Genomic DNA, 72089 nt, shown 5'->3' with positions numbered 1-72089 from the left:
CCAATCGACACTAATGAGTTTGTCTCTCTATAGCTCTGCACGTGTAATTTTGGAAAGGAGTCTTAAATGACTATATAAGGTCTTTTAATTTCACAAATGATTATTTTACTATACTCCCAGAAAGTAATCAGTTTGAATGGATAAAAACAGATTCATTCAGCTGATATTTCTGTTTGTATTCTGTTGTCTTTTTCTTATGGAAAATAAGTCATTTTGCAAGCCCTAAAAATGCATCTAGATTTTGCACCCAATATCTTAAATTTTGTTCTTGACATTTTTCTAATGACTTCAAAACATATGATTTTAATACTACTGATGATAATTCTGGAAGACTTGAAAAAATATCAACAACATGTTATAGAGCTCTTTTGAGTCTTTTTTCCAAATTTCAATACAAATGCTACAAAAATATTTAAAACTGTTCTATGTATTTCAGTTTTCAGAAGAAGATGGAGTAATACCTTCCTCTCTATTCATCTTGTTAAGTACAGCTAAAATCCCTGGACATTACATATGACACACATAAAATAATTTCTAAACTATGGAAGGAGAAAAGAAAAGGTAGACTGGCTATGATCTCAGGATCCAAGAAAGATGCAGTAGTGAATTCTTTGGATCTCCTTTTTGTTTCATATACACCAAACTTGGAGCTAGGAAAGCCAGCAACTCAGAAACACCAGTAAGCACAAACATGTCCCCCACCCTGCCCAAAAATGAAAGATCTCTGAAGGCAGGCTTCTTCTAGCCAAAAGACCTAAAAAAGGCATCCCGACAGAAAACTTTTCTAGAAAACAAATACTCTACTCCAATCAAATGCCATGGAGAAATGGTGATCCATTCCCATTAGCAAAGGCCAAACCAAAGGTCAAACAGTAAGTCTATATGCCCACTCTCAACCAGCTATAATAAGGTACCACTTTTGCCAGAGCAAGTCAGAGAATTATGAATGGGGAGCTGGAACTTTCATCCTAGCCTGACAATGACAAGATACCTATCTCCCAACTCAGGTGATTTCAGAGAAAGCTGAGTGTAAATGCTGGATTTCTACTACCTCTAACAACCATGAGGCTTCCTCTAGTACAGTGTAAGTTGAGACCAGAGAGGGAGCAATAACAAGATGATCCATCATTCTTCCAACCATCATGGTATCAGCAGAGGCCAACTGAGAAGCTTGAACACCAACTCCCACCCAGCAGTAACAAGGCATTGCTACCAGGTGTCCACAAATGCCAAGGATGGGACCTGGACTCCAACCATGACCTGGCAAGAAAATCTCAGCTTAAATAGGAAAAGGTAATCAATAGACATTGACACCGAGATGACACAGAGGTGGGAATATCTGAAAAGAAATTAAAAGTGACCATCAAAATAAAGTTTCAGTGAGCAATTAAAAACACCTGTGAAATGAAATAATCAAATCTCAATAAGGAAATAAAAATATAAAGAACAAAATAAAAACTTTTGATCTGAAAACTACAATAATCAAAATATAAAATCCACCACCTGAGTTCAGTGGCAAAAGAGGGAAGACAGAGTAAAGAATCTGTTAATCTGAAGACAGAGTAATAACAATTACCAATCTGAGCAACAGAGAGAAAACAGTCCAAAAAAGAGGAACAGAATTTAAGAAACTGCAGGATTATAACAAAAGACCTAGTTTTCGTGCAGTCATAGCCTGAGAAAGCGAGAAAAAAAGGGCTGAAAAGGCATCCAAAGAAATCATGGCTAGCTGTGCCTGGTAGAAAATCTGCAATCCCAGCTACTCAGGAGGCTAAGGCAGAAAGATTGCAAGTTGAGACCAGCCTCCACAATTTAGTGAGGCCCTGTCTGAAAATTAAAAAAAAATCTAGGGCTGTAGTTCAGTGGTAGAATATTTGCCTGAGTTAATCCCCAGTACTACCAAATGAAGAGGAGGAAGAGGGCTAAAACTCTCAACGTTGGCCAAAGATATCAACCTATAAATTCAAGAATCTTGCATGAACTGCAAACTGAATAAAACCAAAGAATCCACACCAAGACATAAGATGGCAAAACTTCTGAAAACTAAAGATAAAAGGAAAAGTTTTGAAAGAAACGAGTAGAAAACAACTTGCCTACTACCTAGGGTGGCTGGGAGTATTGAGTGGGGGTAGGAGGGGTGGAAGTAATGATTTGATTCACAGTAGATTTATCATCTGAAACCATGGAAGCCAGAAGGAAGTGACACACATTTTAAAGATAATGAAAGAAAAAAAAACCTTCATATCTGGTGAAAATATCCTTTAAAAATGAAGTAAAAGGGGGCCTGGGCCTCAAGGCCCTGAGCCCCAGGCAGAGGGTGTGCGGGTCACACCATCCCCCCAGAAGGACTGGGACCAGGCCGCAAGGCCCTGGGCCCTGGGCTGGGGGCGCACCAGGCATGCCGGCGCCCTGGAAGGACCGGAGGCCGGGGCCGGAAGGTCTGGTGCCCCAGGCGGGGGGCAGGCAGCCCGGCCTACTCCTGGGAAGGCATGGTGCCAGGCAGGAGGCCGAGCCCGAGTTCTGCGAGGCCTGGTACCAAACAGGAGACCAGCCGTGGGCACAGAGGAACCCAGGACTGCTGTGCTCTGCCAGGCCATGGTGCACTTAGAACAGCAGATTCTGCTCTGCACGGTGAGGCTGTTGGACTCGCTCTTGGAAGAGAGGAAAGAAAAAATTCATTGCTACCAAGTACCTGATCCCACAACCTCCTCAAACCACACATACTGTCTTCTCTTATTTAAAAAATAAATAAATAAAAGGAAAAGAAAAAAGAAAACAAAAATATTGGGGAGAGGTCAAGATGGCCATGACAGCAGCCAGAATACTGGAGATGCAGACAAAACATATCCAACTGAACTGGAACTTTTGGAAAAATCCCCCATGAAGGAGAATTGCTTCTTCTCCACATCCTTAAGAATCCTGGACATCACCCGTAAGGAGAGAGTTTAGCAGAATCCTAGGAGGAAGGTGGTGTTGGCAGCGGTGGCTGCGATGGTGGTGGAGGCTTGTATTTAGAGGCAGAGATCTGATCCAACCCACCTTGATCTTCTGAAGAAATTACCCCAAAGGTGGAATGCTACCATTGCGCATGCTTAGGAACACTGGACAACATGCAGTGTGGGAAAAGAGCTTGGGAAAGATTTGAAATGGTGGAGACAGCGGCAACGGCAGCAGCCAGTATTCAGGAGAGGCAGAGATCTGATGCAATACACCTAGAACTTTTGAAGAAATAACCCCAGAAGCAGAATGCTACCACCATGCACCCTTGGGAACATGGGACAACCTGGTGGGTGAAGAGGGTGCTCAGCTTGAAGCCTGCCGAGGGGTGGGGCCAGTGATGGGGACAGCAATGCCGGGATTGGAGCCTGTCATGAGTCAAGGCCGATGCTGGGGCCTCCGAGGCGGGGATCAGAGCCTGCCGAGGGGTGAGGCAGGTGCCAGGGCCAGCAAGACTGGGATCGGAGCCTGCCGTGAAGCAAAGCTGGTGCCTCTAACGCCAGGATTGGAGCCTGCCAAGAAGTGAGGCTGGTGCTGGGGCCTCCGAGGCTGGGATTGAAGCCTGCCGAGGAGTTAGGCCAGTGCCAGGGCCAGCAAGGCCGGGATCAGAGCCAGCCATGAGGCAAGGCCAGTGTTGGGGCCTCCAAGGCTGAGATCAGAGCCTGCTGAGGGGATAGGCCGGTACTGGGGCCAGCAAGGCCGGGATTGGAGCCTGCCATGAGGCAAGGCTGGTGCTAGGGCCTCCGAGGCTGGGATCGAAGCCTGCTTAGAGAATAGGCCAGTGCTGAGGCCAGCAAGGCCGGAATCAGAGCCTGCCATGAGGCAAGGCTGGTGCTGGGGCCTCTGAGGCCAGGATAGGAGCCTGCCAAGGGATAAGGCTGGTTCCAGGGCCAGCAAGGCCTGGATTGGAGCCTGCCATGAGGCAAGGCCGGTTATGGGGCCTCTGAGGCCAGAATTGGAACCTGCTGAGGGGTTAGGCAGGTTCCGGGGCCAGTGAGGCCGGGATCAGAGCCTCCCGTGAGGCAAGGCCAGTGCTGAGGCCTCCAAGGCCAGGATCAGAGCCTGCCAAGTGGTAAGGCTGGGGCCAGAGAGGCCGGGATTGGAGCTTGCCATGAGGCAAGTCCAGTGCTGGGGCCTCTGAGGCCAGGATAGGAGCCTGCTGAGAGATTAGGCCGGTGCCAGGGTTAGTGAGGACGGGATCAGAGCCTGCCGTGAGGCAAGGCTGGTACTTGGGCCTCTGAGGCCGGGAGTGGAGCCAGCTGAGGGGTTAGGCTGGTGCAGGGGCCAGCGAGGCCAGGATCAGGGCCTCCCATGAGACAAGGCCAGTGTTGGAACCAGCGAGGTCGGGATCAGAGTCCTCTGGGTGGCCAGGCCACTACTGGGGCCATCAAGAGTGGGATCAGAACTTGCAATGAGGCATGAACAGAGAAATATCACAGAAAATAAAAACCAGATGCTTCCCCTAATTAGCAAACACTAGGAGGAAAGGGGTAACAGGAGGAGGTCAAGTTGTAGAAAGGGCCCTATGGAGAAGCAATTAAGGTGACCAATCAGAGGGGATGGGATGGGGGAAGATGGAACCTCTTTAAAACTCATGAGGTACGTAAACAAATATATCAAAGATAATCGCCAATGAAGCATGGGATCAAGGGAGGGGGAGGGAATGGGATGGGGATTGGATGAGGGCTAATTGGATGATGTGTGCTTGTATATCCTCTCAAGTCTTTTATTCCAATGTGATGTATGATAATAATGCACCAATAAAAATATTTTTAAAAATGAAGTAAAAACCAAGACAGTCTTGAATGGAAGAAAAATTAGAGAATGATGGTCTAAATTATTGTCTAAAAGAGTGGCTAAAAATTCTTGAAACAGAAAGAAATTATAAAATAAAGTATCCTGGAATATTGGGAAGTAATAAGTAAAACAAATAGTAAAAATTTGGGTAAAGACAATAAATATTTATTCAGCAGTCTAAGAAATTAGTTAGATTTTACTTTAATACCAGGAATGCTGGTGGGCATTTGCAATACCAATACTTGGGAGGCTGAGAAAGGAGGATCGCAGGTTCACAGCCAGCCTCAGCAACTTGTCAGGCCCTCTGCAACTTAGTGAGACCCTGTATCAAAATCAGGCTAGAGGCAGCACTCAAAGGTAGAATGCCCCTGGGTTTAATTCCTAGTACCATGCACACACAAAAAAAATTACTTTTTTTTTTTTTTTGGTGGTAATGGGGGTGAAACCCAGAGGCTTTCTACCTCTGGGCTATACTCCCAGACCTATTTTATATTTTATTTGGAAACAGGGTCTCACTAAGTTGCTGAGAGCCTCACTAAGTAGCTGAGGTTGGCTTCTAACCTGTGTGATCCTCCTATCTCAGCCTCCCAAGTGCTGGGATTGCAAGCGTGCACCACTACGCCCAGCTAAAAAAAATTACTTTAAAATACAAAGAACAATAAATTATAATTTTGCAAATTCTAAAGGCATTAACAGCTGAATCATATGAAATTCTGAGATCCAACAATGTCACAATGTAAAACATAAGAAAAATACAACAATTAAGGTGGGCAACTGACAGCAGAGAGGAAGTAGCTTTTTCAATAAACAGATGATTCATAGAAAAATACCAAAGATTTATAATTTGTCAAAGCAATAACCTAAAGCTTAAGAAAAAAATTCCAACAGCTAACCATATATGTGTACTGTGTGTGTATTTATTTGTAAATATGCATTGCAAACTGGCAAATTACCCTCTCATTTGAAACTAAATAAATTTAAACACAAAAATAATTGTATTTTGAAAACTTATTTCTACAGTGATGAAAATCAGTTTAAAGAAGCATTTCTTTTATTCTTTATTTTTTTTGTGTGTGGTACTGATGATTGAACCCAAAGCATTTAACCTCCAAACTACACCCCTAGCACTATTTAATTTTATTTAGAACATTTTTGGGGGGTGGAACACAGGGGCTTTCTACCTCCTGGATATACCCCCAGACCTATTTTATATTTTATTTTGAAACAGGGTCTCACTAAGCTGCTGAGATCCTCACTAAGTAGCTCAGGCTGACTTTAAACCTGTGCAATCTTCCTGTCTCAGCCTCCCAAGCATGGGAATTACAAGCATGCTCCACTACACCCAGCTTTTAATTTTGATTTAAAAACAGCTTTTAATTTTTATCTAATTTTGATTTAATTTTGATTTCTCAAGCCAGCGTGGTGGCACATGCTTGTAATCCCCATGCTTGGGAAGCTGAGACAGGAGGATTGTGAAGGTTTGAAGCCAGCCTCAGCTACTTACCGAGGCTCTCAGAAACTTAGTGAGACCCTGTTTCAAAATAAAATATAAAATAGGTCTGGGAATGTAGCCCAGGGGTAGGAAGCCCCTGGGTTCCATCCAGAGTACCAAAAAAAAAAAAAAAAAAAGAAAGAAAGAAAAGAAAAGAAAAAGAAAAAAAGAAAAAAATAAAAAACGGTCTCACTAGGTTGCTGAGAGCCTCACTAAATTTCTGAGGCTATCTTCAAACCTTCATTCCTCCTGCCTCAGCACCCCAAGTACTATGAATACAAGTGTGTACCACCACATCCAGCAAAAAAAAAGCATTCCTCTACAAAGCATAAATGTATTTTTAAAATGAGAGACAACTTGATTATAATATTGGTAAGTGATCATGAAAAGCAAAAGTGATCATTCCTAAAACATGAACTATCAAATCCAGAGACACAAGCTAGGTATGGTGACCCACACTTGTAATCCCAGCATTTGGGAGGCTGAGACAGAAGGATTATGGTTTGTGGACAGCCTCGGCTATTTAGTGAGATCCTTTTGAAATCAGTGAGACCCTATTTCAAAATAAAGAATAAGAAATATGGCTGAGGGTATAGCTCAGGGGTAGAATGCCTGTAGGTTTCATCCCCAGTACCACAAATAATTAATTAATTAATAATAAATCTAGAGATACTATAAACATACACACATTCATACCATCAGCCATTTCTAAGTTTTAGTTATTAAACTATTTACTCCTTAACCATGAAGAAATAAACCATTTTTTCTAAATTTAAACATTTTTTTGGAAAATAAGAAAAATTTTAAATTTAAAATGAATAATATAGGTATGGGCCCATCTTAAAAGAGCTAACCTAAGAATAATAGTCACAGAAGAGGGATTTGAAGGTGAAACCAAAGGGATCAACAATCTTTTCAAAGAAGTAGTATCAGAAAATTATCCAAACATAGAAAAAGAGGTTGATACAAAGGTACAGAAAACTTATCAAACCCCTTCAGACAAGATCAAAGAAAAGGTTCATCATGACACATAATAGTCAAACTGACTAATGTAGAAGCCAAGGAGAAAATCTTACAGGCAACAAATCAAAAGACCAAGTGACATTCAGAGGCAAACCAATTAAAATCACTCAAGACTTTCCAAGCCAAGTCAGGAAAGACAGAAGAGCCTGGAGTCAAACTCTGAAAGAAGACAACATGTATCCCAAATTTTTCTACTTAGCAAAACTCTCTCTCAAATTTGACGGGGGAATAAATATCTTCCACAACAAATAGAAGCTGAAATAATTTATGTCTTCCATGCCAGCACTAGAGAAAATACTCAAAGAGATTAATTGCAAAGAAGAAATAAGTAATATGTGCCAGAACCAGAGAAACAATTATTTTGATCAAACAAACAACTAAGCAAAAAGGAACAAACACTACCTCAAACAGAAGTTAAAACTCAAAATGTTAGGAATTAAAAATCATTTCTCAATAGTCACACTGAGCATAAATAGCCTCAACTTCCCAATAAAAAGACATGTGACAAAATGGGTTAAAAACCAATATCAATCTATGTACTGCCTGTAATAAACCTTACAAGTAACTTACAAGTAACGATACTCCCAAACTGAATGTGAAGAGCTGGAGCAAGGTAATCCATGCCAACAGAACTCGAAGAGAAGCAGGAGTAGCAACTATGATATCAGACAAATTAGACTTCAAGCCCAAGCTTTTCAGAAGAGAAAAAGCAGGTCATTTTTTACTGATAAAAGGAACAATCCAGCAAGAAAAAATAACAATAGTCTCTGGAGGGAAGATGGCGACCGAATGAAGCAGCATATGAGAGTACTGCTGACACTCGATCTCCATAGCTTTAAAAACAATGCCTTACATAACCAGAAAATACTATCAATAAAGAAATAAAAGCTATAAATCCAAGAGACACATAAACAGAAGACTAGAAGAACAACCAGAGAGCAGAAAAGAAAATGGCCTGCCTTGTGGTGGTAGCCACCATCTTGCCTCACAGAGCCAGATTCCAGAGACCAAAATGAAAGGAGCTGAAGTGACCAGTTGCAGTCCAGTCGGTTGTAATTCAGCAGTTCCTTCAGCGCAAAGACTGGCTAAAATTTTCAGTGGCCAAGCCCATCATGCCCTCCAGGAATTAAGAGCAGAGCTCAAAACAAGAAAAGAAATACACCAGCCTCAGGGATGAGAGCATGGCAGCAGCGCCATATTGCCAGCAGCAGTAGCAAGTTCACCAAGCCTTCAAGAGCTCCAGCCCAGAGCGTACCACAATCGTAAATGAAATTGCAGCCCCTACAGAATAAATCCCAGTGCTGCACCCCCAGGGACTTGTGCAGCTTTGATAAACTCCCTGGGTCTGAGATCTTGCAGTTCAATCCAGTGAAGGAGTAGAGGTAGCAGAAATTACTACACCCTAGTTGCAGTTCCTCAAAGGAAAACACCCAGCCCAGCACCCTCAGAGTCTTGAGCAGCCGTAACTAACTCCCTGGATCTGAGACTTTGTGATACAACCCAAGGAAGGAGTAGTGGCAGCTGAGATTACCACACCCTCCAGAGATCCAGAGCAAAATAAGTGAAGTTGTGGTGATCCGGAAAAGAACCCAGAGAAGGTGAGAGTGGGATCTACTATTGATCATATCAGAAGCTCAGACAGACTCAGGCTCTGATCAGTGGAAAGTATGGGGGGGGGGGGGAGGAATCTTACACTTAATACTAAACCCAATGAGTAGAATCTCCAGGAACACCAAAGACATCCCAATTGTGGTAAACAAGGAGAAGTCAGACTAGCCCAGTCCTAGATGTGGAGAACTGAGACTCCTACATTGAGTTTGGTCTCAGAGGCATACACTACCAACAGAGGCAAGGAGAGACCTAGACTCTAAATCTGTGGAAAGTGTGGAGGGTGACCTTCATTCAATATTAAATCTAGCCCCTGGGGCCTCCAAGGCCAGGATCAGAGCCTGCCGAGGGGTTAGGCTGGTGCCAGGGCCAATGGCCAGCATCGGAGCCTGCTGTGAGGCAAGGCCGCTACTGGGGTCTCCAAGGCCGGGATCAGAGCCAGCTGAGGGGTTAGGCTGGTGTCGGGGCCAGCGAGACCAGAATCAGGGCCTCCCATGAGGCAAGGCCGCTGCTTGAGACAGCAAGGTCTGGATCAGTCCACCGGGTAGCCAGGCCACTACTGGGGTCGTCAAGAGTGGGATTGGTACTTGCAACGCGGTATGCACGGAGAAATATCACAGAAAATAAAAATCAGATGCTTCCCCTAATTAGCAAAAACTAGGAGGAAAGGGGCAACAGGAAGAGGTCAAACTATAGAAAGGGCCCTATAGTGAAGCAACTAAGGTGATCAATCAGAGGGTATGGAATAGGGGAGGATGGAGCCTCTTTAAAACGCAGGTGGTACATAAACAAATGTGTCAAATTAATCACCAAACAAGCATGGGATCAAGGGAGGGGGAGGAAATAGGATGGGGGCTGGAGGAGGGCTAATTGGATGATGTGTGTTTGTATATCCTTTCAAGTCTTGTATTCCAATGTGATATATGATTACAATGCATAAATAAATAAATAAATAAATAAATAAATAAATAAATCCAGCCCCATTGATATTGACCATCTGCATAGACTAAAAAGACTCAGAGAACCAGACTCACAGAGGCAAAGATGCCGGTGGCACTCAGTATCTACACAGAGAGACACTGCTGCATAGTCATTATTTGTAGAGTCACATTAATTCATTGTTGGGATTGGTTGGGTTGTTTCATTCTTTTTGTGTGTGTGAAAGTGTATACCTGTTTTTTTTTCTTTTTTTGGAGAGGGTTTGTGGGTCTTTTACTGTTTTTGGTTTTTGTTTTTTGTTGCTGTTGTTGTTTTTTTAACCCTCTTCCCAAATACTCTCCCAAACTTCTTCCTTTGTACATACCTACTCTGTACATACCTACTCTCTCCTATCTCTTTTCTATCTTTTCTCTTCTTTTTATTGATCACTTGTCTTGTATTAAATCAACTTCATATCACTATACCAGAAACTCTACATTGGTTGCTAAAATACTACTATATTTGTACTATCTCTAATCTCTACTATATACTACCTTAACAAACTCATATACTCACACTATTCGACCCTATCTGAGACCTTACCCTATTCTTTCATTTACTCCTTCATTTCCCTCATTACTCAACTATCACTGTGGAATTCAATACAACTGGCTTTTGAATATACTAACTGACACCTAGAGACTGAAAGAAATCTACCAAAAGCAACAGGTATAAACTTCTTAAATCATGGGAAGGAGGAACAACAATGGAGCAATGAGCTCTTACAACCCCACAATAACAGAACCTGACCTTCAGAAGATCAAATCAGGAATGTAACTGTAGAAATACAGAATTTTAGAAAAAAAATAAAGGATTGAATCATTGAAATAGAGGCATCCATTCAAACTATAAACAACTGATTAGACCACATGAAGAATAGAATCTCACTCCTAGAAGATGATCACTCAAAAAACGAATGCATAGTTTATAACTTAGAAAAAACAATTCAACAACAGGAATTGGACATTGAATAAATATGGGCCCATCTTAAGAGAGCCAACCTAAGAATAATCAGCATAGAATAGGGAAAAGAAGGTGAAACCAAAGATATCAATAATCTCTTCAAAGAAGTACTAGCACAAAATTTTCCAAACATAGAGCAAGAGGTCGATACACAGGTTCAGGAACTCCCTTTAGACAAGATCAAAGAAAAGGTTCCCCACGCCACATAATAGTCAAAATGACCAATGTAGAAGCCAAGGAGAGAATTTTAAATGCAACACCCCCTTCACACCATTAGACCGATCTTCTAGACAAAAGGTCAGTAAAGATGCCTCCGAACTAAAGAACACTATTAATCAAATGGACCTGATGGACACATATAGAATATTTCACCCAACCAGAGCAGAGTTCACATTTTTCTCAGCTTCTCCAAAATAGATCACATCCTGGGCCACAAAGTGAGCACAAGCAAATTCAAAAAATGTGACATACTTCCCTGTATCTTTTCAGACCATAATGGAATAAAATTAGAAATAAACTATAAGAAGACCCAGAGAAACCACATAAAATGTGGAGGCTGAACACTTCTGAATGAAGAATAGGTCAGATAAGGAATAAGAGGTAAAATCAAGAAGTTTCTAGAAACAAATGAAAATAAATATACAACATATCAAAACCTTTGGGACACTTTGAAGGAGTGTTAAGAGGAAATTTTATAGCACTGAGTGCTCACATATAAAAAACAAAATTATCAAATAAATAACCTAATGACACACCTCAAAACCCTTGAAAAACAGGAACAATCTAACCACAAAGCCAATAGATTACAGGAAATTATTAAAATCAGAGCAGAAATTAATGAAGTAGAGAGTGAAAAAACAATACAGAAAATCAACAAAACCAAAAAATGATTTCTTAAAAAAATTAACAAGATAGACAAACCACTAGCCAACCTAACTTTAAAAGAAGAGAGAATCAACCCAAATTATGAATATAAGATATGAAAAAGGAGATATTACTAATGACAATGTAGAAATCCAGAGGATTAGCAGAAACTACTTTGAAAAACTATACTCCAACAAAATGGAAAGTTTGGAGGAAATTGACAACTTTCTAGATAAACACAACCTTCCTAAACTGAGTCAGGAAGACATAGAAAATTTAAGCCAACTAATAATAATCAAAGAGATTGAAATGGCAATAAAGAACTTACCATAAAAGAAAAGTCCAGGACCAGATGGTTTCCCAAGTGAATTCTATAAAACCTTTATAGAAGAGCTAATACCAATACTCCTCAATATATTTTGTGAAATATAAAAAAACATAACTCTCCCAAATACATTCTATGAAGCCAACCAAATAAAGACAGATCAAGGAAGGTGAACTACAGTCCTATATCTTTGATGAATTTGGATGCAAAAGTGCTAAACAAAATATTAGCAACACACATTCAAAAACACATAAAGAAAATCATACATCATGACCAGGTAGGGTTCATCCCAAGGATGCAAGGCTGGTTCAACATATGAAAATCAACCCATATATAAACAGAACCAAAGACAAAAATCACAATATCATTTCAATAGATGCAGAAAAAGCATTTGATAAAATCCAACATCCACTTATGATAAAAGCACTGCAAAGAATAGGAATAGAAAGAACATATCTCAATATCATAAAGACAATCTACACTAAGCCCACAGCCAACATCGTAGTAAATGGGGAAAAACTTTAGGAATTCCCCCTAAAAACAGAAATAAGACAAAAATGTCCATTATCACCACTTTTCTTCAATATAGTACTAGAGATTCTAGCCAGAAATAAGGCAAGAAAAAGAAATCAAAGGAGCACAAATAGGAAAAGAAAAACTCAAACTTTCACTATTTACAAATGACATGATACTATATTTAGAAAACCCAACAAACGCAAAAAAAAAAAAAAAGGCTTATAGAACTGATCAGCAAATTCAGCAGTGTCTGGATACAAAATCAATCTTAAAAATCAGAAGATTTTCTATACACCAGCCATATCCACTGAAAAAGAAATTCAGGAAACACTTCCATTCAGGATCGCCCACAAAATAAATAAATAAATAAATAAAATACTTAGAAATAAACTTAACCAAGGAGGTAGAAGATCTAAGAAAATTATTAAACATTGAAAAAAATAAATTGAAGAAGATCTAAGAAGATGGAAAGATTTGCCATGTTCCTGGATAGGCAGAATAAATATCATTTAAATGGCCATCCTTCCAAAAGTGATCTACAGATACAACCCAATGCACATTAAATTACCAAGATCATTCCTAACAGACATAGAAAAATCAGTCCTTAAATTTATTTGGAACAACAAAAAGCCTAGAATAGCCAAAGTAGTTCTCAGCAACAAAAACCATGCAGGAGGAATCACAATACCTGACCTTATACTACAAAGCCATTGTAATAAAAACACCATGGTACTGGCACCAAAACAGATACATAGACCAATGGAGCAGAATAGAAGACCCAGAAACAAGTCCACACACTTATAGCCAATTGATTTTTTACAAAAGGGCCAAAAAAATACACTGGAAAAAAGATAGCCTGTTCAACAAATGGTGTTGGCAAAACTGGCAACCAGATGCAGAAAAATTGGAAATTAATCCCACTTTCTCACCCTGCACAAGAGTCAATTCAAGATGGATCAAAGACTTGGAAATCAAACGAGACCTTGAAACTCCTTGAAGGGAGCATAGGTCCAACACTGCAACACACAGGCACAGATGAACACTTTCTCAACAAGACCCCAAAGGCACAACAAACTAAAAGGCAAATAAATACATGGTATTGCACGAAACTGAAGAGCTTCTGTACAGCAAAGGAAACTGTCAAGAACCTCAATTGAGAGCCAACAGAATGAGAGATTTTTGCCACCTCCTCCTCTGATAGAGAACTAATATCTAGAATATACAGAGAACTCAAGAAACTCAATACTAAAAAGAAAATCCAATCAAAAAGTGGGCAGGTAAACTAAATAGACACTTCATGAAAGAATAAATTCAAATGGCCAAAAAATGCATAAAAACTGCTCAACATCATTGACAATCAGAGGTACAAATCAAAACTACCCTGAGATTTCACCTTACCCCAACTAGAATGGCAACCATTCAAAACACAAACAACAAATGCTGGTGAGGATGTGGAGAAGTGGGATCTCTAAAACATTGTTGGTGGGATTGCAAATTAGTGCAACCACTTTGGAAAACAGTATGGAGAATCCTCAGAAGAATGGGAATAAATTTACCATTCAATCCAGCAATACCACTTCTGGGTATCTACCCAAAAGAAAGGAAAACAAATGACCAAACTAATGCATGTGTATCTATGTTCATAGCTGCACAATTCACCATTGCCAAACTATGGAACTGGCCAAGATGCCCATTAACAAATGAATGGATTACAAAATTGTGGGATATGTACACAATGGAATTTTGTTCAGCCATTAAAAAAACACAATTGCAGTATTTACAGGGAAATGGATGGAACTGGAGGACATTATGCTAAATGAGATTAGTCAGTCGCAAAAAGTAAGAAATCAGATGCTTTCCCTAATATGTGAACGCTAAGGTGAAATGGGTCATAGGAGGAACTCCAGGTGAAAAAAGAAATTCTATAGAGGAGCAAATAAGGCAACCTAACTGTGGGGATGAGAGGGGGGAAGAAGGAAACTCTTTAAAGCACATGATGTATTTATTCATATCGTAGTCAACCACTAAGCCAAGCATGGGAGGGAAGGATAGGGAGGGTGTGGGGTGGGGACTGGGTGAGGGCAGGCTAGGTGATGTGTACATTTATGTCTACACAAGTTTTTTACCCCATTATGATGTATAAATACAATGCACCAATAAGAAATTTTTAATTAAAAAAATTAACAATAGTCAACACTTATGCTCCAAACATAGGTGCAACAACTTTCATAAAACACATTCTTTGTGTCATTAAGTCACACATAGATCCCAATACAATAATACTGGGAAACTTCAAAACTCTTCTCACACCAATAGACTGATCTTCTAGACAAAAGGTCAGTATAGATGGCTCAGACCTAAAGAACACCATCAACCAAACAGACCTATTAGACATATACAAAATATTCCACTTAACTACAGCATAATTCACATTTTTCTTAGCTTCTCATGGAACATTCTCCAAATTAGACCACATTCTTAGCCAAAATGAGCACTAACAAATTTAAAAAACGTGACATACTCCTCTGTGTCTTTTCAGACCATAATGGAATGAAACTAGAAATCAACTATAAGACCGAGAGTAACCACATAAACACATAAAGACTGAACACCACACTGCTAGATGAGAAATGAGTCATAGAAGAAGTAGGGGGTGAAAATAAGAAATTCTTAGAAACAAACAAAAATAGAGACACAACATATCTGGCACATCTTGAAGGTAGTATTAAGAGGAAAATTCATAGCACTGAGTGCCCACATAAGAGCAACAGAAAATCACCAAATAAATAACCTAATGACACACTTCAAAGCCCTTGAAAAACAGTAACAATCTAAGTCTAATCCCAAAGCCAGTAGGAGACAGGAGATGATTAATATCAGAGCATGAATCAGTGAAGTAGGGAATAAAAAATACAGAAAATTAACAAAACCAAAAGCTGCTTTCTCGAAAAAAATAAACAAGATAGGTAAACCACTAGTCAACCTAACCAAAAAAAAAAAAAAAAGAATCAATCCAAATTCCAAAAATAAGAAATATAAAGAAGATATTACCAATGACAGTGTAGAAATCCAGAGGATTATCAGAAACTCCTTTAAAAACTATATACTACAACAAAATGGAAAACCTAGAAGAAATTGACAAGCTGAGTGTGGTAGCCCATGCTTGTAATCCCAGTGCTTGAGAGGCTGATACAGGGAGATCACAGGTTCATTGCCAGACTTGGCTACTTAGTAAGGCCCCCCACAACTTAGTTACACCCTGTTTAAAAAATAAATAATAAAATATAGGAAGCCAGGCATGGTGGCACACACTTGTAATCCCAGCATTTGGAAGGCTGAGATAGAAGGATCATGGTTTGTGGACAGCTTCAGCTACTTAGTGAGGCTCTTTGCAACTCAGTGAGGTCCTGTTTCAAAAAAAATAAGACTAGAGCCAGGCATGATAGTGCACACTTGTAATCCCAGCATTTGGGAGGATGAGACAGTAATATCACAGTTTGCATTCAGCCTCAGCTACTTAATGAGGTCCTTTCCAACTCAGTGAGACCCTGTTTCAAAATAAAGAATAAAAACTAGGGCTGGAGGTGTAGCTTGGAGGTAGAATGTCCCTGAGTTCGATCCTCAGTACCACACACACACACACACAAAATAGGGCTGGGGTTATAGCTTGGAAGTAGAATGCCCCTAGGTTCTATCTCCAAACCACCACCACCACAACAACAACAAAATAGGGCTGGGAGTGTAGCTCAGAGATAGAATGGCCCCTGGGTTCCATCTCCAGTGCAGCAAAAAAGAATAAGAATAAAGAAGAAGAAGAAGAAGAAGAAGAAGAAGAAGAAGAAGAAGAAGAAGAAGAAGAAGAAGAAGAAGAAGGAGAAGGAGAAGGAGAAGGAGAAGGAGAAGGAGAAGGAGAAGGAGAAGGAGAAGGAGAAGGAGAAGGAGAAGGAGAAGGAGAAGGAGAAGGAGAAGGAGAAGGAGAAGGAGAAGGAGAAGGAGAAGGAGAAGGAGAAGGAGGAGGAGGAGGAGAAGGAAGAGAAGGAGAAGGAGGAGAAGGAGGAGGAGGAGGAGGAGGAGGAGGAGGAGGAGGAGGAGGAGAAGAAGAAGAAGAAGAAGAAGAAGAAGAAGAAGAAGAAGAAGAAGAAGAAGAAGAAGAAGAAGAAGTGGTTAACAATTTTCTAGACACTTACAACCTTCCTAAATTGAACCAAGAAGATACAGAAAATTTAAACCCACCAATAGCAATCAAAAAGATTGAGGCAGCAATAAAGAGCCTACCATTAAACCAAAGCCAAGGACCAGATGGTTTCCTAAGTGAATTTTTAAAAATCCTTATGGAAGAGCCAATCCCAATACACCTTAATCTAGTCCCTGAAATAGAAAAAAAGGAACTTTCTCAAATACATTCTCTGAAGCCAACATCACATTAATACCAAAACCAAATAAAGAAAGTTCAAGAAAACTATAGTCCTATATCACTGATAAACTTAGATGCAAAACTTCTAAAAAAATACTAGCAATATACATTAAAAACCAATTCAAGAAAATCATACACCATAACCAAGTAGAATTCATCCCAGGGATGCAAGTCTGATTCAACATACAAAATAAAATACAATCCATATAATTCATCACATAAACAGAACCAAAGATAAAAATCACATGATCATTTCAATAGATGCTGTAAAAGCATTAGACAAAATCCAACAACCATTTAGCTAAAAGCACTGCAGAAAATTGGAATAGAAGGAACATACCTCAATATCATAAAGGCAATGTATAATAGGTCCATGGCCAACATCATATTTAAATGGGAAAATGCTGTAAGAATTCCCTCTAAAAACAGGAACAAGACAAAGATGTCCTTTATCACCACTTCTTTTCAACATAACACTTCAGACTCTAGCTAGAGCAATAAGGCAATAGTAGTAAGTCAAAGGAGTACAAATAGAAAAAGAAGAACTAAAATTATTCCTATTTGCAGATGGCATAATACTATCCTTAAAAGACCCAACAAACTCAACCTTTTGAAACTGATTGACAAATTCAGCAAAGTGTTTTGATACCAAATTAATCTTTACAAATCAGAAGCTTTCCTGTATGCCAATCATAAGTCCACTGAAAAAGAAATCCAGAGTGATATGTGCATGTATGCTTCTACAGTCTTGTACCCCATTAAGATACATGGCTACAATGCACCAATAATAAATATGTAAATTTGATAATATACATTTTAGACAGAAATCTTACCGGTAAAATTGAATTTAAATGTTTGTAGTTATATAAAAATAGTCTGTATCTGTCACCTAAAACTAAACTAGTGTATTTATTAAAGGATATTTACATTAATCCACTTTGTCTTTTATTTTCCATAATCCAAATTGGGGTTCAGCACTCTGCTTCTACTGTACTTTCTTCTTACACTCTAGAGTTCTGTTGATGTCCCTGTCTCATCCTCTACAAGGATTTCCAGAAGGTGAGACTCTGTGTCTTTCATTTACTATACTAGTAACAGAACCTAGGAGCATTCCTGGCTCACTGGTGCTTAATAAACATTTTATTTGATTAATATCAAAAAATTTAAGAGTTATAGTTCTATTTTACATTATAGCAAACTTTTAAATATTCAACATTTTTATTTATTTATTTTTTCCTTTTTTTCTTTTTTTATTGGTGCACTGTATTCATACATCATAATGGGATAAAAAAAAAACTTTTGTAGACATACATGCACACATCGCCCAGTTAGCCCCTACCCAATCCCCACCCCGTTCCCTTTCCATCCCTCCTTCCCATGCTTGGCTTAGTGGTTGACATCTAGTATTATAGCAATTTATCCAAAATTAACAATGGTAATCTCACATAACAGTTTCATTTGTCTGATACCAAGCTTTTGATGACTTAAAGATAACATTTCAGTATTTCTTTTTGCTTTCTTTCTTACCAGAGAATACATTTACTTATTTATTTTTCAGAAAAAATCTATCCTAATATGGAATATGAACTCTAGATACCCAAAACGATCTCGAAAAAGAACAAAGCTAGAAGATGTATATTTTCTGATTTCAAAACATATAAAGCTACAATAATTGAAACAGTGTAGTGTTCTAAAGGCATATATATAAACCATTGGAGTTAAATAAAAGCCTAGAGATAAATTCTTCCATATATTGTCAAGTTATTTTTGACAAGGTTTCCATGAACATTTGGTGGAGGAAATAATTATCTTTTAATTAAATATTGTTGAAAAATAATAATTACATGAAAAATAATAAAATTGGACCCTTATCTAACACCATATACAAATATTAATTCAAAATAGGTAAAAGACCTAAATATAAATCTTAAGACTATAAACTTTTAGAAGAAAATCTGGGTCATAAAAGCTCACAACATTGAGATTGGCAGTAATTTCTTTGATATGATTTCAATGGCATAGGCAACAGAAGAGTAAACAAACTCCATAAAATATAAAAAAAAATATTGTATATCCAAAGACAATGTAAACAGAGTTAAAAGTTACTGACAGAATGGGATAAAATACTTCCAAATGCTATATCTGAAGGTATATTAATATTCCAAATAGAAATCCTAAAAATTAGGAACAATAAAAGCAAACAATACAATTTAGAGATATGTAAAAGACTAACATAAATAATGAATCTCCACAGATAACCAATCTTAGTTGTCTGTTGGATGGAAAATCTTGTTTCTCTGGTTCTGGTGTGTGTTACCTATTTCTTCTTTGTAGTTAATCTCTTTGATTATTTTCTCTAGTGCTGGTTTTGAAGACATAAATTCCTTCAGTTGCTGTTTGTCATGGAAGCTTCTTATTTCTTCATCTAATTTGATAGAAAGTTTTGCTGGGTAGGAAATTTTTGGCTGCAAGTTGTTTTCTTTCAGAGTTTGAAATATGCTACTCCAAGCCCTTCTGGCTCTCATGACTTGGTTTGGGAAGTCTGGAGTGATTCTAATTGGTTTGCCTCTGAATATCACTTGGCCCTTTGTTTTTGTTGCCTTTAAGATTCTCTCCTTGGCTTCCACATTGGTCATTTTGACAATTATGTGATGTGGGGATCCTCTTCTCTGATCCTGTCTAAAGGGAGTTCTATAAGTTTCCTGGACCTGTGTATCGACCTCTTGCTCTATGTTTGGAAAATTTTCTGCTATTACTTCCTTGAAGAGATTGTTGATCCCTTTGGTTTCACTTTCTTTTCCCTCCTCTATTCCAATTATTCTTAGGTTATCTCTCTTAAAATGGGCCCATATTTCTTCAATGTCAGATTCCTGCTGTCGGATTTTTTTTCTAAATTAGAAACTATGCATTCATTTTTGGAGTGATCATTTTCTAGGAGCGAGATTCTATTCTCCATGTGGTCTAATCAGTTGTTTGTACTTTGAATATAGGCCTCTACTTCATTAATTGTATCCTTTATCTCTTTTTGGCTCTCTCTGAATTCTTTTCTAAACACCTCTATTATTTCTACAGTTATTTTCCTGATTTGATCTTCTAGAAATCTCTGAATTTCTGTTTTATCAGGTTCTGATGTTGTGGGGTTGTGGGCATTCATTGCTCCATTGTTATTCCTCTTTCCCATGATTTTGGAAGTTTGTGCCTTCCCTGGGTTCTTCCCTTGGGTCACTACAACTTCACTTAAGGTGCTCTGGATCTCGAGTCTGTGGTATCTCAGTCCCCACTACTCCTTTACTGGGTTGTATCGCAGAGTCGCAGACCCAGGGAGTCAATCGAGGCTGCTTTAGACCATGGTGGGTGCCAGGTCAGGTGTTCTCCTATGGTGTGATATCTCTGCCACTGCCACTCCCCACTGGGTCAAGTCCCTGGGAGTGCCGTACTGGGATTTCTCCTCTAGGGGCCACAATTTGACTCATTGTTGTTGAGTGCGTAGATGGAGCTGTAGTGGACTCAGTGAATTCGCTGCTGCTGCCACCGGCGGCAATATGGCGCTGCTGCCATGCCCTCGGCTGTGAGGCTGGCGTATTTCTTCTCTGGTTTTGAATTCTGCTCTGGGTCCCTGCAGGGTGTGCTGAGCCCAGCCACTGGGAGCTTTAGATGCTCCCTGCGCCGAAAAATCTGCCGAATTCCGCCCGGCTGTTCCACAGCAGCTCACCTCGGCTCGCTGTCCACCGCTCCTCTCTGGAGCCTGGTGGGCTGTTGAGTGCGTTGGTCTGGTGCCATCCGGTGAACTCACCGCTGCTGCCGGCAGTAAGGTGCTGCTGCCACGTCCTCGGCTGTGAGGCCGGCGTATCTCCTCTCTGGCTCTGAGCTCTGTTCTGAGTCCCCCTCCTCTCTGCAGCCTGGTGCTGCAAGGGAAGATGGCGCCCTCACCGCTCCACACCTTGGCTCCGGCCACAGCACTGTGGTCTGGTTTCTTTCTGGTGTCTTGTTTTTCCAGCCCTCTTTTTCTCTGTCCCTTGTAATTACATTTTTTGTTTCTCTGCTGATGGTGTTTTCTGGCTATGAAAGGCGCTGATATTGTGGTAATAGAGATTGGTTGTTAGCGGGGCTCGTAAGCCCCACTTTTCTCCATCGCCATCTTCAGTTCAAGTCTTCTCAACCTTTTTATATAGACCAAAGTCATTTCGCTTCATGTATGTCATCAATTAACAAGCAAATTTATACCAGGTGTGGTGATACATACCTGTAGTCTTAGTCTTGGGAGGCTGAGACAGGATTACATGTTTGAGGCCAGCTTTAGCAATGTAGCAAGACTCTCAGCAACCCAATGAGCTCCTGTTTCAAAAATAAAAATAAAAAGGGCTGGAGGTGTAGCTTGTAGGAAGAATGCCTCTGAGTTCAATCCTCAGTACTACACACACAAACCACATTTATAAGACTAAATAATCATAAAAGGATTTAATTTTAAGAGACACACTATAAAATTCTAGTAAACAAAAAATTCTCCAAGGCTGCCAAGGGTGGTGATGCACGCTTTTAACTCCAGTACTTGGGAGGCTGAAACAGGAGGATCTGGGTTCGCGGCCAGCCTCATCTACTTAGTGAGGCCCTCCCAGCTTGGTGAGACCCTGTTTCAAAATAAAGAATATAATTGGGCTGGGGATGTATCAAAAAAAATTCTCCAAGGTTAATTTTTTTCTCTGTGCATATAATTGAAAATTAGTTATAATAGTTTACTATTTTACAGCACTTTCGCATTTGCGTAATTCTATAGAAAATATTAAAGATTACTTGTTTTCTTAGAATTTTATGATATCTTATAATTTAAATATTTCACAAATTGTTTAATTTTCTGCATCATTGGGGATGGAACTCAGGGGCACCCTACCTCTGGGCCACACTTCCAACACTGCGTTTTGGTTTTTTTGTTTTTGTTTTTGTTTGGGGGGGTATTTTTTAAAATAGGATCACACTAAGTTGATGAAAGCCTCACTTAGTTGCTGAGGCTGTCCTCAAACCTGCAATCCTTTTGTCTCAGCCTCCAAAGAACAGGAATTACAAGTGTGTGCCATCATGCCTGGTTCATAAATTCTTCAGATGTTGAAAGTCCAAATTTCTATATTCAAAAATTGTTATATGTTAGTGGGGAATGTGAAATTATACTGCAGTCTCTAGAAATCTTCTACGGCAGCCCTGCCTTATATGGCCAGGAGGTGGCAGCAGATCCCAGGGAAATGTCTCTGGAATCCTCTTAATTCTTTTTCCTTCTGTTTATTTAGAATCCCTACAGAACTGGACTGTGGAATGTAGGGAACACAAAAATCTGGTTACTCTATTGGCTACAGACAATGTTTTCAAAGCAGTAGAGTTCACAGAATGGTTTCTACCATGTTACAAATAGATTCATTGTCACTGCTATTGCTAATTATTACCTGCTGCTAATTCATAATAGTTGCAATAAAACACAAAGTAGATTTCTGTCAAACTAGAGAGTACAGAAGAAAGAAGTTTAAGAGAAAACCAGAGGCCTTTGAGAACATGAGAAATTGAAAAAGCCTTATGTCATTTAGAAAATCTCTCATTTGCACACTTTATGGCCTTTCAATCTAATGAACATGATTAAAATGTGTTATATTTTTACTGCTCATAATACTAGCCCTTTACATATAACTGTATTAATGTAGCCATTATTAGCTGTAATGTGATGAGATAACTACAAAATTAGCAAGGTTTTTTAAGTCAACAAATTACTCTTTCTTTGTATAAGTAAATTCTTCTAAAAAATAGAATTTATCCAGTGACATAGCTACTTCTGTTTAGATTGACATCAATGTTGTCATACAATTTATCATACCTGTAAGATGTTACTAGTATTTAATCCTTTAATATACTAATAAAATTATAGGCAAAATTTGGAGCAAATTAGATAAACAATTAGCTTTATTTAGTTTGACTAGATTCAGTCATTAGCAGAATGCATCGCTTCATGTATTTTCCTGATTTTATTTTATTCTGCCAGGCTGATAGGCTTACTTGCACAAACTGTTCATTAATAATGTCCATTTCCCGAGCTTTGAAAGATCCTGACATGCTCTCTATTTAAAGAGTTTTTATTTGAGTTCCTACTTTACATGCAGTTTCCTAGGAAACAGAAATCAGTTGCTATTTAAGCACAAAACTAAACTGACTACACTTATCAATTTAGTTTTGTCTTTAATAACCAGAGCAAGCCGGGCGTGGTGGCGCACGCTTGTAATCCCTGCACTTGGGAGACTGAGACAGGAGGATCACGCAGGTTTGAAGCCAGCCTCAGCTACTTAGTGAGGCTCTCAGCAACTTAGTGAGACCCTGTTTCCAAATAAAATATAAAATAGGTCTGGGAGTATAGTCTGGAGGTAAAAAGGCCTTGGGTTCCACCCCCAGTACCACCACCAATAATAATAATGATAATGATAATGATAATAATAATAATAATAATAATAATAATAATAACCAGAGCAAAGGTTATTAAAGACAAAGTTCAAGCTAGGTGTGGCGGCACGTGGCTGTAATCCCAGTACTTGGGAGGCTGAAACAGGAGGATCACAGGTTCACAGCCAGCCTCAGAAACTCAGTGAGGCCCTCTGCAATTTAGTGAAACCCAGTTTCAAAAAGAATAAATAAAATAGGATGAGGGGTGTAGCTCCAAGGCAGAATGTCCTTTCATTCAATCCCAGTACCACATACACACACATGCACACGTACACACACACACACACACACACACACACACACACGATTCAGATTCAGGGTGCAGGCAAGGAAGTTGGACAGAGCAGGATAAGAAAACATAGGCAGAATGAGTAACTTACTCAACCTAGAGCCCTCACTAGTCTGTAGCTATTTGATTGCATTATAATTAGTGGTATCTACATTCAATCCCATCTCTGTCTCCTCTCCCTCTCCTTCTCTCTCTCTCTCTCTCTCTCTCTCTCTCTCTCTCTCTCTCTCTCTCTCACACACACACACACACACACACACACACACACGTTATAGATGAAACTTGAAGACTGTGTGGCATATAATGTTCTCATCTATACTCTCACCAGTGCTCACTGATGGCTTCATGGCAGTCCAGCACTGGAAGACCTACAATCACTTAACATACTCCAAATCTACTACAGAGTACACTCAGCTGGTGAGAGCTGGACCAACTGTTAGATATCCCTGTACCCCAACTACATGTAAGCAGTTTAGAGATTTGTTACATGTTTGTTACCATGATGAGATGAGAACACTGACTTGGTTTCCTAAGAGATTGAACAAAGGAAGTTTACCATCTAAAGAACTAAATAGTAGCTGGGTGTGGTGATGCACGCTTGTAATACCAGTACTTGGGTGGCTGAGACAGGAGAATTCCAGTTTCGAGGACAGACTCAGTAAGTAGTGGGACACTCATCAACCTAGTGAGATGCTTTCCAAATAAAAATAAAATCAGGCTCCTGTACAAAAAGAAAGAACTAAATAGTAATTAAAAAAATATCTTTCAAGGGTATTTTCTAAAAATAAATACTTTTAATTTTTTTAAAAAGGAGACCAGTAATAAGCTGTAAGTGCTTTACCAGGTTCTGGAGATATTAACATAAATAAACCAAGAGGAGCAAACCATCACAGAGCATTTCCTAGGGAACTGAGGAACGTTTCATAAGGAAAATAATATATGAACTGGCCTTGGAGGATGTGAGGATGTCATCCCAAAGCAAAAGAGTTATTAAAGACAATATTCAGAATGAAGGCTAGAAAGCTGGATAGGACCAGAATGAGAGAAAAAGCACATCAACTTTGATGCCTGGGTACACAGGGTGGGTAATAGAGAGGGAAGAGATGGGGAGTAGTATGGTAAGTTTATGTGCCAACATTCTGTTGGCCCAGAATGGCAGCAAAGATCTATAACATGAATGCACAGTCTGATTTATAGTAAAACTCTGGAAGCTCAGCCAAGTGTAGTGGTGCATGTTTGTAATCCCAATTCCTGGGAGACTGAGACAGGGGACTGAATATTTAAAGTCGCCCTCAGCAACTTAGGCCCTCCACAACTTAATGACACCCTGTTTCAAAATAAAAAATAAAATAGGAGGCATGCTTGTAATCCCCGCGCTTGGGAGGCAGAGACAGGAGGATCGCGCAGGTTCGAAGCCAGCCGCGCGTGCTGGCTTGGGAGACCCTGTTTCCAAATAAAAATGTAAAAATAGGTCTGGGAGTGTAGCCCGGAGGTAGAAGGGCTTCCAGGAACCTCAGTACCACCAAAAAATAAAATAAAATAAAATAAAATAAAATAGGGCTAGAGGTATAGCTCAGAGGTAGAACACCCTTGGGTTCAAACCCCAATAACACACACACACACACACACACACACACACACACACACACACACACTGGACGCTTCCTGAAAGATGCATTAGAATAAGAGGACAGATAAGAAGGAAGGTGACCAATTAAAATCACAAGTACTTAGAGGCTGAGCCAGGAGGATCACAGGGTTGCAGCCAGCCTCAGAAACTTAGGCCCTCAGCAACTTATGAGATCCTGCTTCAAATTTTAAAAATAAAATAGGGCTGGGGGTATGGCTTGAGGGTAGACTGTCTCTGTGTTCAATCCAATAAAGGCCTGAACTGAAACAGAAGAAAGGAAAAGAAGACAACTTTGAACTATTTCAAATGATGCTTCAATAGGACCAGAGTTAAACAACGATAATTTTTTTTCTGGTCCCCTATGCTGGCCCTAAATTTTCTACTTAGTCATGATTGTGTATGGCCAAAAGGCAAGTTAAGAAAATAAGTTAAATCCAGGCGTGGTGGGCAGAGGGCCTCCAGATAATGGAGGGGAAACCTCAGCAAAGCCAGAAAGGAAGGATAGGGGAGTAAGAAGAGTGAGGTTAATTAATGGAAAAGCTACATTTGAATATGTGTATATATGTGAGCATAACATTGTTAACCTAGACACTCAGAATTGGGAGGGAGAGAAAAGGGGAAGTGAGGTGGACGGGGCAAGTACTGTGTGAATATATGCCGTTGTCAACATGATCCGCATTATGATAAAGATTTAGGGTCTGTAAAGACAAAAAGGAGAGAGTATTTTTTGTCAGATTATTTTTGTGCCATTATTTCCACCATCTAAAACAGTTCCTCATACATGTAGATATCTAGACATAATTGTTTAGTGAATGCATCAGAATCCACATCTGTTTGATCCTAAAGCCTATATTTTATCACATCTCAGTTCCCCAAAAATCGATAATAAGAATCATCTGGGATATCTATCAAAAATAAAATTCCTAGAACCTACCTTGATGTATTAATAACCTTGATGTTTATGGCAACCTTCTGAGGAAGGAAATAACTATCTCCACTTCTCAGAAAAGGAAACTGAGGCGTGGAGAATTTAAGAAACTTGCACAAGGTCATACAGAAAAAGATGAAGAGATTTGAACCAGTATTGCTCCAAGACCTGAAATCTTAACCATTACATTATTCTGCTTGAACCCACTTATCTATTCCTCTCCCCCAAATAATGGTCCCAAATATCTCTTTTGGATACTCACTTCCAATCTTGGTAATGAATACAATTTGTAGTCCCTATATGCATTGTCACAATTTTTAATAATCAGAAGAACTAGCTATTTATAAGTATTATTACCTGCAGCAGTATAATTTCAGTCATGAAAACATAGTACAAAATAATGGATTTTGTTGGGCAAGGTAATCCCAGCACTTGGGAGGCTGAGACAGGAGGATTGCACAGGTTCGAAGCCAGCCTCAGCTACTTAGTGAGGCTCTCAGCAATTTAGTGAGACCCTGTTTCCAAGTAAAATATAAAATTGGTCTGGGAGTATAGCCTGTAGGTAGAAAAGCTCCTGGGTCCCACCCCCAGTACCACATATATATATATATATATGTATACACATATATACATATATATGTAAAATGGATATTTTATCCACATATAGTGGGACATGCCTATAATCCCACTACTGGAAAGTCTGAGAAAGAAGGATGCTGAGGACAGCATCAGCAATTTAGCCAGACTCTCAGCAACCTAGGGAGACCCTATTTCAAATAATAAAAAAAATATATCCAGGTGTGGTAGTGTACACTTGTAATCCCAGCATTTGGGAGGCTGAGACAGGAGGACTGTGGTTTGAGGACAGCCTTGGATACTTAGTGAGGCCCTCTGCAACTTAGTGAGACCCTGTTTGGGTACTGGAGATTGAAACCCAGGGGCATTCTACTTTCAAGCAACATCCCCAGCCCTATGTAATAATAAGAAAGAAAAAAGAAACAAACTTCAGAACCAAAGAAGAAATGAAGTTGATCAGCAGGGTATCTAAGGAAAGAAGAAATAACATTTTACCAAACATAAAAGAGAACACAAAATGACAAGAAACAAAAATCTTTTTTTTTTTTTTTTTTGGTGGTACTGGGGTTCCTGGAAGCCCTTTTACCTCCGGACTACACTCCCACGGGCTACACTCCCAGACCTATTTTTTAACTTTTTTATTTGGAAACAGGGTCTCTTAAGCCTGCGTGGCTGACTCCGAACCAGCGCGATCCTCCTGTCTCCGCCTCCCAAGTGCGGGGATTACAAGCATGCGCCACCACGCCTGGCCAAAAATCATATTTCAATAATAACTCTGAATGTCAAAGGATTTAACTCACCAATCAAAAGACATAGACTGGCAATGTGAATTAAAAAACATAATCCAAATATATGCTGTTTGTAAGAAACTCACCTTACAGCCAGACATTCACAGACTGAAAGTAAAAGGATAGAAGAAGATATATCATGCTAATGGAGACCAAAAACGGACAGGGGTAGCAATGCTGATGTCTAACAAAACAGACTTTAAGCTAAAACACATCAAAAAAGACAAAGCAGGGCACTTCCTTTTATTAAAAGGAACAATCAACCAAAAAGATATAATAATAGTAAATGTTTATGCCCCAAACGTGGGTGCACCCACATTTGTAAAACAAACCCTGAAGGATATCAAATCTCAAATAGACCCAAGGACATCAAATCTCAAATACACCCAAATACTGGGAGACTTCAACACACCTCTCATGCCACTAGATCAATCTTCAAAGCAAAAGATGAGTAAAGATTCTTCAGAACTAAAGAAAACTATAAACCAAATGGACCTAATAGACATATACAGAATATTTCAACCAGGAACAACAGAATACACATTCTTCTCAGCAGCCCATTGAACCTTCTCCAAAAGAGAGCACATCCTGGGCCACAAAACGAGCACCAGAAAATTCAAAAGATGTAATATAATTCCCTGCATCTTCTCAGACCACAATGGAATGAAAATAGAAATCAACAGGAAGACCAAAAGAAACTATTTAAATATATAGAGATTGAATAATACACTATTGAACAATGAGTGGGTAAGATCAGAAATCAGGGGAGAAAGAAAGAAATTTCTGGAATTAAATGAAAATAGAGACACAACTTATCAAAATCTATGGGACACTTTGAAGGTGGTGTTAAGAGGAAAGTTTATAACATTGAGTGCCCACATAAGAAAAACAAAGAGTTGCCAAGTAAACAACCTAATGACACATCTCAAGGACCTAGAAAGACTGCAACAGTCTAATCCCAAAGCCAGCAGAAGGCAGGTAATTATTAAAATCAGAGCAGAAATAAATGAAATAGAGAACAAAAAATTCAAAGAATTAACAAAACAAAAATCTGGTTCTTTTCTGGGTGTGGTGGCGCATGCTTGTAATCCCAGCATTTGGGAGGCTGAGATTGGAGGATCGTGGTTCGCGGACAGCCTCAGCTACTTAGTGAGGCCCTCCACTACTTAGTGAGACCTGGTTTCAAAATAAAGAATAAAAAATGGGGCAGGGGGTGTAGCTCAGGGGTTGAATGCCCCTGAGTTCTATCCCCAGACCCACAAAAGAAAAAAAAAAATCTGGTTCTTTGAAAAGATTGATAAGATTGACAAACCCTTGGCCAACCTAACCAAAATAAAGAGAGAATTAACTCAAATTATTAAAATCAAAAATGAAAAGGGAGAGATCACCACAGACAGTGGGGAAATTCAAAGAATTATCAGAAACTATTTTGAAATTTTATATTCCAGTAGACTGAAAAACATGGAAGAAATCAATAGATTTCTAAGCACATATAACCTATCTAAATTGGACCAAGAGGACATAGGAAGCCTATACCAACCAGTAGCAAGCAAAGAAATAGAAACAGCAATAAAAATTATACCATCAAAGAAAAGCCCAGGCCCTGACAGATTTCCAGCTAAATTCTACAAAACTTTCAGTGAAGAACTTATCCCAGGCAGAATAAGTAACATCAAAATGGCCATTCTGCCAAAAATGATCTACAGATTCAATGCAATTCCTATCAAAATTCCAATGACATTCTTCATAGACCTAGAAAAATCAGTCACAAATTTTCTATGGAGAAAGAAAAGACCCAGAATAGCCAAATCAATCCTCCACAATAAGAACCATGCAGGATGCATCACAATCCCTGACTTCAAATTATATAGAGAGCAATAGTAGTGTAAAAACAAAAAACAAAAACAAAAAAAACAGCATGGTATTGGCACAACAGGCATATTGACTAGTGTGGAACAGAATAGAAGATACAGAAACAAACCCACACACCTATAGTAAATTGATCTTTCACAAAGGAGCCAAACTCATATGCTGGAGAAAAGACAGCCTTTTCAGTATAAGGTGCTGGGAGAACTGGCTATCCATTTGTAGAAAGATGGATCTCAATCCTTACCTCTCACTGTGCACAGGAATCAACTTGAGAAAAATCAAAGACTTAGAAATTAGACCAGAGACTGTGAAGTTATTAGAGGAGGGCATAGATCATCACTCCACCATATAGGCACAGGCTGTAAATTTCTCAACAAGACCTCCAAAGCACAGGAGATTAAAGCAATAATTAACAAGTGGGATGGCATCAAACTAAAAAGTTTCTGTTCATCAAAGGAAACCAACAAAAAACTAAAGAGAAAGCCTACAGAATGGGAGAAGATCTTTACCAGCCCCCACTCTGATAGAGGGCTAATATCCAGGATATACAAAGAGTTAAAAAGACTCTACAGTAGCAAAACAAATAACCCAATCAAGAAATGAACATCTGAATTGAATAGACACTTAGCAAAAGAAAAGACACAAATGGCCAATAGATACATGAAAAGATATTCAACATCATTCACCATCAGGGAGATACAAATCAAAATTGCGTTGAGATTCCTTCTAATCCCAATCAGAGTGGCAAGAATAAAGAAATCAAATAATGTCAGGTGTGGTGGTGCACGCTTGTAATCCCCATGCTTGGGAGGCAGAGACAGGAGGATCACGCTGGTTCGAAGCCAGCCTCACTGGCTTAAGAGACCCTGTTTCCAAATAAAAATATAAAATAGGTCTGGGAGTGTAGCCCGGAGGTAGGAGGGTTTCCGGGAACCCAAGTACCACCAAAATAAATAAATAAATAAATAAATAAATAAATAAATAAATAAATAACAAGAAATGCTGGTGAGGATGTGTGGAAAGAAGAACTTTTTTACACTGTTGGTGGGAGTGCAAACTAGTTCAGCCACTATGGAGATCAGAGTGGAGTTTCCTTAGAAAACTGAATGAATCCACCATAAGATCCAGCTATACCACTCCTGGGTATCTTTCCAAAGGGGTTGAAATCAGAGAACTTACAGCAACATATGCATAACCATGGTCATAGCAGCACAATTTGTAATAGCCAAAATATGGAACCAACCTAGATCTCCATCAACAGATCAATGGATTGCAAAATTATGGGAAATACACACAATGGAATTCTATTCAGCTATAAAGAAGAACAAAATCATGTTATTCGCAAGAAGATGGAAAGACCTGGAGAACATTATGTTAAGTGAGATTAGCCAAGCACAGAAAAAGAAGGGACATATGTTTTCTCTAATTTGCCCAAACAAGGGAGTATTAGAAATACCAGAGGGACTCCAGATAATGGAGGGGAAACATCAACAAAGCTAGAATGGAAGGGTTGGAGAGGAAGAAGGCTGAGGTTGATTAATGTAGGAGCTACATTTGAATATGTGTAAAAGTATGAATGTAGCATGGTCAACCTGGACACTCATTGTTGAGGGGGGAGAAGTGGCAGGGAGAGAGGGCATCAATCTCAGTCCTGATATATGCCATTTTCAATATGATCCACATAAAAATATAAAAACAAAAATAAAAAATAACTTTTTTAAAAAAAATGTTAGGGTGTAAATGCCTCTGGGCTCCATCCCTAGTATCAACCATCATCATCATCATCATTATCATAAATCTTTAAAAGAAAATAAATCCAGAAAAGTTAATAAAATTAGGTTGCTGCTCTTAAGAAATATTAAAAATGGAAGTATATTTGACATTCAAGAAGGCTGAAGGCAATATTGGGTAGCATATAAATTATTTATTCAGTTTTCACCATGTTGCCTAATAAGAGTAAAAGAAATTAAGTTCGCATTAGATGCTGTCAAACAGAAACCCAGTGTGCATTCAATAAATTCACTGTTCTGTGAAAAAAAAATGAGCTCAAGGCCACTCTAGCCTCTCACAAGTAATCAGTGTAATGAGATGAGGCACATGTCCTTTAGCACTCCAGTCCTACAATTTTTTTTTTTTTTTTTTTTTTTTGCAGTACTGGGGATAAGACCCAGGTTCATTCTACTCCAAGGTACACCCCCAATTCTATTTATTTTCTATTGTTTTTTAAATTATTTAATTATTTATTTATTTTGTGGTACTGGAGTTTCTGGAAGCCCTTCTACCTCCGGGCTACAATCCCAGACCTATTTTATATTATTTTTATCTGAAAACAGAGTCTTTTAAGCCAGCACGCTGGCTCTGAACCTGCACAATCCTCCTATCTCCGCCTCCCAAGCATGGGGATTACAAGTGTGCACCACCATGCCTGGCTTCTATTCTTTATTTTGAAACAGGATCTCACTGGTTTGCAAAGGGCCTAAGTAGCTAAGGCTGGCCTCAAACTGCAATCCTCCTGTCTCAGCTTCCCAAGTGCTAGGATACAAGCGTGCCACCACACCTCGCCCCTACAGCTTTTCTTTTCTTGCAGTACTGGCTTTTTTTTTTTTTTTTTTTTTTTGCGGGGCAGGGTGGCAATTTCAGTACTTTTTTTTTTTTAACCCTGTAGTTGGGAGGCTGAGACAGGAGGATTGCGCAGGTTTGAAGCCAGCCTCAGCAGGTTTGAAGCCAGCCTCAGCTACTTAGTAAGGCTCTCAGCAACTTAGTGAAACCCTGTTTCCAAATAAAATATAAAATAGTTCTGGCAGTGTAGCCCAGAGGTATAAAGCCCCTGGGTTCTATCCACAGTACCACACACACACAAAAAAAGAAAATATTTCTCTCTGGACTCATAGTTCCTCTCAAATACCCATTAGAAATGTTTCCCTTGGCTTTATGAACTCAAGGGTTCTTTGCATTATTATTCATACTCCAGGCACTTAGATTAGAAAAGTTTTGCATTATTTGTATATATGTATATATACATATATATACATATACACACATATACATACACATAACATACATTTTTTTTATTTATTTACTATGGTGCTAGGGATTACACCCAGGGGCACTCTACCTCTGAACTACATTATCAGACCTTTGTATTTCTTATTTTGGAAACAAAATCTCATTAAGTTGCTGAGAGGCTCACTAAATTACTGAGGCTGGCCTCAAACCTACCGATATTCCTGTCTCAACCACCAAAGTACTGGGATTACAAGTGTGAGCCACCATGCCTGGCTATTTTTCTTAATCTTAAAATATATCATTGTTGACTTACCTATAAAACTGAACACAATCCTAGTAGAAGATCATTCTGAAGTGACTGTCAGGATTAAGAGCTGAGGTGGGACCCTGTCAAATAATTTGTCATTGTAATTAGCCTGAAAAAAAAAAACAAAAAAAACCGAAAACAACAAAAAGCCTACCTAGAGCTTTAACTCTGCTCTATGTGTAATACATGTAAGAATGCATCTCAGGAAGAACCTTGAGGGCTTTCTTTGACCTTAAAGCACAGAAAAAAACCTTAGTAAATAAGGCCTTTGTTTACTGTCCTGAATAATACAAATACGCGTTGTCTGGTTCTGATATTGCACCTATTATTTGTCTCTGAAAACTACAAGCTAAATTAGTGACATTACAATAACAGTAATATAACATGATAGTGTAGTGACTATTGCTAATATTCTATAATTATGATTGAGTAGCTTGCAGGCAAGAGACCATGCTGATGGATCAAGATCACTTACACATTTACAATCCCAGTGTTTTCTCAGACACTCAGACTTACAGACCTTTCAACCACTGGCTTCAACAAGTGTGCTTTTGCTTTCTGCCCAGCATAGACTCCCCCTTTCCTCCTGTTCATCCTGTCCTGCAAGAGATCTTATGTGAATACCATACCTCCCCTTTTTCTTTCTTTCTTTCTTTCTTTCTTTCTTTCTTTCTTTCTTTCTTTCTTTCTTTCTTTCTTTTTTTTTTTTAGTACTGTGAATCTAACCCAAGAGCATTCTTTTTTTTTTTTTTTAGCTACAGTCTCACCATGGGACCCCAGCCAATTAGTTCAAAAGGCATTTCTCCTAGCCTATTAGCCCCAACATGTAACCCCGAGCCAGTTTATAACCCTGACCCGGGCCTGTGCTCTCTCTTTTGTTCTTCTTTCTCTCTCTCCCCCTCTGCTTCTCTCTCTCTCTCTCTCTCTCTCTCTCTCTCTCTCTCTCTCTCTCTCTCTCTCTCTTCTTCCTTCCATGCTGGCCCCTCCAATAAATCTCTTGGCCACAAGGTGATCTCTGGTGTGGTCAGACTTAGTCCTTTCAATCCCCCCTCCAGCCAGATCTGGTCAGTTACCAGGAAGACTTGCCCTCTCCTGGTCCACCTTGGCCAATCAGCGAATAGGACATTCCACGCTGACCCCAGCCCAATCACCTGGCCACATGACCCCCCTATGGGACCCCAGCCAATTAGTTCAAAAGGCATTTCTCCTGGCCTATTATCCCCACATATAACCCCGCACGGTTTATAACCCTGACCCTGGCCCACGCTCTCTCTCTTTGGCTCTTCTTTCTCCCCCCCCTCCCTCTGCTTCTCTCTCCCTCTCTTTCTCTTTTTCTTTTCTTTTTCTTTTTTTTCTCTCTTTCTTTGTTTCTTCCTTTTGTGCCAGCTCCTCCAATAAATCTCTTGGCTACAAGGTGGTCTCTGGTGTGGTCAAACTTTGTCCCTTCACTTTCATTAGTTTTAGCACCAATACTTGTGTGTGTGTGTGTGTGTGTGTGTGTGTTTCTTCATTCAAATATCCAGTGGTCAGACAACATTGGAAAACAAAATTCCTGCTCTGTTAATTTATACTCTAGGAATTACACTGGTGAGGTGAGGGGGCATCTTTAATTTTATTTGAATGTCTGCTTTTCTTCCCAGTGTTTCATATATATTATGTTCCATAATATTTGCTGGATGAGAGAATGATCTATTTCTCTATTCTTTATTATTGAATAGTGATTTATAGTTAGACTTTCAGTGAGCTAATCTCACCTGAAGAAAATCATAAAGCGTTACAGTTAGAGATGGTATGGGGGCTGGGCTCCTAAACTGTAACAGTGAGAGATGTAGTCGTGGGTTCTTGTTCTGAGCTATCTTAGAAAAGAATAGCTCGGACTCTCTTGTTGTTGTAAGCTTAAGCGATTTTATTATTATAAAAATGAAAAGATAGGACAGAACTTAAAGCACTATGCCATAGAAGGTGACATAGTGGGGTGACTTTAAAAAAAAGTCACTGAAGGTTTTGGGATACAGAACAGTTTTTATAGATACATGGTCCTTCATCTTGCTCTACCAATTAATCCTATGACCTGACTAGATCTGCCCCTACTCCAGGGCAGGTCTTTTGATGTGGAGATTCCTTCTTGTAGGCCTGCCCTGTCTCAGGTACAGACACCAAGACTTTTGTTCCAACCCAAATGTGTTAATTGATTATTGGAGTCTGGAACCTCTTGAAGGCTTATGGCATCCTCCCATATCCTTGGGAATTTTGCTTATCGTTAAAATGTAAAAGAACCTGGGCTCCCTCTATTTTCTTGCTAATCTCCCTTGGTGCCTGGACCTCTGCAGGGTCCCTTCCCTGTCTGAGTTCCTGCCCACACTCAAGCTTCTGGCTTTCTAATACCAAAGTTATTTTCAAATATATTTTGTTTTGTTTTTGGTGGTACTAGGGTTCCTGAAAACCCTTCTACCTCCAGGCTACACTTCCAGATCTATTTTTTGAAGCCACTTCCCAATATCAGTACACAAAGTAGAGAACTTTTTTTTTTTTTTTTTTTTTTTTTTTTAGTGCTGGGGATTGAACCCAGAGGCATTCTTCCTCCAAGCTACATCCCAGGTGTATTTTGTGTGTGTGTGTGTGTGTGTGTGTGTGTGTGTGTGTGTGTGTGTGTGGTACTGGGGTTCCTGGAAACCCTTCTACCTCTGGGCTACACTCCCAGACCTATTTTATATTCTTTTATTTGGAAACAGGGTCTCTTAAGCCAGCGAGGCTGGCTCCGAACCAGCGCGATCCTCCTGTCTCCACCTCCCAAGTGTGGGGATTACAAGCGTGGGCTACCACGCCCGGCCCCAGTGTATTTAAAAAAAAATTTTTTTCTGTACTGGGAATGGAACCCAGGGACATTCTACCTCCTAGCTACACCCCCAGTCCTATTTTTTTAGTCTTTTTACTTTTTGAAACAGGGTTTCACTGAGTTGCTCACTGAGTAGGCTCACTGAGTTGCAAAGAGCCTAGCTAAGTAGCTGAGGCTGTCTGCGAACTGCGATCCTTCGGTCTCAGCCTCCCAAGTACTGGGATTACAAGCGTGCGCCACCACACCCAGCTATGCAGAGCACTTTTAAATGATACAGTAATTCCAGAATTTGAACTTTACTGAATGAATAGCCTTATTCACTAATCATCAATAATGCCTGGGGCGAACATTATCTAATAATTGTCAAACTTATTAAAAAAACATAAATAAGAATTAAGAGTAGCTGAAGGGGGGCTGTATTATTCAGCCCTTGATTCAATAATTTATGAGACAAAGATTTTCACATTAAAGCATGCCCATGAATGTAAAATGGGGGAGCAGGTGTTGAGAATCAGTCTTTGAGGGCAGTGTTAAAATTGGTTATACTAAAAGTTAAATAATCTGTGTAGTAGAAAGTCTTGGCTAAGATACTAGGTGGTAATCATCTGCTATCTCAAGTCAGAAAAGTTAGCTCTAAATCTCCAGCCTACAACTCTTACAAATAAGTAACATATATAATATGTATGTATATGTATTTTTTCAGGTACTGGGGATTTAACCCAGGGGCATTCTACCTTTGAGCTATACCACAAGCCCTATTTTTTTTCTTTATTTTGAAACAGGTTCTCGCTAAGTTGTTGAGGGCCTCACTAAGTAGCTGAGGCTAGCCAAGAGCCTGCAATCCTCCTGTCTCTGCCTCCTAAGTACTGGGATTACTTGTGCTACCACACTTGGCTAATTTGTAGTTTAAATGTGTGTACCATCTTAAAAGGAATCATAATTTCTTCCTATGTCTCATCTTAATACATTTGAGGGAGAAGTGGATTACCTTTTGAAGTCAATGCTACTCTTACACAGCCAATATTTATCTATTTATCGCCCCCTTTCTGCCTTTTAAACAGTCATAATGTCATAACCGTCCCTAGAGAGTCTGTGTCCTTCAGGAGAGGTTGGCCCCCTCCTCACCCCTGAGATGCAATTTTTTTTTTTTTTTTTGTGGTGGTAATACTGGGAATTAAGTCCAAGGGTATTCTACCTCTGAAATATACCCCAGGCTCTTTTATTTCCTATTTTGAGGCAGGATCTCGCTGTAATTACCACATGCTGGCCTTCAGCCTGTTGGCCTACGCCCATCGTGGAGGCTTTAGCCCCCTTGTCTAGGCATAAGCACTTGATGCCAGCTCAATGCCAGTGGAAACTGGGAAAACCCCGCGATATAGGCAAGAGTCTGGGACCCCAGAGTCGTTTTGAACTGTTGTGGGGCGCATCCACGAGAGAGTCACCACAAGACAATATTAAATTTAAAGACAGTTTATTACAGACACGAGTCCGGTCTCTTGGCTCATCAGACACAGCTGTGAGAAAACGAGAGCCCCGAGCTCAGAGATTAAGACACATTTATACCTTGTAGAGAACAGTATACTTGTAGCTTTATGATTAGTTTGGGAGGCCTTAGGTATAGCTGTTTAAGAGATTGGTTGCTATGACTTTCGGGCAGTCCTCCCTGCACAAGGGTCTATATTTGGATATCTTTTTAACTTTCTAGAATATTAACAAAGCCGTTAACTCGTTAACTCACAGAATGTCACCTTGACCTGGTGAGGGACCACCAAACCAAGGACATCTTGTTTTTTTAGTCCCTGGGCAAGGGAATTGAAAATAGCCCTTAGGCCAGCCCATCCTATCTTTCAGTTACAGCCTTGCCCCATTAGCACTTTTTTCTTTAACTTGTGTGTGTGTGTGTGTGTGTGTGTGTGTGTGTGTGTGTGTGTGTGTGTGTGTGTGGTACTGGGGTTCCTGGAAGCCCTTTTCCTTCGGGCTACACTCCCAGACCTATTTTATATTTTTGAAACAGGGTCTGGAACCTGCACGATCCTCCTGTCTCCACCTCCCAAGATCCTCCTGTCTCCACCTCCCAAGGGCAGGGATTACAAGCGTGGGCCACCACGCCCGGCTTCTTTAACTACTGAATTGTCATTTTAGCCGCTTGTTAGTATTATATTTCTGTCATTCTACTTTTACTTTTAGGGCTAATTTAATTGAATACGGATATATTCTATAACAAGACAACTTATCTCTTAAGGGAACCGGCCCAACCTTTATTAAACTTAGAAAAGTCTACTTCAGAACTATGGACAGGAGCGCCCCTGGGCACAAGCTGATTGACTTGAGACAAGTCTACGGCTGTAGAGTGAGGACAGCACAGCTGCGCACCAAGCAGGGGTAAAGCTCAAGTGATTGGCATGAAGAACAGCGTCAGCGAAGGCTACTTTTTTTCACCCCATTCATCAGTGTGTACACGCTTGTCAGAGATCGTGGCACTGCAGCAAGATATGGAGAACTGGGGGTAGCGAGTCGGGAACGACGAGACACCGAGAATGGTTGTAGGGGTGGTGTCCTCGGGGTAGGAGCCACCTCTGGCAAGGACCCCGTCCCAGTGCATCCCCGCGGGGTTAACAGACTTTCCCTGCCCCAGACCACAGAGCGGAGGGGGCGGGGAGAATAAGATCTGCGGCGCTGATTGGCTGCCTGTGAGCAAGGGGCGTGGCTGACGGAGGCTGCGGGAGCCCAGCGAGCGGAAGTCAGGGGCGGACACTTCCGGCCTTTGTGGCTCGCCGCTCGCTTGGGCTCGGCGGCTCGCACCCTGGCGGCTCCGGGCTAGGCGGTGAGGGACGCGGGCCCGGAGGCGGCGGGAGGGCGGAGTGGGCGCCGGCGCAGGGTGGAGGAGCCCCGCTCCTCTTCCCGCCCATCCAGGTGGCTCGCGGCCTGTCAGTCCTGGTTGCATCTCCGACGTCCTGGGGACGCTGGAGAAGCTAGCATTCCAGCCCCTGCTTTCCAGTGGAAAGCCCAGTCCTCCCAACTCCGCGACTTTGCAAATGCTGCGCTTTAACCAAGGATATAAAAATAGAAGGGATGAGGGCAGCCCGGCTGGTTGGTTAACCAGAGATTTGTAGACTAAATATTTTAATTAATCCCTAAAGTTAACCGTAGTATTAAGATAGGTTCTGCTGGCTAAATTGAAGGGCATCCATTTCTTTGACTGTCACTCCTCACCACCCCCAAATCAGATCGTATTTGGTCTGTATCACAAAATTTAATGTGTAATTTTTCCATATTTTGTTAAAAATTTTCTTACTCCTTGAATTGCATATCTTTTTTGTCTATGATAACTGTTTTTAAACACATGTAAGCATTTTGCAGTTATTTCTAGGTTACTTTTTCAGTAACCTAGAAAAAAATTTCCGGTACCAGGAGTTGAACCCAGGGGCATTCTACCACCCCAGCTCTATTTTTTAGTCTTTATTTTGAAACACAGTCTCACTAAGTTCCTGCAATCCTCCTGTCTCAGCCTTCCAAGTACTGAGATTGTAAGTGTGCGCCATCTCACCCAGCTGAGCAAAACCTTTTAAACCTAATGCCACCTCAAGACACAGCCTCAGTCTTTGTCAAAGAACGCATATCCCTCAGTGTTTGTCAAAAAAATTCTGTGAATACCAAATGTGACTAAACCTAAAATATACCATAATATAAGAACCAATATTACTATTGTTAAGAATATTCATCTATAGATAGAAGGTAAATATCAGTATTATTAAATTCTTTCCAGAAATTTGTGCATGCCTGTAATCTAAGTACTTGGGAGGCCAAGACAGGGGGATTGCAGATTTGAGGACAGCCTCAAATGACACTCTCCTTCAAAACAAAAATATAAAAAGGGCCAGAGGTGTAGCTTGGTAGTAGAATGCCTCTGAGTTCAATCCCCAGTGACACACACATACACATACACCCTACCTAGATGTTACTCTTGGAAGTTCGAGTCTGAGGCCTATATATTATTAAAAAGTTATGCAAGTTTTATATGTGTGTTTAAAGACAGATTTTTGAAAAATAATTTGCTGGATGTGGTGGTTCATGCTGGTAATCCCAGTACTTTGGGGGCTGAGGCAGAAGGATCCCAATAGTTGGGAGACTGAAACAGGATATCTGGTTCAAGGCCAGCCTCAGCAACTTGGCAAGACCTTGTTTCAAAATAAAAAATAAGCCGGGCATGGTGGCACATGCTTGTAATCCCAGTACTTGAGAGAGGCTGAGACAGGAGGACTGCAGGTACATAGCCAGCCTTAGCGAGCTATTTAGTGAGGCCTTCTACAACCTTGTGAGACCCTGTTTCAGAATAAAAACTTGGGCTGGAGGTATAGCCTAGAGATAGAACATCCCTGGGCTCAATTCCCATTACCACAAAATAAAATAAAATGGGGTAGGAATGTAGCTCGGAAGTAGAATATTCCTAGCTTCAATCACCAGTGCCCTCAAAAAAATTTATAAAGGAAATAATTTTCTCATGTGATTCATGTTAGTATTGCATTATTCTAAAATTATTTTAACACTAGTGATAGAAATTCTACATAGTAGTAGGCAATAAGGTGAGTGATTTCTAGCTTGTCATTTGATTATTGTTTATTTTAATGAGTCGTAAATCTCCCAATTTTTATTGGGACTAATAGTGACTAATCTTTATTATTAAAAGTTTTTAAGACTTTTTTTCCCCTGCTGTAAGTTAACAGTGCTTTTATATCCTTTAGGAAAGAAGAGATTATCCCAAAAAAACTCTCAAAAACAGAACTCAGTTGTACTGAGATTTTTGCTAAGCTGTTTCAGCCCAGAATGTCTGTGGATTCCAGAGCAATTTCAACTCTGATACCTCAGGATCATCGGGAACAAGAATTCATACTAGTAAAAGTAGAAGATAGCTTTTCCTGGGGTCAGAAATTTAAACACAATAGGAGTTTCCAATCCTGCCAAGAATTGTTTCGACAGCAGTTCAGAAAGTTTTGCTACCATGAGACACCTGGGCCCCGGGAGGCTTTGGGCCGACTCCAGGAGCTTTGCTATCAGTGGCTCATGCCAGAATTGCACACAAAGGAACAGATTCTAGAACTGCTGGTGCTGGAGCAGTTCCTGAGCATCCTGCCTGAGGAGCTTCAGATGTGGGTTCAGCAACATAGTCCAAGAAGTGGCGAGGAAGCTGTGACTCTTTTGGAGGATTTGGAGAGAGAGTTTGATGATCCAGGGCAGCAGGTGGGAACAAAGAGAAGTGAAGTGATGGTTGTGGGAAAAGAAATTCATAGCCTGGGGCATGTAGTATAACAATAGAATGAACAGTTGTATGTCTCTACTGAACCATAACCCCAAAGTGACATTGAACCAAACCTGTCTCTACCCTTAGTCTTTTCCCCTACCTTCATCTGTGGTGATGTCCTTGTTAACCTGTCTGAGATTTTTATTAAGCAGTTTCCCTAGAGGATTTTTCTCACAAAGCTAATTATGTTTTACTGATTTCAGGTCCCAGTTAATCCACAGGGAACAGCAGTGCCCTGGAAGGATTTGACAAGTCTTGGAGCATCTCAGGAATCCACAAATATCCAACTCCAGCCTTTAAAGACACCGCTGAAATCCTGGAAACCTTGGCTTTCCCCTAAAAGTGGTGAGGAATAGGAACTCATGTCAACTAGGCCTGGTTTTAAGGATGCAGAATTAATTACAGTTTCAAACTTGCCACTGTGAGCATCACTTTTATTGTTCTAAACCAGAGATGCTTCACAGTCCTCATGAATTGCAGCTAGCCCTCCCAGTGTCAGTTTTCCTGTGATTCATTCACTTATTCAGTCATAACACTATAGAGCACTAGTACATTTCTGGTACTATGGTAGGCTCTGGGTCTCTTCTCAAGGTGCTTTGAAGTTTAAATGAATGGTGGATAAGCAAAGTAGCAATTGCAATCTAAATCATATAAGTAAGCACTGGGTACTGTGGGAGCACATATAACAACACCTAACCCAGTCTTAAAGGTTCAGGGGTCACAGCCTAGAGGAAGAAACACTTAAACTAAGACTTGAGCTCTGCATAGGAGTGTGAGGAGGAGAAAGCCAGGTACAAAGATAGGAGGAAGAGGAGTTTGAGAAAAGCCCTGAAGGTGAGAGAATGTGACCCATCTAGAAATTATGGGGAGTTCAATTTGACTTTAACGGAGAATTGATAAGGGAGAAGCGATGAGGGAAACAAGAAGAAAATGGAACCCAAGGTGTGAAAACACGGATGTCATACTATTTCATCTGCACAGTTCCTTAAGTTCTTAAGGTGTATAGTTAAAGGGTTTGGGATAGAGGAGTAACATGGTTGAAATTGTGAGTTCAAACTTAGCTTCCGAGTAGAAAATGGATTTGAGAAAAGCAAGACTAGATGCCTGTTAGAGACTATTGTAATCCAGGTGGGCATTTTACTTGTGACTATTTCATCAACACCAAAATGCCCCAGACTAAACCCACCATCAGATATGTTAATAAGTAATTAACAAATAGATAATAATATATTTCTTAACAAGTTAATAAATCAGCTTATGGCAGGGGTGGGGAAGATCAAAACTAAATGCTGTTACTAAGCATTTAAATTGCATTGTAGTATCTGGTCTGTGTGTAAGTGTAAGAGAAACAGACAGACAGACACACAGGGGATTGAACCCAAGAGCATTCTACCTCCAAGCTACACCCCAGTCCTATTATTTTATTTTGAAATGGGATCTCACTAAATTGTTGAGGGCATTATTAAGTTACTGAATCTTTATTAAGTTAAACCTGGGATCTTCCTCCTCTCTCAGCCTCCAAAGTACTGGGATTACATGTGTGTACCACCATACTTGGCTAATATCTGGTCACTGTTCAAAGCAGAGCACAAGAGAGAGAGGATTTGAAAGTAATATTCAAGTTTTGTTCTTGAACAACCTGGTTAATAGTGGCGCTATTCATCTAAATGGGAAAACAAGGAAAAACAAATAGATCTGATGATGTGTTTAGTTTGGGCATTTTGGTGCTTGTGAAATAGTCTCCAGTAAATTGCCCAATTAGAAGTTGGATATGAGAATATAGAGCTTCACAGAGAGTATCAGGATAGAAATGGGGACATGGGGAGGCATTAGCTTACAGTATAAGTGGTCATTGAAACCTAGGGAGTAAACCGTTGTAGAATGAGGATACATGAGAGCCCAGAAAAAAAGTCTGGAGGAACACTGCTATTTGGGTTTCTAGCCCTAGAATCTAAGAAGGAATAGCCACAGAAACCAGACCAATGTGGCTAGGAAGTGTCTCGTCCTAGAAGAAAGGTGTGGTCCTTGATGCCAGTGTTGCAAAGAGGTCAACCAAGTAAGAACTAAACAAATTCACTGTTTGAAGTTGGTGACCTTGACAAACGTATTATCTGTGGAAGTAGTGGAGGTGAGGAAGGTACAGTCAAAATTAAGTTGCAGAGTGCAGATAAGCCCACACACAACCAGAAATTTTACCGTGAATTAGGGAATGAGGTTGCTTGGCAGAGGACTATAGGCAAAAAACTTGGTTTTTAAAAGGTGAGAAGAGCCGGACGTAGTGGCGCACGCTTGTAATCTCCGCACTTGGGAGGCAGACAGGAGGATCGCGCGGGCTTGAAGCCAGCCGCACTGGATTAAGAGACCCTGTTTCCAAATAAAAATATAAATATAAAATAGGTCTGGGAGTGTAGCCCGGAGGTAGAAGGGCTTCCAGAAACCCCAGTACCACCAAAAAAAAAAAAAAAAAAAAAAAAAGGCGAGAAGAGATTTGCACTTAGTATATGCTGATGAACAAGTGTCAGTCTAGAAAGAGATTGAAAATAATAAAAAGATATAGTGTGTAACTGACCAATTGAAGTCTCAGTGGAAGCAGGGAAGGATGAAATCCAAAGTATAGATACAGGCAGTAACATTAGAAAGACTACTGACCAGCTGGAAAGATGTAGAGAGTGACATCTTGGTAGGAAGACAAGATCCCTCTGTTTGCTCTCACAGAAAAAGTGAATATGGAGAGTGACTGAAGAAATGTTAAATCTCTTTTTTGCTATTTGTCATTTCAGATTGTGAGAACAATGCAGCAGCAGCAGCAACAACAAAAGAAGACACTTCTGAAGAAAACTCACAGGGACTCTCTCAAGGACCTTCATTTGGAGGAGTTAATTATCATAAAAGCAATTTAGAGTGGCAGCAAGGAAGTGCTATAGGAGAGAAATTAAGAAGGCCCTCTCCTCACAGAGGCAGCTTTAGGCAAGTGATCTTCACACATAGATCCTTAGGAAAGAGAGACCATCATGATGAGCCTCAAAGATGCTTGCTTCTAAGTACAAACTCTGTAACAAGTCAGAAAGTTCCTACAGAAGAGAGACCATATAGATGTGATGTATGTGGGCACAGCTTCAAGCAGCATTCTTCTCTAACACAACATCAGAGAATCCATACTGGAGAAAAGCCCTATAAATGTAACCAGTGTGGCAAGGCCTTTAGTTTAAGGTCATATCTTATTATTCATCAGAGAATTCATAGTGGTGAGAAAGCATATGAATGCAGTGAATGTGGAAAAGCCTTCAATCAGAGCTCAGCTCTCATTAGACATCGGAAAATTCACACTGGTGAGAAAGCTTGTAAGTGTAATGAATGTGGCAAAGCATTCAGTCAAAGTTCATATCTCATTATACATCAAAGGATTCACACTGGTGAGAAACCCTATCAGTGTAATGAGTGTGGGAAAACCTTTAGCCAGAGCTCAAAGCTTATTAGACATCAGCGAATTCATACAGGTGAAAGACCTTATGAATGCAATGAATGCGGGAAAGCTTTCAGACAGAGCTCTGAACTGATTACCCATCAGAGAATACATAGTGGCGAGAAACCCTATGAATGCAATGAATGTGGGAAAGCCTTCAGTCTGAGCTCAAACCTCATCAGACATCAAAGAATTCACAGCGGAGAAGAACCCTATCAGTGTAATGAATGTGGCAAAACCTTTAAAAGACGCTCAGCCCTTGTTCAGCATCAGAGAATCCATTCTGGGGATGAAGCTTATATATGTAATGAATGTGGGAAAGCTTTCAGGCACAGGTCAGTCCTTATTCGCCACCAGAGAGTCCACACTGTAAAGTAATTTGTGAATACAATGAATGTTGTAAATACTTTAGTCAAATTTGTATCTTCATTTGTCGGAAGGGTTTTCTTTGGAGCAATACTCTATAAACCTTGTAAGCTCCTGGGTCTTGAGTCAGTCTAACTTACTTTGTTCAGCACCTCCCAATAGTAATTCAAATTGTCCTTTGAAACCTTTCCCTATAACTAATCAGAGAAGATGGGATAAATGTTACTTCTAGCTTTTCTCTTACTGTTAGGAATACTCAGGAAATATGAAAAACAGGAATGTAACATTGAAGTCTCATTTTCTGTGAGAATGTGTTGAAAAGGGTATAGGGACCCAGGTGCCATCAGTGCATCTGATTGTCAGTGTGCTATGTTTAGTAGGTAGTGTGAACAGCATGAAAGACTTTGTCTCAGGAACTCAAAATTGTACTGACCCATTTAAGAACCATAGAGTAAGAAAAGTGAAATAGTTTTGTCAGTGTCTTGATGAGCCAGGGCAGGTCAGAAATAGGCATGAGAAGAAAGTATACAAATTAATTTATCTAATAGTTACTGAACTAGCTTTGTGCCAAGGACTAGAGATACAATTGAAAAATAAGACATAATCTCTATAGTCTAGGGGCATGGCAGCCAATTAGGCAGTAGCACTATGATGTGACCAGTGCTCCCAGTGCACCAGTGGATATGAAAATAATGTGAAGGTTGAGTTAGCCAGGGAAAAATGTTCCTAGTAGAGGGAACAACAGAAAAAGGCCAGGAAGAAAGTAAGGCATTTCCTGTTGAGTTCTTTTTGCAGTGGGATTGTGTCTATAAGTGTGAGTGGAGCCAGATTGAAGCAATAGGTATTGCAAATTTTCTATTAATAGACAGAACCTAGAGCACTTAAACCATGGCAGAGAGAATTTTTTTTAATGGTAGGACATTAATGTAGGAATTATTACATTACAAAAGGGATATATTCTATAGAGAGCTTTTACAAATGTAAGAAATAGAATAGGTGCTTGCTAAAGGATTTGTATGTATCCTTAGTAATTTCTCATTTACAGCCCATATTTTGCAGATGAGGAAATGAAAGCTAAAGGTCATAGCTATAAATGGAAAGATCAGACTTTGAACTAGAACTCTACTGTGGAGTCATTTTATAGTGTCTCCTCATAAAAAAGTCCCAGTAGAAAAGCTGATATTAAAGTAGGCAAATAACAAAAGAATAAGTGTCAATGGACAATAAATGTATGTCAGTCTCCTGCATTAAAATGTTTACTAAAGCAAGAATTGAGATGGCACTTCTTTTACATATAAAAGGATAAAGATTCAGAGAAATTGGGACCTACATGCTCCTGATAGGATATGAATAGATAACATCTCTGGCAATTAATACCAAAAGCCTTAAGCATTACCTTTTGACTTTGAAGTTCTACTTGAAAAATATACACTCAGAATCATCATGAATGTATACAAAGTCTTAAAAGCTGTTGAGACTGATACTGAATAATGTTAAATTAAGCATTTATGAATATTGTTAAGTAAAAAGACTAGTACATTATGAATTCCTATAAAATAAATAAATAAATAAAATAAATAGTTTTATGCATTAAAACTACTGGAAATACACAATCCCAAAGTTCTGTAGTGGTTGTCTTTGGGTGGTGAGATTATGGGTAATTAATATTTTCCTGTGTTTTTATATATTTTCCAAATTTTTCAACAGTATTTAATAATATTAGGAGGGTGTAATGGTGCATGCTTGTAATCCCAGCATTTGGGATTCTGAGACTGGAGGATCACGGTTCGTGAACAGCCTCAGCCATTTAGCGAGGCCCTTAGCAACTCAGTGAGACCCTGTTTAACGAAATTTAAAAAGACTAAAAAATAGGGCTGGGGTGTATAGCTCGGAGGTTCCATGCCCCTGGGTTCCATCCCCAGTAGCACACACACACACAAAAAATAGAAAGTGGCCAGGAGTATAGCTCAGTCGTAGTATGTACTTAGTATGCATGACACCCTGGGTTCAATTTCCAACACCAAAAAAGAGGAAAAAGTGAATGGAAGCCCATGAGAGTTGGGAAAAGATTAAGAAAAGCACATAGCATAAGACCCTTCCAGGTCTCCATTTGTTAGCTCAGTTTGTTTTGGTTGGTTTTCTGTTTCATCATTGAAAAAACAATGGACTTATACATAATATTTTTTTAAAGTTAACTACAAATAATACATCCCTTTGCAAATAGAATGAAAAAAGTAATAACTGAAGTGATTAAGACCTTTGATTGGTAGTGCTTTTCCTGAATGCTGCAGCCATAACAATTTACCTTACAACTCTAGACCCTCACATTAAAAAGCTCTCCCCTCTAATCCCAATACTTGGGAGGATAAGACAGAAGATCTGCAAGTTCAAGGCCAGCCTCAGCAACATAGCAAGACTCTGTTTCGAAATAAAAAAAAAAAAAAAAAAAAAAGCCAGGCGTGGTAGCACACGCTTGTAATCCCCGCGCTTGGGAGGCTGAGACAGGAAGATCACACAGTTTCAAAGCCAGCCTCAGCTACTTAGGCTCTCAGCAACTTAGTGAGACCCTGTTTCCAAATAAAGTATAAAATAGATCTGAGAGTATAGCCTGGAGGTAGAAAGCCCCTGGGTTCCACCCCCAGTCCCACCAAAAAATAAAAAAATAATAAATAAACAAATAATAAAAACGGAGAGTGTAGCTTTCAGGTAGAATGCCTCTAGGTACAACTTTCATTACAAAAAAAAAGCTGAAGGAGATGACCTTGTAGGTCAACAGCTTCAACATTTCACCTGGTGTGGTGGTGGCGCACACCTGCAATCCCAGTATTTGGGAGGCTGAGACAGGAGGATGGCAGGTTTAAGGCCAGCCTCAGCAATTTAGCGAGAACCTTAGTATCTTAACAAGGTCCTGTTTCAAACTTAAAAAGGTTTTCTTTTTTTTTTTTAAAAAAAAAAGGATCTTCAAGTATATCTTAGAGGCAGAGCACCTGAGTTCAATCCCCAGTACCCCCCCAAAGTGTCTGCATTTCAATGAAATGGAGGGGACATCAATACATGCTGGGTATCAAAGGAAATTGTTTTCTTGCTGACCAGCCTTTTCTGGAAGAATAATTCATGCTTTTCCTTCTGCTTAGGGCTCTTGTTTGTCCTGCTCTAGAGGCAATCTGGAGGTAAAACTGTATACTTTATCCTTTCTCTGAGCTATATCCCCAGCCCAGGGTTTTTTTTTTCTTAAAACAAGGTCTTGCTAAATTGCTGAGGCTGGTCTTGAACCTGCAGTCCTCCTGTCTCAGCTTCCCAAGTACTAGAATTACAAGGGTGTTCCACCATGCCAAACTACATGGAGTTTTTAAGTATGCAATTTAGAGATGGGCATAGTGGGTTACTCCACTAATCCAGTACTTGGAAGGCAGACCGTAGGATCACAGGTTGGTTTGAGGTCCGCCTCGGCAATTTAACAAATCTCTATTTGAAAATAAAAACTAAAATAGGGTTGGAGGTGTAGCTCAGAGGTAAAATACTTCTGGGTTCAATCCATGGTACCCCCCACATGCACGTAATTTAGAAAAAGCTTACTAGCTTCCTACCTCTTCCCGTTCTTCATTACCATAGATAGCATGCAACTAATGCTGTCTGAGAGGATTGGAAATTTAAAGGCAATCTGAGCATGGTCTCTAGGCTTTCACTTCTATTGGGAACCTGCTGAGGGGGCGAGGGGAAGGTCACGGCAGCCTCCCAGGCCCTTGGTTCTTAGCAGTGCTTAGGAGTCTGATCCCATACATATACCTCCCTCCCCAAATACCCCAAAGGAAAGGAAGAGTTCTCATTCTGGTGGTTGTAGAATATGTATATTTAAAGAGACTCAGGGTCCTTCTACTCAAATCCAACTGTCCCCTCAATATTGTGATTTTCCTGGTAAACTTAGCCCTAGAGACTGTCAGTTTCCTGAGCCTTGGCCCAGGGAATAGAAAATGAGAACACCAGGGCGTGATGGCGCACGCTTATAATCCCCGCGCTTGGGAGACGGAGACAGGAGGATCACGCTGGTTCAAAGCCAGCCATGCTGGCTTAAGAAACCCTGTTTCCAAATAAAAATATAAAATGGGTCTGGGAGTGTAGCCTGGAGGTAAAAGGGTTTCCAGGAACCCCAGTACCACCAAAAAATTAAAAAAAAAAAAAAGGCCGGGTGTGGTAGCGCACGCTTGTAATCCCCACACTTGGGAGGCTGAGACAGGAGGATCACACAGGTTCGAAGCCAGCCTCAGCTACTTAGTGAGGCTCTAGCAACTTAGTGAGACCCTTTTTCCAAATAAAAATATAAAAGGTCTGGAGTAGAGCCTGGAGGTAGAAAAGCCCCTGGGTTCCACCCCCAGTACCATCAAAAAAATAAAAAAGAAATAAAAAAGAAAGAAAGAAAGAAAACGAGAACACCAATTCCCTACTTCTCATAAACCCATCCCCACCCTCTAGCCTCTCCACTCAAGTTATGCTCCCTGTTCCTGAATGAATAATTTCAAAGCCAAACTTTAAAACAACTTTTATTACACTGTAATACTAAGCAGTTGAAGTATATACTCAATATATATGTTGAAATTCACTACCAAAAATCATTTACTTAACACGGTTTTCACCAAATATATTAGGATCAGGGGAGAAAACACTAAAAGAAAGTGCTCCAACATGTTATCAGTGTTGTGTGATTTATAGTTTCTGTATTATCAACATCCACCGTTAATTCAGGAAAAAAATGATATTTAAAACATTAAATCATTTGATTGTCACCTAGAGAAAAGGGAACACTATCCATCTGACAGGCCCCTTTAAACTTGTGATTGATCTCGCTCAATGATAACTGCACACAACCTTTGGACACAAACTCTTCCACCTTCATTACCTCTATTACTGACAGCAGCTATGATCACCAAGTCTTTGAAATTGACTTTTCCTTAGGTATTAGTTGCACTCAGAAACTGTAGAGTAATTAAAACTGCCAAAATAAAAATTAGCAAGGAAATATAATTTTGAGGAATCAAAATAGTCAATTCAATAAGTATTTATTGCCCTCAAGTGGCTTAGGGTCTATGACCTTGGTGCTGAGGAGGATGAGTAGGGAATAGGAAATGGTGGTGCTGGGGAAGACAAGCCTCTTATTACTGTGTTCCTTTAAGGTTCCCATTGCCTGGGCCTTGGGGTCACATACACTCCAGTCCCTACACTGTCCCTCTAGCCTCCTTGGTATACACACGTGGTTGTTTCCATAAGATTCAACAGTCTTCCACCACATCTGAGTGCTTCAAGGTCTTATAGGTCACTCAGTTTGGGATGGTAATTATAAATATGAAGAGAAACCAACACATGTCCTCATAGCACATTTTCAGAACACATATATGTCCTGGTTTCTGAGCCAGAGTCTATGAAAACTCCAGATCTTCTTATCTTCATGCTATGTATGTGCTATGATCTCTAGCTTTTCTCTTCTCCCCTGTCCATTACCTGCCTAACTTCTACAATTCAGATCTCAACTGAGAAGTCACGTCCAGGAAGTCTTTAGTGACTCAGACCAGGTAAGGTTATCATTGCCGCATGTGTGAACAGAGTTCTGGATTTATCCTATCAAAGTACTTATTGTACACTAAAATATGTTTTGTATATTAGCCCTTTACTCTGGAAGATCAAAGATCATGTCTGTCTCCAGTGGCTCAGGTGCTCAATAAATAGACCTCAGTTGACCTCAGCAGGAGGTTCACGGTGTAGAGAGAACTGGCAAGGGGACAGAATGAGCCACCATTTCTCAGACAATATTAAACTGATCTAGGACATAATTCAGCATTTCACAACCACACGTTCAACACTTCCAAGAGCTGAAAAACTCAGCACATGCTTCCACCCATGAAATGCACAAATGCTCTTGCTGAGCAGGGATCTTATCCTTGCCATCTTCTCAGGAGCTCTTTCAGGTCCCCAATTCTGAATTTACTTGTGAAGTGTCCAATGGCAGTTATAATTGGGTGGTAGAGTATCCCCATCTAGAAATGGGTTAGGCATTTGTAGGAAATACCTATTATTCTTTTTGGAGAAGACCAAGGTAAATTTTTTCTTTCATTCAACACTTCAACAATTGTAACAGACATCTTTATATATGGATCTCTTCTTATGGTACTCAACAGGTATGGAACTGAAAGGACAGACACCCTGCTCTCACAAGACCGCTATCATTTGTAGACTCTTACACGCAAAGTGAATTCCTTCCAGTCCACACTGTGCAACCCTTACTCATAGTTAAACTCTGGTGTGTGTTCTCTGATGCTGCATAAGACTTGACCTGTGCCTAAATGTTTTCCTACACTCACTACATTCATAAGGCTTCTCCCCAGTGTGGATTCTTCGGTGCTGGGTGAGGGCTGAGCTCTGGTTGAAGGATTTTCCACATTCACTGCATACATAAGGTTTCTCTCCAGTGTGAATTCTTAGATGTTCAATAAGCATAGAGCGTCTACCAAAAGCCTTACCACATTCAATACATTCATATCCTTTATCTCCAGTGTGAATTTTTTTATGCTGAACAAGGGCTGAGCTCCGGCTGAAGGCTTTACCACATTCACCACACTTGTAAGGTTTTTCTCCAGTATGGATTCTCTGATGCCTGTTGCGTGCTGAGCTGCCCCTGAAAGTTCTTCCACATTCACAACATTCATATGGTTTTTCACCACTATGAATTCTCTGATGCCTGACAAGGTCTGAGCTCAAACTAAAGGCTTTGCCACATTCTTTACATGCATAAGGTCTCTCTCCAGTGTGAATTCTCTGATGTCTAACCAGTTTTGAGCTCTGAAAAAAGGCTTTCCCACAGTCAACACACTCATAGAGTTTTTCCCCTGGGCAAATTCTCTCTTGTGTAATATTTGAGTTCAGACTGCGATCTCCTTCACTCTCATGACATTCAAGGACACTCTGCTCTGTGGGGATTTTCTTGCTGAAGGTTGCCAGACTGAAATATCTTTCCTGGGAAGAAAGCTGACTCATTTTGTTCCATGCAGCACTTCTCCTTTGCTTCTCAGAGTTGTCCAGACTTCCCAAAGCTTCTTCAATTATCTGTCCTAAAGGAGTTTCCCCTGGAAGGTTTCCTGGGGATATCATAGTTGCTGATGCAACACATTCAATGATTTCTTGCTCTGTGGTCAACATTTTGTTAGCTGTCATCTTGCCATCTAAAAATGTGAACAAAAAATGTGTCATTTACTTCCCAGTCAGAAGAAAAGTAATTATTGTAGTAGGAACAAAAAATAAACCAAACGAAATAGGTGTTTGCCTATTAGAAGGAAAATTCTTAAAATTAGCTTCCCAATCTAGAAGAATTCAGAGGAATGGCCTGGAGTAGTGGGAGGTGGCCCTCAGAGTAAAACAATGAGTCTGAATTAGAGAGGAGAGATGGTCAAAAAGGGACAATTGTGCAATGCAATTATGCTCTTGAGGCTCCAGAACCCTGCTAAAGAGTCAATAAAAGTTGGGTTTTACCTAAGACTACATCACTGCTTGTTCTTTTCCTTTAAAATCCTGCACTCCCTCCCATTATAGATCATTCCTGAAGAACTTGCCCTCAATAAATCACCTGCACCCCAATCTCCACCTCAAATTCTTCTTAAAGCAAGATATACAATTAGGCTACTGATGAATCTATAGGAAAACTATAACCTGAGGCTGAAAAATAGCATGGTGACTCTTACAATCATATCAAGGAGGATCCCTCCAGTGGCATATACTATTTCCAAAGTGACAAATGTAAATTATTCACATTAATTATTTAGGTAGGCCTAAGACCTTCAAGTCTAAAAAGAGACCTGCATAAAATAACTTAGCAAGAACCTAGTGAAAGCTATCCAAGAACATAAACTTGGGGGCAGGCATAAATGAGAGTAAGGACACTTTGCAAAAGCCAAAGATATCTGAAAAATGGAATCACTATGGCTGATAGGGAGTCTGAATCAATAACAGCGCCACTGTAAAGGAACAAAAACTAATAAAGTAACAGACAATAAAAATAGAAAGACAATGTTGAGGGGGAAGCTCTTTTGTTGTTTGTTTGGAAACAGGGTCTCGCTAGGTTGCTGAAAATCTTGCTAAGCTGCTGAGGCTGGTCTCAAACCTAGGATCCTCCCATGTCAGCCCCTCAAGTACTCAGATTACAGGTGTGTGCCACCAGGCCCAGATAAACTCTGTATTTTTAGCTAAATAGATTCTCACTAGAGTATTTTATTTGTCTTTATCCCTGAAGCTCAAATAAATATGGAGAATGCCAAGACATCCTGCTGCCTCGGCATCTATGTGTTGAGAACCCCCACTCCACATAGTTAAAATCGGCAAAAACGCCCCGAGAAGGAGGTATCGTCTCTGGCCAAAGTACCCCCCACTTTTAGATACCCTTCACTATTATTTCCTTTAACTTTCTACACGAATTGCTCCAGTGATGTGAAATTAGGACTACAAATAGAAATTGAGTCCGTGGAAATAAAATCTCTAATAATTTGCCTAAACGTCCTTGGCTCTGCTCAATAACAATAAAAACTGGCCAGAATTCAGATGCTGTGATAAGCATTCCAGCTGCAGCAATTACAAAGGGTCTCTGACCCTCACTATCACTAACTTAGGTTAAGCTATTAACTCCGGTAAGGTAGTTCAGTTTAAGGTAACTTTGTTTACCCTTGAGATCCTGCCTAGAGACAGAGAAGATAAAAACCTTGTGTGTGACCTTAAAGCAATTTAGTTGATAAACAACTTAGTTGCCCAAATACAATAGACTCAAGGAAAAAGATTGGTGACTTTTACGCCCAGTGTAAATATTCCTGAAGACAGAGAGGCTGACCGCATGGTTAATGAATATGACAAAATAAAGGACAGACGTTCTAAATATATATGTATGAAGGAAAGGAAATACCGTGTAAGAGTAAGAAAGCATTTTTGCATGAAGAAGAGCTTATCATAAGAAAGTCCCAACTGGGAAAGAAAGGAATTAGAAAGTTAGAAGCAGGTTGCAGAGGGTTTGTGACAGAGAAATGGATTATTAAAGATGGTTAGACTTTTAATAGGCTTATTGTCTAAAGAAGAGTGTTCAGCAGTTAAGGAAATACATCTGACAATTAAAACCAAGAACTTTGTGGTGTTGTTTGTGGTATTTTGTCTGCAAAACTGTGTTGTGAGTTTGCTTAAGCTTTCAGATTCAGAAGGTAAAATGCCAACACCTGGAGAAACTCTATCACATCCACCTGAATCACCACATCTCCCCACACTTGCTATATGAACTGAGCCCAAAAGATGGAAAGTTCCAAGAAAGCCAAAGAAGATTCCCCGAGAAACCCCCAAGCCTTGGCCATGCTTGTTTATTTTGGGAAGTGGCCCCCTGGGACTGCTTATCTGCAAAGACCTTGGAAAAGAATCAGGAGTCAGGAGTCAATCTCTCGAAGATCAACAGCCAGCTGAAGGACTAGTTTTATTACCTTTGTTTACATGTCATTCATTATTATTTCACAATGATTACACCCACCTCCCTCTCCTCTTACTATTAACTTTACTGGTGAAAGGTATAAATTTCTTGGAGTTTTTGTAATAAAGTGTCATTGGCTCAAGAAGCCTTTGTCCACCTCAGATTCTTTCCCAAGCGTCGTACCTAAAAAACTTAGGGAATTCATAGAGGGGAAGGAATCGCTGCAGATAAGTTTCTGCAGAACTCCACCTGCCTTTTGCCCCATCTTTCTGAGGATTTGACCGGGAGCTGACAATAACGACCCAACTGAGATTAGTCGGTGACAAAGAATTTGAAAATGTCCAGAGAAATGTGATGTTCAGCCAGAGAGACAGAAGGAATTAGAGGCTATGAAAAGCTTAGTTAGGCCAGGCACAGTGGTGCACACTTTGCAATCCCAGTACTTGGTAGGCTGAGAGAGGAGGATCACAAGATCAAGGCCAGCCTCAGCAACTTAGGGAGACCCTGTTTCCAAATTAGAAATAAAATCGGGCTAGAGGTATAACTCGGAGGTAGAATGTCTCTGGGTTCAATCCCCAATACCACACAAAAAAGGCTTAAACTAAGGTTAAAATGCAGTTTTCTACTGGGAATAGATCTACCATATGATCCAGCTTTACCACTCCTGGGTATTTTTCCAAAGGGGTTGAAAACAGAGAACTACAGCAACATATGCATACCTATGTTCATAGCAGCACAATTTGTAATAGCCAAAATATGGAAACAACCTAGGTCCCCATCAACAGATGAATGGTTTGCAAAATTATGGGAAATACACACAATGGAATTCTATTCAGCTATAAAGAAGAACAAAATCATGTCATTTGTAAGAAGATGGAAAGTGCTGGAAAGCATTATGTTAAGTGAGATCAGCCAAACACAGAAAGAGAAGGGACATATGTTTCTTCTAATATGCCCAAACTAGTGAGCACTGGGGAAACCAGAGGGACTCCAGATAATGGAAGGGAAATCTCAGCAAAGTCTGAATGGAAAGCTAGGAGAGGAAGGAAGCTGAACGTGATTAATGAGGGGCTACTTCCGAATAGGTGTAAAAGTATGAATATAGCAAGGTTACCCTGGGTATTAATTGTCGGGAGGGGGGAAGGGAAAATGAGGGGGGGAGAGGGCACCCAATACAGATTAAATGAATAACATTTACTTTCAATAAAAAAATAAAAATAAAAAAATAAAAATAAAACCAAGGGAGAACCCAGTCCTTTCAGAGCATTGTTATCGGGTTCCTGGCTGTGTAATTGATTAAGTAGATTATTTCACTTTTCTCCTAGGCCAGATGCTTATGGAATTATTGTTGAAAAAAATCCAGTTTTCTCATTACCTTCATGCATAGGTTGTGTTTTAGGAGAGCTCTGCTAAACAAAAAGGAAACAAATTGAGTCTAGGAATATTTCATATACCTAGTGAGTTCCAGGGGTACCATCCCCCTCAGCAACTTCCCAGCAAATTCTGAGCCATGTCACCTCCTCATGGGGGACTTCTGGCACTCAGAGGTTGGGCTCCTCAGTAAATCTGACCAGCTGGGCATGTGATTGTTCACCTCTACCAATGGGCCATGACTGCTCCCTTTCCTCAAGATCTGGACCCCAGCCCCAGCAGGAGTGGGGAACACTTGGCACCCTCTCATAGATGTGTTCCTTCCTTGGGCATTTGTCCCCTGCCCAGAGATTACCTATATGTTATTCCTGTAAAATTCAGAGTTTAATTTTTAGTTTAAATGATGTAGTGGTTAATAAATCCCCATTATAGTATATGTTCCTTAATATTAAACTTCTCCTGTTAAAGATATGTGGTTTCTGTTATTCATCTCCATCTGATAAACTGTCTTGTTAATGGGACAATTCTTGTTTGTTTGTTTGTTTGTTTGTTTGGTTGGTTGGTTGGCAGGCACTGGGGATTAAACCTAGGGGAATTCTATCTCTGAGCTACATCCCAGCCCCTCGCCCACATTTTGTATTTTTTGGAGGGTACTGGGGATAGAACTCAGGGCATTCTACCTGAGATACACCCCTAGCCCTATTCCATTTTTATTTTGAAACAAGGCCTCTATAAGTTGTGGAGAGCCTAAGTTGCTGAGGCTGTCCTTGAACCTATGATCCTCCTGTCTCAGCTTCCCAAGTATTGGGATTAGAGGCGTGCACCACCATGCCTGGTTTACTTTTTATTTTTAAACAAGGTCTTGCTAAGTTTCCCAGTCTGGCCTTGAACCATTGATCTTCCTGTCTCAGCCTCCCACATTTTGGGATTATAGGCATATACCACCACATTTAGCTTGGGACAAAAATACTTTTTTTTTGCGGGTCTGGGGTTGAAACCCAGGGGCATTCGACCACCAAGCTACACCCCTGCCCTACTTTTTATTTTGAAACAGGGTCTCACTAAGTTGCAGAGGGCCTCACTAAGTAGCTGAGGCTGTCCATGAACCGCAATCCTCCAGTCTCAGCCTCCTAAACCCTGGGATTATAAGTGGGTGCCACCACACCTGGAGGGGGACAAAAATACTTTTTAAACACCAGAATAGTGACTTTGAATACTGTAGTTTTACTAGAGGACTTTATTAAAGGCTGTTATTCTTAACCCAAATTAGAAATGATATTGGAATTTCAGATTTTAGGCAGAGCCAATGGAAGACTATTTCAAGGCAACAGGCCTTTTCACAATAATTAGTGACAGCCATAAGTGACTGTCATTACGAAAATGAATCATGGCACATTTGATAGCCCTTACCTCATCCTCAAACCCTGTGGACTGGGCTCCTCACCTCTCTCGTGGAAAGCCTGGGGCTCCTGAGTCTCTCTCCGGCACTGGTTCTCCAAGGGCTGCAACAGGTCACTCAGAGGCTTCAGGGCTCTCGCAGGTGCCACTTTCTTCCAGATCATATCTTGGCTTTGAGTTGGGTCCTAGGAGTAATCAAGTACCAGCACTGAGATTCTGAGGATATACAAGAGGAAAACCCAACAGAGCAGGACAGAAGGAATCAGAAACTTGTTCAGGTGATTAGAGAAGCAATAGGACTAAAGGCCCTAGTAACTTGAACCAACGAGTGAACAATTAATACACCAAAAGACAGAAATTGGATAACTCAGAAAAGCCAGGGCTGCTCATAAAGCTTCCTCACTAACAATAGGTTGCACAAACAAGCAAAGACGCCAGCTTCTTACCTGTTGCCCTGGTTCATCAAGTTCCTTCTCCAGCTCCTCCAGAAGAGTCACGGCTTCCTCTCCATTATCTGGCCCTTGCTCTCGCACCCAGGCCTGCAGCTCCTCTGGCAGGATAGCCAGGAACTGCTCCAGCACCAGCAGCTCCAGGATCTGCTCCTTGGAATGCACCTCTGGCCTCAGCCACTGGCGGCAAAGCTTGTGAAGTCGGCTCAGAGCCTCTCGAGGCCCACTGAAGTCAGAGTAACCAAACTGCCTGAACCGCTGGCGGAAGACTTCCTGGTTCTGGGCGTTTCTCTCAAGGCCAAACTCCTGTCCCCAAACATAATTCTCTTCTTCAACCTTCACAACTGTGAGTCCTTCTTGTTCTTTTAGAGCATGACAGGCCAAGGTTGTGACTTCTTCTGACATTCTGGGCAGAGAGCCTGAAAAGGGTCCTAGCTGAGGCAGGGAAGAGGTGGAGGCTATGTCTGGGGGACTCCTGAATTCCAACTCTTGCTCACAGTCCTGAAGTGGACAGTGCTCATGTTACACAGGGAAACGTATTTGGCATATAAATGCAGGTTTTTGAAGGCCAACTTCCAAGGAATATAGCACTATAAAGAAACACCTACAGTGGATCAGGCAGTTTACTAATACTAGTTTATTGGGGCCTGACAATGACACTGTGTGATATTATGATCCCCATATTTTAAAGACAAGAATACTGAGCTTCTTGAAAGTTAAAAAAATTTGGCCAAGGCCCCAAACTGGTCAAGACATGAACCAAAAATTACTTGATTTTCAGGAGCTTTCTCTTTTTATTCAAAATGAGATAATGCCCAGGACAACCTTGGTCGTTAATTCAAATTAGGAATGATGGTGAAAATGTTGGGAAGGAGTCATAGGGAATGGTACAAAGAAAAGTTATTCTTCACTTTGAATCACAAGGTTTAATAACACACAGAAAAGACAAATGATTCCTTTATCCATTATTTTAACAAATACTTGAGCATTTACTGTGTGCTAGGATGTACACCAAACAGGAGTCTCAAGATTCCAAGTTCTTGGAGAACATTATATTAAGTGAGGTTAGTCAAGCATAGAAAGAGAAGGGACATTTTCTCTAATATGCCCAAGCTAGGGAGTAGTGGTAATACCAGAGGGTCTCCAAATGATGGAGGGGAAATCTCAGCAAAGATTGAATGGAAAGATAGGAGAGGAAGAAAGCTGAGGTTGTTCAATGGAGGAGCTACATATGAATATGTGTAATAGTATAAATATAACACTCTCTATTGGGAGGGGAGAAGGGCATGAAGCATAATCTAAATGTACACCACTTTCAATATGTTACATTTATAAAGAATAAAAAGTTAAAAAAAGTAAAAAAAAAAAAGATTCCAAGTTCTAGTTCCATAGACAATTAGTTTAGTAAGGGAAAGTGACAGATAAATACAGTGTGATAAGTCCAAGAATGACAAGCACAAAGGAAAGACCACTGACCAAGACCAAGGATAGGGGCTGGGAGAGCCCGGGGAGCTGCCTGGAGGAAGACAAAAGAGGATATGAGGGGATGTGGCCCACTGAAGAAACTGGAGATGGTTTAGAGGCCAGAGTAATGGTCACCACCTCTGGCTACAGTGAACCATGACAGGTTCACTGAGTTAAATTTCCAGGGATTTCAACATGTGCCCCCAAGTGCTTCTGACGTGCAGCCAGGTCAAGAACCATGTACCAGAGCCTGGGACACAATTAAGGAATGAAAAGAAAAGAAACACCTGTGGAAAAACAGCCAAACCATCGAGGGCTAGAGGGGTCAAGCCCATGGCCACAAGAGTGGCCGGTGTGTCTATCTGCCACACAGAGCATGATTTGAAGAATGGGGTTTGTTGCAACCATTCAGACAAGAGAATATGGAGGCCTGAGATATAGAAATTGAAAAACTGGATAGAACTTAGGGACACAATGGGTCATAGTTTGGAAGAGAGAGGAATCCAGAAGGGTGCAGAAGGCTGTCCCTGGTGACTGAAGGATACACATGTTATGAGCTGAGCTGTTGATTAAGAAAATTAGATCTGAAATGCCCATAAAGCAACATTTCCTAAACTATGCTTTCCCATATGTTAACAGATGCTTCAAATATACTGAAACATAGAGAAACTTGGGGATGTTTTCTTAATTTTTTGGTACAAGAAAAACACTAAATATTTTTCTTTAGTTATTATGTGACAATGTAAACATTTAAGAAATCATATGAGAGCCTGGTGTGGTGGCACATGCCTGTAATCCCAGCATTTGGGAATCTGAGACAAGAGGATCATGGTTCACAGACAGCCTCAGCTACATAGTAAGGCCCTTTGCAACTCAGTGAGACCCTATTTCAAAATAAAGAATAAAAAATAGGGCTAGGGACGTAGCTCAGAGGTAGAATGCCCTTGGTTCCATCCCTAGTACTCCAACAAAAAGAAAGAAAGAAAGAAAGAAAGAAAGAAAGAAAGAAAGAAAGAAAGAAAGAAAGAAATCATATGACACACTGCCAGATCTGTAATAGATGCATACATACAGTTTACCAAGGACTGTACCATTTCACCGTGTGACCATATTCACTTAGTGATCATTAGTCTATGTCACTTGCTCTTTGCTTTCAAAGTTTATTCAATTTTCATTACAAGTATTATACCTCACTAACTCATCCTCCTTGGCTATGTGGCTGAGGGACGTTTATAACCATAATCATGTCTGCTTCATTGTCTCCATCTCCCTCACAGGTCCACTCTCCTCTGTGTCAAAGGTCCATAAGGTTAGTCTGAAATTCCCCCCCCCTATTTTCACTCCCTAATTTCCTCTTAGGCTACCTTGCCCTCATCCTTGTTTACCATCCAGTTTAGACCTCCCATCTGAGGTCTCCAGATTACCAGTAGTTCCTCACTCCCACCATAACTTCTCCTGAATTTCTCAAGAGGACGTCAGACTCATTTCTCCCACTTCAAACCTGCTCTCAGTGGTTTCCTCTGAGGTAGAAGGAATATACCTAGCTGTACACCTGGAAACCTGAAAGCATCCTCCAAACCATCCTTTCTTCTACCCTGTTCCTTTATTTAATGCAAATGAACTCCTACTGGTTTGATTCCCTACCTCCAGAATCTGCCCTTCCTCCTCTCTAACACGACCATTTGTCACAACGATCCCCTCTGTCACCCTATACAGTATGTCAACTGGCTTCCCTACACACCATCAGTGCACATCAGTGTATTATCCACCAGGAGAATGACCTTGTCACACTGCAAATCTGATCAAGTTCCTCTGACCAGGTGTTTTTTATTTGTTATGGCACTGGGAATTGAATACAGGAGCATTTACCTCTGAGCTACACCCCCAGCCCTATTTTATTCTTTTATTTTGAAACAGCGTCTCAGTAAGTTGCAGAGAGCCTCACTAGGTAGCTGAGGCTAGCTGTGAACCTGTGGTCCTCCTGTCTCACCAAGATGCTGACAGTGGCCTCAAACCTACAATCCTCTGCTCTCAGCCATGCAAACCAGTTTGTTTTTTGTTCTTAGTGACTTAAAAATATACTAGTCTCCCTCACAGTATTGTTTATTAATCAGGGTCAGCTATTGGCTTCAACTTGTGATTCTCAATGTGGTTGTAATCTGTTATCAATTGGGCTAAAGATATCTGAAAGTTCCAGTGGATCAGGTTTCCAAAGTGCATCACCGCTGACTAGCAACTGATTCTGGCTAATGACAGGAAGCTCAGCTAGGTCTATTAATAAGAATGCCTACAAGCTGGGCACGGTGGTGTACACTTTTAATCCCAGTACTTGGGAGGCTGAGACAGAAAAATTACAAATTTGAGGACAGCCTCAGCAAGTAGTGAGGTTCTCATCAACCTAATGAGACCCTGTTTTAAAATAAAAATAAAATAGGGCTAAACGTGTAGCTTGAAGGTAGAATGCCCCTGAATTCAAGCCTGAATAACACACACACACACACACACACACACACACACACACACACACACACACACACACATTTTCTTCATGTGCCTCTGACCGATTTCTTTCTTTGGTGTTTCTTTCTGTGGTACTGAGAATTGAACCCAGAGGTGGTCTATCTCTGAGCTATACCTCCAATCCCTTTTCGTGTGTGTGTGTGTGTGTGTGTGTGTGTGTGTGTGTGTGTGTGTGTGTGTGTGTTACTGGGGATTAAACCCATGGGCATTCTACCTCTGAGCTACACCCCTAGCCCTATTTTTTTTTTTTTTTTTTTTTTTTTGCGGTACTGGGGATGAAACCCAGGGGCATTCTACCTCCAAACTACCCCCCCAGACCTATTTTTGATTCCTTATTTTGAAACAGAGTCTCACTGAATTGCAAAGGGCCTGAGTAGCTGAGGCTGTCCACAAACCATGATTTTCTTGTCTCAGCCCCCCCCCCCAAAATGCTAGGATTACAAACGTGTGACACCACACCCAGCCTTTATTCTTTATTTGAAACAGGGTCTCACTAAGTTGCTGAGGGTCTCTCTGAGTTGCTGATTGAAACTACAATCCTCCTGTCTCAACCTCCCATGTACTGGAATTACAAGTGTGCACCACCACACTTGGCTGTCTGGCCAGTTTTGTGTTTTTGTTTTTGGTGCTCAGAATTGGACTCACAGGCATTCTACCTCCGAGGTATACCCCCAGACTTAATTTTTTATGTTTGAAACAGGCTCTCACTAAGTTGTTGAGAGCCTAAGTTGCTGAGGCTGGTCTCAAACCTGAGATCCTCCTATCTCACCTTCCTAAGTACTGGAATTACAGGTGTGCACCACCATGCTCGGCTTGACTAGCTTTTTAAAGCAAAACACTTGGGAGGCTGAGACATGGGGATCATGCAGGTTCAAAGCCAGCCTTGGGTACTTAGTGAGGCTCTCAGCAACTTAGTGAGACTCTGTTTCAAAGTAAAATATAAAATAGGTCTAGAAGTATAGTCCAGAGGTAGAAAGCCCATGGGATCCATCCCCAGTAACACACACAACACACACACCCTGAGGTGAAACTCTGAGTGCCTTCACCTAATTTATTTTTGATGCACTCTAGCCTCATCAAAAATAATCTCCTAGATGAGGTCCTAAAAACTGTATTTATAAGTGGGCGTGGTAGCGCACATTTGTAATCTTATCATTTGGGTGGCTAAGACAGGAGGATCCAGGTTCACAGACAGCCTCAGCTACTTAGTGAGGCCCTTTGCAACTCAGTGAGACGCTGTTTCAAAATAAAGAATAAAAAATAAGGCTGGGGGTGTAGCTCGGAGGTAGAATGTGCCTGGGTTCCATCCCCAATACTACACACACAAAAAAATGTATTTATAATACATTCTGCATGCCTCTCATTTTGTTAGCTTATATACTTTAGTGGGACTATTTGGTTAATACCTGTCTTGCCCAGCTAAGCTACATCAACAGCTTTGCTCACTATTGTATCTTTATCACTCATCCCAATGTATGACACATAATACATTCTATACGTGTAAAAGAATGAACTGTCGTAAAAGAATTTCAAAGAAGTAGTGATCAACCCTTGAGTGCTTAATACGAACTGAAAAAATTCTCCACAGCATTTTTCATATTCCAAGAAAGTGATCTTGTTCACAAGAAGAGTGTCAACTTTGGAAACAGGTGGCCATATCAAAGCTTGAATACTTTTGTTTCAGTGCCACTACAACCCTGTTGCTTTCCAAAAGGAAGGCAGATAACTCAGGAGAAAAACTGCAAACTGTGGCAGCTTTGTTTGAATCCCGACTATGATTAATTATATGACTTGTAGCCTTTCTAAGCCGATCTTGGGAGGATAAGAGTAGCTTATCATTCTTCAAATTTCCCCCCTCAAAATAATTCAATTTTGGGTAGGCACGGTGGTGCACACTTGTAATCCCAACATTGGGGAGGTGGAGACCGGAGGATCAAGGTTCGTGGACAGCCTCAGCTATTTAGCAAGACCCTTCGCAACTCAGTCAAACTCTGTTTCAAAAAATAAAAATACTAAAAAATAGGACCGGGCGTGTAGCTCACTGGGCATCTCTATTATGAGTTACTATGAATCTAAAATTAAGAGGCAAATGTGTAAGTCGGGTTTGCCCTCCAGGCAGTTCTGCCATTTGTTTCCCTCACTCCACCTCCCGACCACTCTAGTGTGATCCGGTGGAGGCATGTTCCCTTCCCTTGAAAACTGTGACAAAACACTTTTCCAAAGGCAGTCATCTCCCAATCTGTTCCCCTCACATCTAAATAATAAAATCTATATTTTAAAACAATTAGCCCAGAGTAGGTACTCAACACAGAAGAGATATAGGGCAAATTCCACCTCACAAGGCATGGGTTACAGGATAGACTTTATTAGGGAAATTTATCGGCCAGCAGTCAATAAAAGAAAACAAAGGTGCCCTGATTTTCCCATCATTGCACAGAAAGGATTTCTGGAAAGAGGTGCTCCTGTATTTCAAGGGAGGGCTCCCACTACCTTCTTATGGTGCAAATTTGAGAAAACAGTCTTGCCAATGGGAGTATAAACCCACTGCTTTCGATCTGATGCCTGGATTTAGGTGTTAGTTGTGTATTTTGTATATTGTATTTGTATATTGTATTTGCCTAGGAAACCAGTTACCTAGCACCTGATGTAGGGGGAGGAGGGTAGGCATTGGGGAGGTAGGAAGCACTGAAGTTAGGTGCAACCCAACCTTCTCCCTTCCTCTGGGAGAAGCCTATCCCTGGTCCTAGCTAGCTTTTAGTCCAAGCAACCCAGTGGGAATCTGTGGGCACTTCTGCTTGCTTGCTGAGGACACCTTCAGACAATCCTGATTGCTGAGCCACACTGTTATAATGTATTTGCATTCTATTGTATTCTAATCTAACATAAATTAATGCAATCTGCAATGAAATATAGTGTTTGCTTAACTGTAACAAAAAAAACACTAACTGAACCTTTTACTATGGACTCCAGCATTGCCTGTTTAGAGTGTCTTAATTTCATCTCCACAGCATTTAATGGTGTAACTTCAACTGTTTAAAGAGAAACAGAATATGTCAATTTGTCCCAGGTCGTATGGCTTGTAAAAGATTTCGTCTGAACCGTTTTGAAAAACAGTCTGACTAGATCTAGAGTCCACACTTGGATGCCTAATGTACCAAGATGCCTTTTTCACATCTGCATTTCCCTCCAAACCAAAGCGCCCTTTAGAAATGGGCTTGCGTTTTTCACACGTTTATTTAAGAATACTGATCCAGTACCTGTCTGTGCGGGCGTTGTGCAAAGGAGAGGCATGCACAAAACAGCACACGTGATTACCTGTGATTAAAAACTACAGAGAAGTGGAAGGTGCTCTGAGGACGTGATGAAGGATCTCGCCCACATTGGGGAGGGCACGCCGGAGGTCTGAGACCTGGTCCAAAACGAGTTCTAGCCACGAGAGACGTGGCAGGAAGGAGCCAGGCGGGCGAGACCCTCTGACCGCGGCAGAGGAAGGCCTGGCGAGCCCAAGGATGGGGCGGAGGGCTGCGGCCAGTCGAGGGCGCCCTGGGGAGCAACAGGGACTGCGACACCCGCCCTGCCCACTCACCCTTTGCTCTGAGGGGGTGGGCGCCGACCGCCGGGAAGGCGCAGGAAGGCCTCCGCGGCGCGCTCACCGGAAGTGGGTGCGCCCTCTAGGACGCCCGGAGGACTGCAGCTCTATGGCCCTCGGCGCGTTCACCGGAAGCCAAGTGCGCCCTCTAGGACGCCCGGAGGACTGCAGCTCGATGGCCCTCGGCGTCCAGACCTGGCCCTGAGCTAGTCCTGGGGGAGGTTAAGATGGAATCAGGACAATGACTGGAAGATACCAGGGTATCTACGCATGTTCAGTATGTGTGCTGGCCAGGGAAGGCATAAGCCACATGAAGCCATTGATTCCTTGAAATATGGCTGGCGAGACGGAGGAAGTTTATTTAGCTTGAAGTAAACATTTAAATTGCGCAGTGATTAGTGCCTATCATATTAGGCAGCAAAATCCTAATGAATGAAACAAACAGGCCTTTCCTGAAGCAGATGAAATAAAGAGCGTCAAAGAAAGGCTAAGGTTACCTTCCATTTTAAAAATCCATAAAGTTTATAAACATTCAATTTGTTCAGAACATATTCAATTTGTTCGTTCCTTTGAGAACTAGCAACACACTTCTTGATATATTCTTATCTAATTCTACCTTCTTTTTTTTTTTTTTTTTTTTTGGTGGTGGGGGTTCCTGGAAACCCTTCTACCTCCGAGCTACACTCCCAGACCTATTTTATACTTTTTATTTGGAAACAAAGCCTCCTAAACCAGCGCTTTGAACCTGTGAGATCCTCCTGTACAAGGGTGCACCACCACCACGCCTGGCTTAATTCTACCATTTTTAACAACAGATGAATACAAGTATTTGTTAACATTGTTGGGGGTTAGGGAGGAGAATGATATATTCCCAAGATTATTAGTGATCTCATCAATAATAAGCAATTTCCCAATGTTTATTTTTAAAGTGTATTGACATTCTGAATAAAGCATGAACTTCAGTTTTAAATAAAGTATCGAATTTGGTTAACTGTAAAAATAAATGTACCATACTGACAGATGTTAATAAAAGGGGAGCCTGGATGTGGAATACAATACAGAAACTCTGTACTATATTTGCAATAATTCCATAAACTTAAAACTATTCTAAAATAAAAAAGATTAAGACAAAGTCAATATACGTTTAAATGATTTTAAGGTAATAAAAATGATTTTAAATAATAAAAAAGATGAAAAGGGGGAGCAAAGGATCAACGCTAATTCTGCCCCTGCAGAATTCATTTCTGCAGAACTCCAATACAATGGTAGGCTTCCTCACTATAGTCGCTGTATCTCTTACCTGTTCTTTTTCATTCTTTTGTTCTTGTCTGCAAATATTCCTATAATCTATTTTCCCTAACCACTTATTCTTCGGCGACATACAGTTTACTTTTAAACATATCTCTATTTCTGTAAATGAATTGTTTTAAAGGTTTTGAGTAAAACATAAATAACAAAAAATTGCATTTTAGCCATTTTTAGTGTGTACATTGGAGTGGCATTAATAGCATCCACATTGCCATCACCATCATCCATCTCCAGAACTTCTTTTAGTCTTCCCAAACTGAATTTCCATACCGAGAACTCCCTCCTCCATCCCCCAGCCTCTGGTGGTCACAATCTACTGTCGCCATAAATTTGATTATTCTAGAACCCTCATATAAGCAGAATCATATTTGTCCTTTCATAAATGACTTATTTTACTTGGTATAATGTCTTTACTGTTCACCCATAGCTTAACATATGTCAAAATTTCCTTCCTTTTTCTCTGACTGTGTATACCATATTTTATTTATTCAATCATCTGTCTAAGACATTTGCTTTGCTTCTATTGTGAATAATGCAGCTATGAACATCAGCATATCTTTAATCCACCTCATTCTGTGGCATGTTGATATTATTTTCCCAGGGCCATTGGTTGAAAAGAATGTTCTTTCCCCAATAAAAAGTCTTGGTACCCCTGTCATAAACAAAACGGGTCGTGTATTTACAGGTTACTCTGAGCTCTCTATTCCATCGATCTAATGCCTATTGTCATGCCACTACCACACTATTTTGATTACTTAGCTGGGTAATTAAGAATTTGTTGTGTGGGGCTTTTTGTCATTTCTTTTTCAGTACTGAAAGTTGAACCCAGAGGCATTCTACCTTGGAGTTACACCCCCAGTTGTATTTTATTTATGTTTTTATTTTGAAACAGGAGCTCACTAAGTTTCTGTGGCTGTCCTCGAACCTGTGATCATTCTATCTCAGCCTTCCAAGTACTAAATAAATAGGAATGCACCACTGCGCCCGTGTTTTCTTAAACAGCTTTCACTTTTGTGTCAAATATTTCTAAATCTTTTGTCACTGAACAAAGAGTACTTTATATATACTTGTAATTCTAGCAATAGGTAGCCAGTGATTCTTCTATTGAAACTGTTTCTACGGGTTCTTCTCTTTGCCTTATCTCTTCATTTGTCTTATCTTTTACTGTTTGCAGTTATATTTTACTGTGTTTTAGCCATCTATTGGGCTGGCATTTCATATTTTTGTGCAGATTTTGTGACTGTGCTCCGAGGAAGTGTGGTCTAAGTTATCCAGTCTGCCAATACTGGAAGCTGGGGACTGTGACTTTTATTTTCCCCTAAAAAAAAATATCATTTGAAGAATGGAAGTTTTCCTTTTTATGTGGTCCTGGGGAGGGAACCCAGGGCATTCTACCTCCAAGGGACACCCCAGCCCTATTTTTAATTCTTTATTTTGAAACAGGATCTCACTGAGTTGCAAGAGGCCTAAGTAGCTGAGGCTGGCTTCGAACCTGTGCGATCCTCCTGTCTCAGCCTCCCAAATGCTGAGATTACAAGTGTATGCCACCATGCCCAGCTCGGAAGTTTCCTGTTTTAATATAGTCAAATCGATCATTTCTTTGTAAATATTTTGGACTGTTTCCTTAAGATTTCCTTCCCTACTCTGAAGTCATAAAGATACCTTTGCATATTTTCTATAAATTTTACTAAACACTGACTTTTCACTGTCTGTAGTTTACTTTGTTTTGTATACAGTATGAGAAGGGGATTGGATTTATTTCCAGATGAAGTCAATTATCCAAGAATCATTTATTGAACCGTTCTGTATTTTCACACTGATCTTCATGCCAAGTCATCTATCATGGTGATGATGATGGTGATTATTTTGGTCCTGGGGATAGAGCCCAGGACCCTGCTCTGTATTCCCAACCCCTTGGCTGGATTATTGATCTTTGATCCTTCAAGTAGTTCTAATTGACAATTTCTTCTCTCCCCCCCCCCCGCACCCTGTGGTACTGGGGGTGGAACCCAGGGGCTTTTCTACCTCTAGGGTATACTCCCAGACCTATTTTCTACTTTATTTGGAAACGGGGTCTCACTAAGTTGCTGAGAGCCTCACTCAGTAGCTGAGGTTGGCTTCGAACCTGTGCGATCCTCCTGTCTCAGCCTCCTAAGCACTGGGATTGCAAGAGTATGCCACCACGCCTGGCTGGAATGACAATTCCTATAGGCTATTCCACCCATCCACAAGGTTGTCAACCTAAGAAGGCCAATATATTAAGTCTACAGGTTAGGTCACTCAATACTGTTTGCCAGGCAAACTGTTTTCTAGCTAGCTCAAACTTTGCACAAGGACTGTGTCAAAGCATTTCCACTTCACTCAAATCAAGCCTTCAATTCCTTCATTCACAAACTCAAAGAAGTTTTTTTTTTTTTCTTCAATGCTGTGGATTGAACCCAGGGCCTTCTACCTCAGGGCTACACTCCAGCCCTGTTTTGTTTTATTTTATTTTATTCTTTGCAATATTGGGGGTATATCCCAGGGGCATCCTACCTCTGAGCTACACCCACCCCAGTCCTTTTTTTTTTTTTAGTCTTCATTTTTTGAAAGAGGGTCTCACTGAGTTGCAAAGGGCCTTGCTAAGTAGCTGAGGCTGTCTGGGAAGTGGGACCCTCCAGTGTCAGCCTCTTGAATGCTGGGATTACAAGCAGGCGCCACCATACCCGGCTTATAATTTTATTTTGAAACAGGGTCTCAGCCAGGTATGGTAGAGCATGCCTGCACGCCTATAATCTCAGTACTTGGGAGGCTGAAAAAGGAGGATCAAAGGTTTAAGGAGAGCCTCAGTAACCCAGCAAGAATCTCAGCAACCTAGGGAGCAGTAGGTAGCTGCCCCTGGGTTTAATCCCCAGTACGGGGGGGGGGGGGGAGAGAGAGAGAGAGAGAGAGAGAGAGAGAGAGAGGAGAGAGAGAGATTATGCAGAGGAGAGAGAAAAGGAGAGGGAAAGAGAGAGAGGGAAAGAGAGAAACAGGGTCTCGGTGGTTGAGGGCCTTGCTAAGTTGCTAAGGCTGGCCTGGAACCTGCAGTCCTCCTGTCTCAGCCTCCTAAGTACTGAGATGACAGGCGTGCATCACCACACTGGACTCTTTACCCTAGTTCTTAAGTGATGGTATAACTTCCTTTGCCCCAGTGAGTCTAGAAGTTGGAACAATTCCAGTTTCCCACTAACCTACCTGATCTAGCACCCATTCTCTCCTACAACCCTCCAGTTGGCACAAAGGGTTCCTTATATCTCAAAGGCCTATTCCCCAACCTGTTTCTGGCCCTAACCCTTCTCCAGCTGTGCTATCAGGCATATGCCATCAGTTGTTTATTCATCATAATCATGAAGGTGACATCCCATCACCTTTACCACATACATAAACCCAGTCAAGGAAGTGATGTCCCATTGGTCATATTATATTTGTCAGAAGTCCCAGGTTTTGCTCACTCAAGGGGAAGGGATGACACAAAGTTGAGACTAAATACAACACACTTGTTCCATATCCCTGTTGCTCTCCATCCAAACCTCCATCACCTCACTATCAGACAGGCCAAAGGTGAGTTCATCTCCCTGGTAAAAACATTTTAATGGCTCCCATTGTTCTTATGATTAACTCCAACATGTTTAAAATGATCTACCTCTGGTAACTGCCCACCTCTTTATTCACATTTCTAGCCAGAAATGCTCATTTAAGATGTTCTAACCTTCTTGTTCCTTGACTTTGTCAACTCATTTTCCTTTGGGGACTCACCACAAGATGATTCTACCAACTGAACCAGGTTTCATTTTGTTATGTTTCTGTGCAATTCTTCAACTGTCAAGCCCAAGTTTAATAATCACTTACTCTTGCAGGATCTTTCCTTGACCACCCCAACTAGTGCAGCTCCTGATATGTTTTTATATAGTCCATTCTTCCACAGGACTTTTCATTGTTGCAATTTAATAGTCAAATATGTACTGTTTAAAGTCTGACTCCCCAAACAGTAAGTCTCTTGAGAGGATCTCTTTTCCTGTAGTATCCAATACAGCTGATGCTGTTTAGTGGACACTAAATATCTGATGAGCATTGAACACCATGTGCTATCATACCTCTGAGGTACAGGATGGCTTTCTAAAGGGAATCCATTCATGGGTTATTTTAAGAAAATCAGTGGCTTGACAGTTGAAAAACTGAGCCATTCACCAGTTCCTCAAACCTGTAACCCCCCCCCCCCAAACACACACACACATCTGGAACCAAATCACATGGCTCACTGGTCTCAATTCTTCTCTCAACTCCTCCTTATTTTCCAATGTTTCCATGGACACGGCAACATCCTTTTCTACCCTGATCCATCCTTTTCGGTCCTTCTCATCTACATTGTTTAGCCACAACGCGGGCTGTACTGGCAAGTAAACTTTTTGCAGAGACCTCCTCCCTTTCTTGATCTGAAATTCCTCCAGCTTCCTAGAAAATCAGGGATGGGTTGCCGAGCGTTTCTATTTCTAAGGTTCCTAAAAGTGTGGTCTCAGGCCCATCAGCATCAGGATCACCTGAGAACCCGGGCTCCCATCGCACACCTGAGTCACAAACTTTGAGGAAGGGGCCCAGCGATCAGTATGTCAACAAGGCCGCCAGGTGATTCTGACGCTACTGTTTTGAGGCTACTAAAAAAAAAAAAAAAAAAATAGAGGGCAAGAATAAAGTTTGAATGAAAGCTCACCCGCGAATCTGATTACGCGATGGGGGAGGGGTTGGAAAGAGAGCGCGAGCTAGCTAATACACAATTTATCTGGTCAGAAAACCTACCCAGCCCCTGAGAGCTTTCCCGATATATGATGAATTCCGACATTCACCTCAAGAACCGGAAAACAGGGCAGCAGGAAATCCGCCGCTGGCCGAGCGGATCCCTAGCTAAGGGTCCTCCAGGAGCTGCTCCACGGAGATTCAGGGGTTAATGCCAGGCGGGCCGCGCATGCGCGCCGACGCGCCATCGAGCTGCGCGGTCCTCCGGTTCCTAGAGCGGTCGGACGGCGCGCCATCGAGCTGGGCGGTTCTCCAGGTTCCTAGAGCGACCGGATAACGCGCCTTTGAGAGGAGCGGTTCTCCGGGCTCATAGAGTGGCCGGGCGACGCGGGCTTAGCGAAGGAGGCTGTACACCGGCAGGAGAGCAAAAGGGTGCGCGGGCGGGCGGGCGGCTAGCGGCGGGCGGTAACCCCGGGCGGCCTGCGGGCTCGCCTGGCAGGAGATTGCTCGAGACCACCGAGAGTCAGCGCCGCAGGGGTCGCTCGGGGAGCCGATGGGTTCTTGGCCTGGTGTTACCAGGTCGGTTCGCACCGGGCCTTGGGGTCAACTGGACGTACTCTAGACATTTGGAGGCGCTGGTGGAATCACGAAGCGTGGACGAACCCACGCGAGTAAGGCGACCGTACGGCCAAAGAGCTACCTGAATTTGTGTGTGGTAGGAGGGAGAGAGAAAAGGTAGATCACGATGATCGGTCAGTAAAGGCAGATCAGGATGATCGATCAGTGGTGGTGTTGTAAAGGCAGCAAATAACGTTAGCCACCAAGACAAATACTAACATTCCTTCCCCTGCGTTATCTTCTCAGTTATACCCCAATTTTGGTAACATTACCCCCCAGTTTTTTTTTTTTTTTTTTTAAATACCGCTCGACTTGGAAAGGGGATGAGGTGTCCAAG

At 40.9% G+C, this 72089-nt stretch overlaps 2 protein-coding genes across 2 annotated transcripts; one reads left to right on the top strand and one right to left on the bottom strand.

The window, feature by feature from the left end:
• Positions 1-40501: 40501 nt before the first annotated feature.
• ZNF397 (zinc finger protein 397) lies at positions 40502-52485 on the top strand (the record flags this gene model as incomplete). The annotated part of the gene is made up of 5 exons (XM_080714702.1): positions 40502-40915; positions 41180-41321; positions 43757-43855; positions 51864-52063; positions 52381-52485. 5 exons carry the CDS (start codon positions 40502-40504, stop codon positions 52483-52485), a joined length of 960 nt encoding a protein of 319 aa, XP_080570828.1.
• A 193-nt stretch (positions 52486-52678) lies between these two features.
• LOC308276110 (zinc finger and SCAN domain-containing protein 30-like) lies at positions 52679-57906 on the bottom strand (the record flags this gene model as incomplete). The annotated part of the gene is made up of 3 exons (XM_080714701.1): positions 52679-52802; positions 57065-57237; positions 57499-57906. 3 exons carry the CDS (start codon positions 57904-57906, stop codon positions 52679-52681), a joined length of 705 nt encoding a protein of 234 aa, XP_080570827.1.
• Positions 57907-72089: the final 14183 nt, after the last annotated feature.

Source organism: Muscardinus avellanarius (genome assembly GCF_963383645.1).
Source record: "Muscardinus avellanarius genome assembly, chromosome: 17".
NCBI classification, from domain to species: domain Eukaryota; kingdom Metazoa; phylum Chordata; class Mammalia; order Rodentia; family Gliridae; genus Muscardinus; species Muscardinus avellanarius.
This window is presented reverse-complemented; position numbering and strand designations above follow the sequence as displayed.